This window comes from Heptranchias perlo, unplaced genomic scaffold (genome assembly GCF_035084215.1).
Source record: "Heptranchias perlo isolate sHepPer1 unplaced genomic scaffold, sHepPer1.hap1 HAP1_SCAFFOLD_47, whole genome shotgun sequence".
NCBI classification, from domain to species: Eukaryota; Metazoa; Chordata; class Chondrichthyes; order Hexanchiformes; family Hexanchidae; genus Heptranchias; species Heptranchias perlo.
Genome location: NW_027139484.1, coordinates 6,791,279 through 6,863,367, shown reverse-complemented (window position 1 = coordinate 6,863,367; position 72,089 = coordinate 6,791,279). Strand labels below are relative to the sequence as shown.

Sequence of the window (72,089 nt, the reverse complement as noted above, 5' to 3'; positions counted from 1 at the left end):
TGAATACATCAATAAACAACTGTACATTCATTCGCCAGTGTGTTTGTTATCATGACTATCTAAATAAACAGCGGTATATGCATTCCCCAGTGAATTGGTTTTCATGACAAACAAACGTAAATTCATTCCCCAGTGTATTAGTTATCATGTCCAATTTAACAAACAACTGTAGATTAATTCCCCAGTGTAATGGTTATCATGTCCAATTTAAAAATCAACAATAAATCCATTCTCCCGTGTATTGGTTATCATGACTATATTAACGATAAAACGTAAATTCATTCCCCAGCGTATTGGTTATCATGACTATATTAAAAAGCAACTGTAAATTCATTCCCCAGTGCATTGCTTATCATGACGACATGAACAAACAACAGTAAATTCTTTCCCCAGTGCAATGGTTATCACGTCCAATTGGACAATCAACTGTAAATTCATGCCCAGTGTATTAGTTATCACGACTATATTAATAAACAGCTGCAAATTATTTCCCCAGTGTATTGGTTATCAATACTATATCAACAAACAACTTTAAATTCATTCGCCAGTGTAATGGTTATCATGACTGCATTACCAAACCACTGTAAATGCATTCTCCACTGTATTGCTTATCATGGCTCTCTTAACAAACAACTGCAAATTCATTCCCCATTGTATTGCTTATCATGACTATATGAACAAACAACTGTAAATTCATTCCCCAGTGTGTTGGTTATCATGACTATATTAACAAAGAACTGTAAATTCATTCGCCAATGTATTGGTAATCATGTTCAATTTAACATTCAACTCTGAATTCATTCCCCAGTGTATTGATTCTCATGACTATATTAATAAACAACTGTAAATTCATTCCCCAGTGTTTTGGTTAGAATGTCCAATTTAACAATCAGCTGTAAATTCATTGCCCAGTTTATTAGTTATCATGTCCAATTTAACAAACTACAGTAAATTTATTCCGCAGTGCAATGGTTATCATGTCCAATTTAACAATCATCTGTAAATTCATTTTCCATGTATTAGATATCATGACTATATTAACAAATAGCTGTTATTTCATTCCCCAGTGTATTGGTTCTCAGGACTATATTAAAAAAACAACATTAAATTAATTCCCCAGTGTATTGGTTATGATGACTATTTTAAAAAAACTACATTAAATTCATCCCCCAGTACATTGGTTATCATGAAGTTATTAACAAACAACTGTAAATTCATTCCCCGGTGAACTGGTCATCATAACTACATTAACAAACAACTGTAAATTCATTCCCCAGTGTTTTAGTTATCATGACTATGTTAACAAACAACTTTAAACTAATTCCCCAGTGTATTGGTTATCATTGACTACGTTAACAAACATCCGTTATTTCATTCCCCAGTGTTTTAATTATCATGACTATCTTATCAATCAACTGAAAAATAATTGCCCAGTGTATTGGTTATCATGACTGCATTAACAAACAACTGTAAATTCATTCCCCAGTGTTTTAGTTTTCATGACTATATTAACAAACAACTGCAAATTCATTCCCCAGTGTATTGGTTATCATGTCCAATTTAACAAACAACATTAAATTCATTCACCCGTGTATTGGTTTTTATGACGATATTGTCAAAAAAATGTAAATTCATTCACCAGTGTGTTTGTTATCATGACGATATTAACAAACAACTGTAAATTCAGTCAACAGTGTGTTGGTTATCATGACTATATTAACAAACAACTGTAAATTCATTCCCCAGTGTATTCGTTATCATGACTACATTAACAAACAACTGAAAATTAATTCCCCAGTGTATTCGTTATCATGACTATACTAACAAATAACTGCAAATTCATTCCCCAGTGCATTGGTTATCATGACGATATCAACAAACAGCTGTAAATTCTTTCACCAGTGTTTTGGTTATCATGACGATATTAACAAATTGCTGTAAATTCTTTCCCGAGTGTATTAGTTATCATGTCCCATTTATCAATTAACTGTAAATTCATTCCCCAGTGTATTGGTTATCATCACTGTATTAACAAATAACTGTGAATTCTATTCCCAGTGTAATGGTTATCATGCTCAATTGAACAATCAACTGTAAATTCATTCACCCGTGTATTTGTTATCTTGAATATATTAACGGTCAGCTGGAAATTCATTCCCCCAGTGTATTGGTTAGCATGATCATATTGACAAAAAATGTAAATTCATTCACCAGTGTATTAATATGATAAATGTATTAACAAGCAACTTTAATTCATTCCCCAGTGTATTGGTTATCATGTCCAATTTAGAAAATCAATTATAAGTTGATTACCAGGGTTTTGGATTTCATGACGATATTGACAACTAAATGTAAATTAGTTCCACAGTGTTTTTGTTATGATGACTATATCAACAAACAACTGTAGGTTAATTCCCCAGTGTATTGGTTATCATGACTATATTAACAATCAAACGTGAATTAATTCCACAGTGTGTTAGTTATCATGTCCACTTTATCATTCAACTGTAAATTCATTCCACAGTGTATTGCTTATCATGACGACATTAAAACACAACTGTAAATTCATTCCCCAGTGTATTGGTTATCATGACTTTCTCCACACACAACTTGTGAATTCATCCCCCAGTGTATTGGTTATCATGACTATATTAACAAACAACTGTAAATTCATTCGCCCAGTGTATTAGTTACCATGACTATATTAACAAACAAATGTAAATTCATTCCCCAGTGTATTGGTTATCATGTCCAATTTAACAAACAACATTAAATTCATTCACCTGTGAATTGGTTTTTATGACGATATTGACAAAAAATTGTAAATTCATTCACCAGTGTGTTTGTTATCATGACTATTTCAACAGACAACTGTAAATTCATTCACCAGTGTATTAGTTATCATGACTATATTGACAAACAACTGTAAATTCAGTCAACAGTGTGATGGTTATCATGACTATATTAACAAACAACTGTAAATTCATTCCCCAGTGTATTCGTTATCAAGACTATATGACAAACAACTGAAAATTCATTCCCCGTTGTATTGGTTATAATGACTAGAATAACAATCAACTGTAAATTTATTCCCCAGTTGTTTTTATCATGACTATCTCAACAAACAACTGCTAATTCTTTCCCCAGTGCATTGGTTACCATGTGCAATTTAACAAAAAACTGGAAATTCATTCCCCAGTTTAATCGTTATCACGTCCAATTTAACAATCAACTGTTAATTCTTTCCCCAGTGTATTGGTTATCATCACTATATTAACAAATAACTGAATTATTTACCAAGAGTAATGGTTATCATGCTCAATTTAACAATCAACTGTAAATTGATTCTGCAGTGCATTGGTTATCATGACTATATTAACAATTAAGTGTAAATTAATTCCCCAGTGTATGAGTTATTATGTCCAATTTAACAAACAACTGTAAATTCATTCCCCAGTGTATTGCTTACATCACTTTCTTATCAAACAACTGTAAATTCTTTTCCCAGTGTATTGGCTATCATGGCGATATTAACAAACAACTGTAAATTCATTCCTGATTGTATTGGTTATGATGACCAGAATAACAACAACGGTAAATTCATTCCTCAGTGTATTGGTTATCATGTCAAATTTACCAAACAACTGCAAATTCATTCCACAGTGTATTGGATATCACGAATACTTGAGCAAACAACTGTAAATTCACTCCCCAGTGTATTGCTTATCATGATTATATTTACAAACAATTGTAAATTATTTCCCCAGTGCATTGGTTATCATGACTATGTTAACAAACAACAATAAATACATTCCTCAGCGTATTGGTTATCATTACTATATTAACAATCAACTGTAAATTCATTCCCAATGTATTGGTTATCATGACTGTGTTGACAATCAAATGTAAATTAATTCCCAATTGTATTAGTTATCATGACTATGTTGACAATCAACTCTAAATTCATTACCCAGTGTGTTCGCCATCATGTCCAATTTAACAAACAACAGAAAATTCTTTCCCCAGTACCCTGGTTATCTTGTGCAATTTAACAAACAACTGCAAATTCATTCCCCATTGTGTTGGTTATAATTACTACATTGACAAACAACTATAAATTAATTCCCCAGTGTGTTGGTTCTCGTGACTTTTTAAACAAACAACTGTAAATCCATTCCCCAGTGTATTGGTTATCATGACTACATTAAAACACAACTGAAAATTCATTCCTCAGTGTTTTGGTTATCATGATTACATTAATACACAACTTTAAATCCATTCCCCGGAGTATTGGTTATGACGAATATAATTACAAACAACTGTAAATTAATTCCCCATTGTATTAGTTATCATGACTATATTAGTAAACAACTGTACATTCTTTCCCCATTGTATTGGTTACCATGACTATATGAGCAAACAACTGTACATTCTTTCCCCAGTGTATTCGTTATCATGACTATAGCAACAAACAACTGTAAATTAATTGCCCAGTGTATTGGTTATCATTGCAATCTTAACAATCAACGGTAAGTTCATTCCCCAGTGTATTGGTTTTGATGACTGTATTAAAAAACAAATGTAAATTCATTCTCCAGTGTATTGTTTGCCATGACTGTGTTAAAAAATAATTGCAAATCCATTCCCCAGTGTATTGGTTATCATGACTTTATTAACAAACAACTGAAAATTCATTCCCCAGCATATTGGTTATCATTACTATATGAACAAACAACTGTGAATTCATTGCTCAGTGTTTTGGTTATCATGACTATATTGACAAACAGATGTAAATTCATTCCCCGGTGTTTTGGTTGAAATGTCCAATTTAACAATCAACTGTAATTCATTCCCAGTGTATTAGTTATCACGACTATAATAACAATCAACTGTAAATGCAATCCCCGGTGTATTGGTAATCATGACTATATTAACAAACAACTGTAAATTCATTCCCCAGTGTATTGCTTATGATGACTATATTAACAAAAAACTGTAAATTCATTCCCCAGTGTATTGCTTATGATGACTATATCAACAAACAACTTTAAATTCATTCCCCAGTGTAATGGTTACCATGCCCAATTTAAAAATCATCTGTAAATTCAATCCTCCGGTGTATTGGTTATCATGACGATATGAACAAACAACTGCAAATTTATTCCCCAGTGATTTGGTTATCATGAACATATTAACAATCAACTGTTAATTCATTCCTCAGTGTATTAGTTATAATGTCCAATTTAACAAACAAGTTTAAATTCATTCCCCAGTGTATTGCTTATCATGGCTACATTGGCAATCAACTGCAAATTCATTCACAAGTTTATTGGTTATCATGACTTTTTTTAACAAACAACTGTATATTCATTCCCCAGTGTATTGCTTACCATGACTATATTGACAATCAACTGTCAATTCATTCCCAAGTGTATTGGTTATAATGAATATGTTAACAAAGAACTGAAAATTCGTACCCCAATGTATTGCTTATCATGACTATAGTGACAATCAACTGAAAATTCATTCCCCAGTCTATTGGTTACAATGAATATGTTAACAAAGAACTGCAAATTCATTCCCCGGTATATTGGTTATCATGACTAAAATAAAACACAATTGTAAATCTATTCCCCAGTGTTTTGGTTATCATCACGACATTAATACACAACTGAAAATCCATTCCCCAGTGTATTGGCTATCATGACAATATTAACAACCAAATGTAAATTCATCCCCCAGTGTATTGGTTAGCATGACTATGTTAAAAAACGACTATAAATTCATTCCCCAGTGTATTGGTTACATCACTTTGTTAACAATCAACTGTAAATTCATTTCCCTGTGTATTTGCTATCATGACGATATGAACAAACAAATGTAAATTCACTCCTCAGTGTATTGGTCATCATGACTATATTAGCAAACTGTAAATTCATTCCCCAGTGTATTGGTCATTATGACTATATTCGCAAACAACTGTAAATTTATTCCCCAGTGTAGGTTATCACGACTATATTAACATACAACTGTAAATTCACTCCCCAGTGTTTTGGTTATCATGACTATCTCAACAAACAATTGTAAATTCTTTCCCCAGTGCATTGGTTATCATGAACATATAAACAAACAACCGTAAATTCATTCCCTATTTTCTTGGTGAACATGACTATGTTAACAATCAACTGTAAATACTTTCCCCAGTCCATTGGTTATCATGACATTTTCAACAAACTACTGTAAATTAATTCCCCAGTGTATTGGTTATCATGGCTATCTTAACAATCAACGGTCAATCCATTCCCCAGTGTATTGGTTATCATTATTATGTTAAAAAAACATTAAATTCGTTCCCCAGTGTATTGATTTTCATGTCCAATTTCACAAACAATTTTAAATTCATTCCCCGGTGTATTGGTTATCATGACTATATTAACAAACAACTGTAAATTCATTCCCCAATGTGTTGGCTATCATAAATACATTGACAAACAACTGTAAATTCATTCCCCAATGTGTTGGCTATCATAAATACATTGGCAAACAAATGTAAATTCATTACCCAGTGTATTAGTTGTCATGACGATATCAACAAACAACACCAAATTAATTCCCCAGTGTATTTGTTGTCATGTCCAATTTCGCAAACAATTGTTAATTCATTCCCCAGTGTATTGGTTATCATGAATATATCAACAAACAACTGGAAATTCATTCCCCATTGTATTGGTTATCATGACTATCTTAACAATAAACAATAAATACATTGCTCGGTGTATTGGTTATCATGGCTATATTAACAATCAACTGTAAATTCATTCTCCAGTGTATTAGTCCTCGTGACTTCAGCAACAAACAACTGTAGAATCATTTCCCAGTGTATTGGTTTTCATAAGTCTCTGAACAAACATCTGTAAATTCATTCCTCAATGTGTTAGATTTCATGTCTATTTCAACAATCAAAGTAAGTTCATTTCCAAATGTATTAGTTATCATGACTATATTAACAATCAACTGTAAATTCATTTCCATTGTATTTGTTGTCATGACTATAATAATAAACAACTGTAAATTCATTCCACAGTGTATGGGTTATCATGACTACATGGACAAACAACGATAATTCCATTTCCATTGTATTGGTTATCATGACTATATTAACAATCAACTGTAAATTCACTCCCCAGTGTATTGGTTATCATGTCCAATTTAACAAACAACTGTAAATCCATTCCCCAGTGTATTGGTTAGCATGACTATATTAACAAACCACTGTAAATTAATTCACCAGTGTATTAGTTATCATGACTATATTATCAAACAACTGTAAATTCATTCTCCAGAGTATTGATTATCATGAATACATCAGCAAACAACTGTGAATTCATTCCCTCTTTTGTGGTTATCATGACTATATTAACAAACAACTGTAAATTCATTCTCCAGAATATTTATTATCATGACTATATTAACAAGCAACTGTAAATTCATTGCCAAGTGTATTCGTTATGATGACTATATTAACGAACAACTGTAAATCATTCCCCATTTTATGGTTATCATGAATTTCTTAACAATCAATTGTAAATCCATTCCCCAGTGTATTGGTTATCATGAATGTTTTTTTAAAAACTGTAAATTCATTCTCCAGTGTATTGATGTTCATGACGATATGAACAAACAACTGTAAATTCATTTCCTATTGTATTGGTTATCATGCCTATATAAACAAACAACTGTAAATTCATTCTGCAGTTTATTAATGTCATTACTATATTAACAAACAATTGTAAATTCATTCCCGAGCGTTTTGGTTAACATGACAATATCAACAAACAACTGTAAATCCATTCACCAGTGTATTGGTTATCATGACTATATTGACAAACAACTATAAATTCATTCACCATTGTTTTAGTCATCATGACTTTTTTGAACAATCAACTGTAAAATCTTTGCCCAGTGTATTGGTTATTATGACTATGTCAACAAACAACTGTAAATTTATTCCCCACTGTATTGGTTGTCATGACAATATTAACAATCAACTGTCAATTCATTCACCAGTGTATTTTCTATCATGTCCAATTCAACAAACAACTGTAAATTCATTCCCCAGTGCATGGTTATTATGACTATATTATCAAATAACTGTAAATTCTTTCCTCAGTGTATGGTTATCATGACTATAATAACAAACAAATGTATATTCTTTCCCCAGTGGATTAGTTATCATGACTATATCATCAAACATCGGTAAATTCATTCCCCAGTGTATTCGTTATGATGACTATATTAACAAACAACTTTAAATTCATTCCCCATTGTATTAGTTATAATGACTATATTATCAAACAACGGTAAATTCATTCCCCAGTGTATTCGTTATCATGATTATCCGAACAATCAACTGTAAATCCATCCCCCAGTGTATTGGTTATCATGACTATATTTTCAAACAACTATAAATTCAATTCCCAGTGTTAGGTTATCATGACTATATGAACAAACAACTGTAAATTCATTCCTCATCTCATGGTTATCATGATTATCTTAACAATCAACTGTAAATCCATTCCCCAGTGTATTGGTTATCATGAATGTATTCAAAAAAACTGTAAATTCTTTGACAGTGTATTGATTGTCATGACTATATTAACAAACAACTGTAAATTAATTCCCCTGTAAATCGGTTATCATGAATACTTCAACAAACAACTGTAAATTCATTCTCCAGTGTATTGATATCATGACTATATTAACAAACAACTGTAAATTCATTCCCCAGTATATTAGTTATCATGACTATGTTAACAATCAACTGTAAATTCTTTGCCCAGTGTATTGGTTATCATGACTATATTAACAATGAACTGTAAATTTATTCACCAGTGTATTCGCTATCATGTCCAATTCAACAAACAGCTGTAAATTCTTTGACCAGTGTACTGGTAATCAAGACTATGTAATCAATCAAATGAAAATTCATTCCCTAGTGTATGGTTATCATGACTATATTATCAAACAACTGTAAATTCATTCCCCAGTGTATGGTTATCATGACTACATTAACAAATAACTGTAAATTCATTCCCCAGTGTATTCGTTATGATGACTATATTTTTTAAAAATTAAATTCTTTCCCCAGTCTATTGGTTTTTATGACCAATTTAACAAACAATTGTAAATTCATTCCCCAGTGTATTGCTTCTCATGACTATATTAACAAACACCTGTACATCCATTCCCCAGTGTATTGGCTGTCATGAATACATGAACAAACATGAACATTCATTCCCGAATGTATTTGTAATCATTAGTATATTAACAAACAACTGTTAATTCATTCCCCAGTGTATTGGTTATCATGACTGTATTGACTAATGACTGTAAATTCATTCCCCAGTGTATTGGTTATCATGAACATATAAACAAACAACTGTAAATTCATTCCCCAGTGAATTGGTTATCATGACTATTTTATCAATCAACTGTAAATTCATTCGTCTGTGTATTGGTTATCATGACTATGTTAATAATCAACTGTAAATTCATTCCCCAGTGTATTGGTTATCATGACTCTGTTAACAAACAACTGTAAATTCATTCCCCAGTGTATTGGTTTTCATGACTATATTAATAATCAACTGTAAATTCATTGCCCAGTGTCTTGATTATGATGTCCAATTCAACAAACAGCTGTAAATTCATTCCCAAGTGTATTAGTTATCATGACTATGTTAACAAACAACTGTTAATTCATTCCCCAGTGTATTGGTTGTCGTGAACATATTAACAAACAACTGTACATTCAGTCCCCAGTGCATTGGTTATCATGACTATATTAACAATCAACAGGAAATTCATTCCTCAGTGTATTGGTTACCATGACTATGTTAACAATCAACTCTGAGTTCCTTGCCCAGTGCTTTGGTTATCATGTCCAATTTAACAATGAATTGTAAATTCATTTCCAAGTGCATTAGTTATCATGACTTTATTAACAATAAACTTTTAATTCATTCCTTATTGTATTGGTTGTCATGATAATATTAACAATAAACTGTAAATTGATTCCCCAGTGTATTGGTTTTCATGACTATATTAACAAACAACTGAAAATTAATTGCCCAGTGTATTGGTTATGATGTCCAATTTAACAATCAAATGTAAATTCATTCCTCAGTCTTGCACTCGAATTTTTGGAGCAAAACCAGACGGAGACGGAATGCTGACAAAGTTAAAGTTTATTCGAAAACCTTGTGCACAAAGGGAGAGTGGCAATCTTCCTCAAACTCGCACCTAACTCTCCAAGGAACATCAGTACTGCAAGCATGTTTATACCTTCCAGAAGCGACACCCACCTGCTGTGAAAGGTGGAGGTACATGTTTACCTAACTATAGTGGGTTTCATTGGGTGGTGTAGTCTGCCACTCACTTCTCAGGGGCTTCCTTGTGTCGTCCCATGACATTAAACATCTCACATTCCTGAGGAGGACCCTTATCAGTAAACACTTAAGTCCCAGACATTGAGACTACACAGAGGGTCTTCACAAAGTCCTGATCAGCTCATCCCTTCCTCCCTTTTGTGCTGGGGTGTCCTTGGAGACATCCACCGCTCCTCCCTTAATCATCCGAAGTAAGCTGGTTAGGATAAACAATGTCAGCCTCGCCCTTGTTAAACATTCCTTAATGTGTTCTGGAGATAAGCGAGGGGGTGGCCATAAATCCAACAAACCTGCCTTTGTCAGCTTTTACAGTGTGGGTTACGAACTGCTATCATAATGGTCAAGTATCCCATCATGCTTTGCTGCTACCAAAATGCTGCATGTGCGATTTAACTACTTATATATGTGAGGGTAGGAGTGGCTAATCATTCTTTAATATATATATATATCAGGTTTGGTAAGGGGAGGCTGGAGGTTTTGGATTTCTGTTCACAAGCCTATTTTTCCAGTCCAACAGTCCCCGCTCCAACCCCGAAAAACACTTTTACAGTGGGTTTGGAAATAGGATTATTCAGGGAAAAGCAAGAACGCAAGTGACTGAGGTTTTGTATAATAATCAACCTAATTTACTCCCCCTCTCCCCTCCCCAGCCCACTGGCTATTCCAGGGGAATCCTCTATTGGTCACATGTGATCCGGTATGAATCCTCTCGAGGCGGCCGCCTGTCGATGCGCCGGGTATGCATCAAAAGAGGGTAATTAGTCATTTACATTAAAACCATTCCCGATTCAATCTCCTGCTGCCCTCGTCACCGACACACTTGATTTTTCCCACAAGCGGCTGAAATCGTCTGAAACACGGGTGGGGGAGGTGGCGCATGCGCCGACTGCTTTAACCACCTGTCCAGCAAGATGTTTTGCCTTCACCCGCTTACATTTCTTGTATGCCATACATAGCAGAATAAAGACCAGTATTAACTGCACCATGACCAAAACATGGGAAATTAGTCGGATCCATGGGTGAATCTGTACATTTAACCCCCAGTCCCATAAGTCATCCCAACACGTGGTCACCCTGATCGCGTCGATGTCTTTCCTCAACTCCTTGCTCCGCTGTTGCATGGTATAATACACCTGCTGGGAATGTTTAACCTTCTCTCGTAACTGTCTCAGGTGTTCGGGCAATGGAGGTATTGGATATCCAAACGTGTTGATGTAGTTCCATACGTCGTTCCTAATGTCTTCGGACACTTGAAGAAAGGTAGTGTTGTACTGGAGTATGTCCACCAGCTCCTCATGTCCAATTCGGACGGGAATTTCCAGGGGTGAAGCAAAACTCTGGACTGGGGCTGGCACACGTTAAGTAGGCACACTCGAACAAGCTTAAATGAGTCGTCACACAATATTTACCTTTTCCGGCGTAAGCCACTTGAGTGGGTTTTGTGGCGGCGTCCAGTGCCTCCATGGTGCAGTTAATTTCCAGGTCAGTGTTGTTAAATCCGCATTGGGCTTGTGGGCTTCGGCTGATCGTATGTGGACAGACTATGATGGCATGTCGAGAGACACATCCTTCCAATTTGGTACCTGCCAAATTTTCGTTTGTCATCACTGCATAAGGTAACACATTGTGGTGAGATACATGCATGCCATTTTTTATTACACCAATATTCTGCACCCGATACACCTCTCGCCCCCGAGTCTCCGGGGTCAGGACTGGGATGACCAGAACCAGACCCAGGAGCCCGCCCCCATCCGGATTGCACTCCACTTGGGTGGGGTATACCCTTATCATGGCCCGAAATTGACAGGTAGTCATATTGAGGCCAGTCAGAAGGCGTGTGGTTGTACCCTTTCCAACATGCCCGCGGACCAATGTCCCCTTCAACTGCTGGTTGGTGATCCACAAGGGTACCTCCCCACCCTATATCTGTTCTCGGTTCTCTCGAGTCTGCTCAACCATCCAGTAATCATAGGTGCTACAAGCATCGTTTGCCGCTGCCTGCTGTGAGGCGTTATATTATTCTTTAACTATTTTATTTATTGTCTGGGCGTGTGTTTCTAACACGGTAGCTATATCCTGGAGGTATATGGTTAAAATCTAATTTTCGCTGGACTCCGACACCCGTCGCTATTTTGTTGTCTGAGAATAGCTTTTAGTTGCGAGCTGAGGCTACGAATCTTCTGATCTACCGTGGCCAGATCGATAGTGTTAACAACTGACACGCCCGTATGAAAGATTGTGGCTGCGTCATTAAGCAAATCCCTCCTTTGTCGCCACACTCGCCTGCTCTTTTTGTTATATCCGCCACCACTGCGGACCGCACCTTGTCTCAGCACCTGTGTTATGAGGCGTTGATACATTTGTTGGGTCTGTACCGAACACCATACGGGTCGGGCGGCGTCAGTCAGGTTAAGGACTACTGAAACGAATTCATGTCGTATGTTGTCAAACAACACATTTTCAGCCAAAGTGAATACCAGCCCGCTGGCGGGCCCCTCTTCCATAGCCGGACAGATCAATGGATCGAATGCCTGGGTGACTGCAATTACTTGGGGCGGATCATGCCCCCAATAGCAGTGAACTATCGGTGGGGTAGGGCCGTCAATTGGCTCTCTCTTTCCGTATTGTAAACACTTAACCCTGCTGGGTGTACATGAGGGATGCCAAATCCCTTGGTTGTTCTGGCAGCACATGGCCTTCCGCTCCCCGGTATCGTAACTAACACATACCCCACCACCCCCCCAACCTGCCCCCCTCGGTTATCATCCAGATAGCACGTGTGTGTCCCAAGCTCGTCCCCGCACCATTCTTACTCCGAGTCAGTAGCTACCCGCCCATAAACCAGCAGTCCCAACAATCCTATCATCCCTGATACAGGCCAATTCATGGTGTCAAAGTCGCTAGTGCCCCGGGTTCAGGGACCAGTGCTGGGCCGTGGTAAGCGAAGAGGGGTCCGATAGACCTGGGAAAAGGGGAGGGAAACAGAGAGGAGGAGGAAAAGGAGGGAAAAGAAAGGAAATATTCCAGCCTGGGTAATCAATCGCACGGAGCGTTGGAGAGTCAATATATCCAGTACCGGTGACAGTACTGGGGTTGGCCTGTATACCTGTAAGGCAGAGAGAGAGAGATACATAACAACCGAGACAATTGACTCGATCTTCTGACCTTGGTCCTGAAACAAAAACAAGAGAGCTGATTCGCATTGTTCTTAATGATATATTACGCATCTGTTAACACCGCCACACTTCATGTTCCAATCCAGTCCGATCCGTTCACGCTGCAGCAATCAGCTTGAGGAGGGAGACGCTGACCTCTAGAGAGAGAGGTAGGGTACTGAACAAAGGGTTTCTTTTAAGAATTAGTGCAACTCCCTTCCCGGGTGCCATCACCGGCATGGTTTGGCTCCGGTGTCTCCATCTTACATCCAATTTCCCTTGCAAGCACACCGAGGTTCCCGGACTGAGAAGGACCTGGTACGGCCCATCCCATCGTGGCTCAAAATTACCTCGAACCGGTCGCTGAACCATCACTCATTGTCCCACACATGGGGGTGCTTTCCAAACCCCTTCCAATTTCTTAGCATCCTGTGCCTCCTGTAAATGCTGAACCCGGAAATGATTAACCTGGTTGGGCTCACTGTGCAGACGCTGGTATGTCAGCAGGGTGTTTTGGAACTGGGAAGTGTCCCCTGTGCCCTGTCGGGGTGCGTGTTGGGTTTTTTTTTTATTCGTTCACGGGATGTGGGCGTCGCTGGCGAGGCCAGCATTTATTGCCCATCCCTAATTGCCCTCGAGAAGGTGGTGGTGAGCCGCCTTCTTGAACCGCTGCAGTCCGTGTGGTGACGGTTCTCCCACAGCGCTGTTAGGAAGGGAGTTCCAGGATTTTGACCCAGTGACAATGAAGGAACGGCGATATATTTCCAAGTCGGGATGGTGTGTGACTTGGAGGGGAACGTGCAGGTGGTGTTGTTCCCATGCGCCTGCTGCTCTTGTCCTTCTAGGTGGTAGAGGTCGCGGGTTTGGGAGGTGCTGTCGAAGAAGCCTTGGCGAGTTGCTGCAGTGCATCCTGTGGATGGTGCACACTGCAGCCACAGTGCGCCGGTGAAGGGAGTGAATGTTTAGGGTGGTGGATGGGGTGCCAATCAAGCGGGCTGCTTTATCTTGGATGGTGTCGAGCTTCTTGAGTGTTGTTGGAGCTGCACTCTTCCAGGCAAGTGGAGAGTATTCCATCACACTCCTGAATTGTGCCTTGTTGATGGTGGAAAGGCTTTGGGGAGTCAGGAGGTGAGTCACTCGCCGCAGAATACCCAGCCTCTGACCTGCTCTCGTAGCCACAGTATTTATATGGCTGGTCCAGTTAAGTTTCTGGTCAATGGTGACCCCCAGGATGTTGATGGTGGGGGATTCGGCGATGGTAATGCCGTTGAATGTCAAGGGGAGATGGTTAGACTCTCTCTTGTTGGAGATGGTCGTTGCCTGGCACTTATCTGGCGCGAATGTTACTTGCCACTTATGAGCCCAAGTCTGGATGTTGTCCAGGTCTTGCTGCATGCGGGCTCGGACTGCTTCATTATTTGAGGGGTTGCGAATGGAACTGAACACAATGCAGTCATCAGCAAACATCCCCATTTCTGACCTTATGATGGAGGGAAGGTCATTGATGAAGCAGCTGAAGATGGTTAGGCCGAGGACACTGCCCTGAGGAACTCCTGCAGCAATGTCCTGGGGCTTAGATGATTGGCCTCCAACAACCACTACCATCTTTCTTTGTGCTAGGTATGACTCCAACCACTGGAGAGTTTTCCCCCTGATTCCCATTGACTTCAATTTTACTCGGGCTCCTTGGTGCCACACTCTGTCAAATGCTGCCTTGATGTCAAGGGCAGTCACTCTCACCTCACCTCTGGAATTCAGCTCTTTTGTCCATGTTTGGACCAAGGCTGTAATGAGGTCTGGCGCCGAGTGGTCCTGGCGGAACCCAAACTGAGCATCGGTGAGCAGGTTATTGGTGAGTAAGTGCCGCTTGATAGCACTGTCGACGACACCTTCCATCACCTTGCTGATGATTGAGAGTAGACTGATGGGGCGGTAATTGGCCGGATTGGATTTGTCCTGCTTTTTGTGGACAGGACATACCTGGGCAATTTTCCACATTGTCGGGTAGATGCCAGTGTTGTAGCTGTACTGGAACAGCTTGGCTAGATGCGCAGCTGGTTCTGGAGCACAAGTCTTCAGCACGACAGCTGGGATGTTGTCGGGGCCCATAGCCTTTGCTGTATCCAGTGCACTCAGCCGTATCTTGATATCACGTGGCGTGAATCGAATTGGCCGAAGACTGGCTTCCGTGATGGTGGAGATATCGGGGTAACCGTCTTGGGGTAACACCATGGCCCGTCCAGTCATTAGTTCGAATGGTGCAAAGCCGGTGCTTTTGGCTGGCGTGGCCCGTAATCCACAAAGAACAGCGGGGAGGACGGTGTGCCACCATTTACCGGTCTGCAGAATGGCTTTCGTGATGGTTCATTCGCTCTACCATTCCAGACGATTGAGGATGGTAGGGGATATGGAACCGCTGTGATAAGAACATAAGAAATAGGAGCAGAATGAGGCCAATCGGCCCCTCGAGCCTGCTCCGCCATTCAATAAGATCATGGCTGGCCTGATCCTAACCTCAAATCTAAATTCATGTCCAATTTCCTGCCCGCTCCCCGGAACCCCTAATTCCATTTACTGGTAGGAAACTGTCTATTTCTGTACGTGACCCCCAATTCCCGTTTGGAGAAAGGGCAAACATAAGCGCCCATACTGGAATCATCGAATCATAGAAGTTTACAACATGGAAACAGGCCCTTCGGCCCAACATGTCCATGTCGCCCAGTTTATATCACTAAGCTAGTCCCAATTACCTGCACTTGGCCCATATCCCTCCATACGCATCTTACCCATGTAACTGTCCAAATGCTTTTTAAAAGACAAAATTGTACCCGCCTCTACTACTGCCTCTGGCAGCTCGTTCCAGACACTCACCACCCTTTGAGTGAAAAAAATGCCCCTCTGGACCCGTTTGTATCTCTCCCCTCTCACCTTAAATCTATGCCCCCTCGTTATAGACTCCCCTACCTTTGGGAAAAGATTTTGACTATCTACCTTATCTATGCCCCTCATTATTTTATAGACTTCTATAAGATCACCACTAATCCTCCTACTCTCCAGGGAAAAATGTCTCAGTCTATCCAACCTCTCCCTATAAGTCAAACCATCAAGTCCCGGTAGCATCCCAGTAAATCTTTTCTGCACCCTTTCTAGTTTAATAATATCCTTTCTATAACAGGGTGACCAGAACTGTACACAGTATTCCAAGTGTGGCCTTACTAATGTCTTGTACAACTTCAACAAGACATCCCAACTCCTGTATTCAATGTTCTGACCAATGAAACCAAGCATGCTGAATGCCTTCTTCACCACCCTATCCACCTGTGACTCCACTTTCAAGGAGCTATGAACCTGTACTCCTAGATCTCTTTGTTCTGGAACTCTCCCCAACACCATACCATTAACGGAGTAGGTCCTGGCCCGATTCGATCTCCCAAAATGCATCACCTCACATTTATCTAAATTAAACTCCATCTGCCATTCATCGGCCCACTGGCCCAATTTATCAAGATCCCGTTGCAATACTAGATAACCTTCTTCACTGTCCACAATGCCACCAATCTTGGTGTCATCTGCAAACTTACTAACCATGCCTCCTAAATTCTCATCCAAATCATTAATATAAATAACAAATAACAGCGGACCCAGCATCGATCCTTGAGGCACACCGCTGGTCACAGGCCTCCAGTTTGAAACACAACCCTCTCCAACTGTCTTCTGTCGTCAAGCCAATATTGTATCCAATTGGCTACCTCACCTTTGATCCCGTGAGATTTAACCTGATGTAACAACCTACCATGCGGTACTTTGTCAAAGGCTTTGCTAAAGTCCATGTCGACCACGTCTACTGCACAGCCCTCATCTATCTTCGTGGATTTCCCTGGCCATGCTGGGCCACTACCAGGTGTCAGCTGTGAGGTAGTATAATTTGTACCCTCCCAGGTGTGCGGGTTCATGGTATGATTGTATCAGGGCTCGTCTAAGCGCTGCAGGGACCACATACCGGGTCTCATGAAGCCAAAATCCCTGGGTTTCTTGATGTGCTCACTCTGGTACCCAGAGGTGGATATTCTCGGGAGACTCAGAAAGGTACGCGGTTAGAAGGGACTACCTTGTTACCTCGCTAGCTTGGGAATCTTTTCCCTTGTGCTTCCCCTCTGCAGAATTAGGAGCCGTCACAGGAAGGGTGAAGACAGCCTGCTTAGCGGCCAATCCGCAGCCCGGTTCCCTCTGATTTCCGGGGTCTCCCCCGTCTGATGGGCGCGAACCTTAATGACAGCCCCCAAGGTGGGACCAACCGCTGCTCGAATAAGCTCGGCGATCGCAGGGGCGTGCTTAATTGTGTGGCCTAAGGTGGTCAAATAGCCTCGTCGCTGCCAGAGGCGCGAGTAATCATGGACGACAGAGTAAGCATACTGGCTGTCGGTGTATATGTTCGCCGTTGTCCCTTCCGCCAATTGGAGGGCTTTGGTGAGCGCGGTGATCTCTGCAAGTTGCCCCCCCACAGCCCCCCCACCCCGGTCCCAAGGTCCCTTGAACAAGGGTCTGTCCTGACGGACCTACCACTTGCCATCCGGTGACCCGTTGGCCCTCGTGGTAAAAGCTGGACCCGTCTACATCCATTTCTAAACAGGCCCCGACTGTGGGTTCCGTCAGGAGAGGTCCTTGACTCTCGCAGCGTGAAATAGTCGTACATTCATGAGGGGTCCCTTCATCAATCAGGAAAGGCGCCGGGTTCATTCGAGTGTCAGTTATCACCTCGACCCGGATACCCTGACCTAACAAACACGCCTCCCATTTCGCACGGCTCTGATTGGAAATTGGTTTTCGGCTGCCTGTGAGAAGTTTAACGAGGCTGTGCCGGGTGTGTAGGATAACTTTACCGGGATCTACGATGGGCTCTATTGCTTCTACAGCCCATGCCGCCCAGTCGCTGGCGGCTGGACATGGAGACTGTCCTGCCATGGAGGATGGTATTGTGCAGGATTAGTACCCCATCGACCGGATGCGAACGTCCCGAAATTGTCCCACCACCGCACTATACGCCCGATTGCCCACCCAAATCCACAAAAGGAAGGGTTTTGCAGGGTCCGGGAGACCCAGGGAAGGTGCATTAACCAAAGTGATTTTGACCATTTCAATGGCTTCGACTGCCTCAGGTGTCCAATCCAGTCTCGCCTCTCCCGGGGGCCCTCCCTTTAGGAGGTTGTTTAAGGGACTTGTCAATTCGGTGAAATCGGCTATGTACATGCGGCAGTAATTGAACAAACCCATTACACTCCGCAGGCCGGAGACGGTTGCCGGTCGTGGTATTTGTAAAAGTGCTTGGACCCTCTCGGGGGTTAACATTCTCCCTTCTGGTTAGATGATCTGACCCAGATAGATAAACCGTGGGAGCCCCACTTGGGCCTTAGTCGGATTCAGTTTAAAAGCTCCTACGATTAGCGTCTCCAAGGCACATGTTAGGGCGTCTAAATGATCTGAGGGTGAAGGGCTTCCGATGAGAATGTCGTCTGCATACTGGAGACCAGCGGAGGTTTGCATGCGGACATCCACCATTGCCGGTTGGAGAGCCTTTTCCAGACTCTCGTGAAAAATAATGGGGGAATTGTGGAATCCCTGGGGCAGCCGCGTCCAGGTATATTGAATGGACCGCACAGTGAAGGCAAAACGTTCCCGGGACCCAACGTCCAGAGGACAGGTCCAGAACCCGTTTTGGATGTCCAGTGCCGTAAATATGGACAGACCTGGGTGGAGGCCAGGGTTTGATAGCGGGGTTTGCTACGAGAGCATGGAGTTTGTCTGTGACTTTGTTCAGGGCCGTAGAGTCTATGATCAGCCTCGAGGACCCATCTGGCTTTTGCACAGGCCATCCGGGGAAGTTGGTCCGGGAACGGGTCTCAATCACTATCCCGGTTTCCAACAAATCTCCCGAAGGGGATACTGCCGGTGAGCCTCGTGGTAGGGTCCGTGGACCTGACAGGGTCCATCTGTGCCCGACCGCAATCTAGCTTGTGGGTGGCCCATGTGAGAGGGTGAACTGCGCAAACTTTCCCCCGGAGCCCGTCCTCCGCTCAAGCACGCTCAATCGATCGGAGGACCTGTACCCTACACTGTTGGGTAGAATCTGCTGAAAAGGGAAACCTCCCCCCTCCCGGCCCCCTTATTTGCATTGAATGGTCACTTAGAAGCAGGTTCGCCTCTATCTGGTGCAAGATGTCCATTCCCAGAATCAGACCCTCGTTATTGGGACCTACCCAGAGCGTGACCCACCAGGTTCATCCTCCGGGGGATAGCTGTATGGGAATTGTGATGCTCCGGTGAATGATTACGCTCTCCCCACTAACCCCGCTGATATGTATTTTTTTGTTTACGGTAGGAAAATCTGAGTCGGTTATCGACACCGAGGCTCCCGTGTCGAAAGAGCACAATACTTCGGGCCTCCTAACAGGACGTTTAGACACGGGCGGGTGGCCCCCGGTTATCCGACGGAGACCTTGATGAGGGGAAGATGGGTGGAGGAGAGTTCGCAGTCCCTCCAATTCACGGTCGGATAAACCCCCCTTTGGTGGTCTCTGCGACCCCTGATGGTCCCCCGGGGCCCCTGTCCTCCCTTGCCCCTCCTTTCTGTAACACATGGTTTGGCTATGCCCCGGGCGCCAACAATTGGTGCATGGTTTCCTTTTCACGGGGCAATCTCGATATAAATGGCCTGTTTCCTGGCAATTATAGCAGGCACGATCCTCTCGGGCTACTGCTACTGGTTCTCTTTTAATTTTTGGGCTAGTGTGGTGTGGGGTCCACGGCAGGACGGATGGGGTGTGGCCCTGGCGGTGAGTGTGGGTGTGTGTCAGATGGAACCCGAAAAGCCGACTCGTCCATTTCCGAAGCCCTGCCTCAGTGGCCTGTGGACTGGCCCCCATCCGAAGCGCTGTTTGGTATGGTTTATCCAGTCCCCGAATTAAGCTATCTATAAATGTTGCATCGTTGCGGTTAGCGGGGATGCCGTTGGTCTGTCCCCAATGTTCACACCATTCAATTACCCGGTCAATATACGCATTGGGGTCTTCCCCCGGGTTTTGTCGTAGGGCCGTGAGTCCTTTCCAGGTAGCAGTGCCGTTTCCCAATCCAGTTTGAACCCGGGTCCTTAGACCGTCAAATTGGGTGTTATACTCTACCATAGTGGCTGGGACCTGCAAACTCCAAGGGGGCAACGCCCCATAGACAGCGGAGGGGCACTTAACCTCAATGATATCTTTTATGTCCTGCATGGACAGATTGAAATGTCGCGCTGCGCTGCGTATCTTTGCCCAGACGTCAACATTGGGGTTATGTCGCTTCAAGTCGGGAATGAGAAGGATCACGCTGGATCTCTCCTGTGGTGTAAAAGGCTGAGATCTCCCCAGTGTCCCCCTGCCTCCCATTTCCCCATTTGCTGCCCCTCCGGCTGGGTTTACTCGGACAGGGGTCATGGATTTCGGCTCCCCATTTCCAGGTTGTACCGGTGTCGAAGGGCAGATACGGTTGTATTCGGGCAGGCACTCCGGCTGCGGCATTTTGTGCTGCTGAGCCTCCATTGCCTTAACAATTCCCCCCCCTCCAATCCTGTAAATCGTCTAACTCCTCCGTTGCTGGCGCTTCCAGATCCAAAAGACTGCTAACTCGAGATTTAGCCTCTTGTACAGGTCTCAAAAAGTCCTGCAGATGATACAGTCTCCCCCATTTGTCCACGATTAAAGGTCCTGTCTGACCTGCCCAACTAGCGAGCAGAACAGTACCATAATGAGCTTGTTTAGCAGCCTTTTGCCCCGCCCACCACTTAATTTGATCAACTACTGGACTCGTCTCCTTCCTTCCGTTCCTGATCATTTCACTTTGATATTTTAAAGTAGCCTCTTGGACTCGTTTTACAACAGCAACGCTGGTGGGCATAGGCGGGACGTCCGGAGGAAGGGGTTACCCCTCGTTACTCATGTCAATCATTATGTATATCCTTATGCTCTATCTTATACTTTAATTTATTTTACTCTAATCTTACACTTTAATCGGCACAAACGGATCACCTTATACTCTAATTTATACACACTCACTGGTCATGGGATCACAATCCTGTGATGGTTGTAGTTCCCGACGCCTACTTAATCCTGGCCGTCACGTGGGACTACGTCCTCTTAATTCAGGCTCAGGCTCGGTGTTTGAGATAAACCACCACCCTTGTCCATGTAGATCACCATGTGACTCTCAAAATCCAATCTTATACTGTATCGGAATAACAGCATAAACTTGTACTATAAGTAAACAAACACTTATATTCTATCTTATGTACCTACAGGTCTAGTCAATTCCGTCAATCCGTCGTCTCCGTGAGGAATTTTACTGCATGGATAATTTTAATACTGTGGCAAGTGCCATTGCCAATCCTGTCTCCAATGATGAGCCGAGCCCCTACCATAGGTACCGGCCTCACCCTCGAGGGCTTTATACAGGGGCACCCCCTGTCTCGAGCACAGGGCTAACCTGTCTCACGATACTACCACGTCCCCTCCAATACAGGATCCGTTAGCCGATCTGCAGCGCAGTATGCCACTTCTGACACCAACTGTTAGACTCGAATTTTTGGAGCAAAACCAGATGGAGACGGAACTGCTGACCAAGTTAAAGTTTATTCGAAAGCTTTGCACACAAAGGGAAAGTGGTAAGCTTCCTGAAGCTCGCACCAAACGCTCAAAGGAACATCAGCACTACAAGCATCTTTATACCTTCAATAAGCAACATCCTCCTGCTGTGAAAGGTGAGGGTACATGTTTACGTAACTACAGTGGGTTTCAAAGGGTGGTATCGCCTGCCACTCACTTGTCAGGGGCTACCTTGGGTCATCCCATAACATTATACATCTCACATTCCTGAGGAGGACCCTTATCAGTAATCACATAAGTCCCAGACATTGAGACTACACGGAGGGTCTTCCCAAACCCTTGATCCGTTAATCCCTCACTCCCTTTTGTGCTGGGGTGACCTTGGAGATCTGCACCGCTCCTCCCTTAATCATCCGAAGTAAGCTGGTTAGGATAAACAATGTCAGCCTCGCCCTTGTTAAACATTCCTTAATGTGTTCTGGAGATAAGCGAGGGGGTGGCCATAAATCCAACAAACCTGCCTTTGTCAGCTTTTACAGTGTGGGTTACGAACTGCTATCATAATGGTCGGGTATCCCATCACGATTTGCTGCTACCTAAATGCTGCGTGTGCGATTTAACTACTTATGTATTTGGGGAAAGGAGTGGCTAATCATTCTTTAATATATATATATATATATATATATATATATATATATAAATGGTTAGGTGAGGGGAGGCTGGAGGTTTTGGATTTCTGTTCACAAGCCTACTTTTCCAGTCCCAACAGTGGGTAGAGTCCATGATAGGGGAGACTGCACATGGAATGTGGGAGGAGGTTAATAGGTCGGTAGAGTCGATGATAGGGGAGAGTGTACATGGGTGGTGGGAGGAAATTAAATGGGTGAGTAGAGTCCCTGATAGAGTATTGCATAGAATGCACAGCACAGAAACAGGCCATTCGGCCCAACAGGTCAATGCCGGTGTTTAAGCTCCGCACAAGCCTCCTCCCGCCCTATTTCATCTAACCTTATCAGCATATTCTTCTATTTAATTCTCCCTCATGTGTTTATCTAAATTCCCATTAAATCCATCTATGCTATTCACCTCAACAACTCCTCATGAAAGCGAGTTGCACATTCTAACCACTCTCTGAGTAAAGCTCTCGTCTCCCTGCAAGTGGGAACATCTTTTCTAATTCCACCCTAATAAACGCTTTCCTAATCTTAAAAGCCTATATCAAGTCTTCACTCAGTCTTTTTTCTGGAAAAAAATGCTCTAGCTTGCTCAATCTTTCCTGACACTTATCACCTCTCAGTTGTGGCATCATCCTTGTCAATCTTTTTTGCAACTTGTCCAGTGCCTCTCTTTATTTTTGATAATATGCAGACCGGAACTGTAGAGTGCACATGGGCTGTGGGAGGAGATTAAATAGGTGGGTAGATTCCATGATAGGAGAGAGTGTCCATGGGCTGTGGGAGGAGATTAAATGGGTCGGTAGAGTCTATGATAGGGGAGAGTGTACATGAGGTGTGGGAGGAGATTAAATGGGTGGGGGAGAGTCTATGATAGGGGAGAGTGTACATGGGGTGTGGGAGGAGATTAAATGGGTGGGTAGAGTCTATGATAGGGGAGAGTGTACATGCGGTGTGGGAGGAGATGAAATGGGTGGGTAGAGTCTATGATAGGTTACAGTTTACATGGGGTGTGGGAGGAGATTAAATGGGTGGGTAGAGTCTATGATAGGGGAGAGTGTACATGGGGTGTGGGAGGAGATGAAATGGGTGGGTAGAGTCGATGATAGGGGAGAGTGTACATGCGGTGTGGGAGGAGATGAAATGGGTTGTTAAATCCATGAAGGCGGAGAGTGTTCATGGGCTGTGGGAGGAGATTAAATGGGTGGATAGAATTCATGATGGGGGAGAGTGTACATGGGCTGCGTGGGGAGATTAAAATGGGTGGGTAGAGCTCATGATAGGGGAGAGTGTTCATAGTCTTCCAGAAACCATTTGGCCGCAGAGAACTCCCCTGAGCTTCGTTCAATTCGATTTCATCCTGCAACCCACTCCCAGGTATCCGTTATGCTATTTATAACCCCCCACCCCCCACCCGCAAACAGCTCGATAAGATTCCAGCCTCTAACTCACTCCCGGGTATCCGTTATTCTATTTTTAACCCCGCCCCCCGAACACCTCGATTAGATTCCAGCCTGTAAATCTCCCGAGTATCCGTTATTCTATATATAAACCATCTGAACCCTTCGATTAGATTCCAGCCTGTAACTCACTCCTGGATACCTGCTCTTCCATATATAAACGACCCGAAGCCCTCGATTACATTCCAGTCTGGAACTCACTCCCTGGTTTCAGTTATTCTGTATTGAAACTTTCTGGGGCTCAGTTCCACACCGGGTGAGATCAGTTAACTGAGCAAAGAAAGTCTGTTGTCAGGAGCATCTTAAAGGAGGAAAGGGAGAGGTTGTATAGATTTAGAGATGGAATTCCAGAGCTTAGGGCAAAGACAACTGAAGGCACACTCGCCAAAGGTGCAGCAATCAAAACTAGGGATGTGCAAGAGACCAGAATTGGAGGAGCACAGGGATCTCGGAGGGTCGTTGGGCTGGAGAATGTGACAGAATTGGGGAGGGGGCGAGACCAGGAAGGGATTTGAACACGATGTGAGGTTTTGAAAATCGAGGCATTGCCGGAGCGGGAGCCAATGTAGTAACACACGAACAGAAACATACGGTTCACTGCCCGGCAGACAGGTGGAGAAGACATTGATGTCCGAGGGGGAACAGTCAGGGTCACAGCGACAGGCGAGTTCACAGACTCCCCCAGTCAGGTCACAGGTACAAATGGGAACTGCGGGAACAAGACACACACACAGAGATCTGACAACAGAGCACGGACGGTCTCAAAGACCACCTCCCTCCCTTGTCTGAATCCACGTTCGCCGTCATCTCCATCGCCCAAAATCAATCTGCAGACTTATCCTCCCACTGCTTCCAACGCACCGAATTCCAGCCTCCAGATACCCAGCGCAACTCACTTAATAAAAAGAAACAATTACGTTTTTTTTTTGTTGTACAATTTTCAATGGGGTGCAGGAATAGAGAGACTTTATGATGGCCGGGCGATGCTATGGCTGTTAAATAAGTACACGGGATCAGTGGCTTTATAAATAGAGGCTCAGAGTACAAAAGCAAGGAAGTTATGCTAAATCTTTATAAATCACTGGTTAAGCCCCAGCTGGAATAATTCTGTCCAATTCTGGGCACTGTACTTTGTGACGGATGTCAAGGCATTGGAGAGGGTGCAGAGCAGATTTACCAGAATGGTACCAGGGATGAGGGACGTCGGTTTGCGGAGAGACCGGAGAAGCTGGGGTTACTCCCAGGGTCCGTAATCAGAGGAAACAGATTTAAAATAATCGGCAAAAGAGCCAAGCGCGGAGGTGAGGAGACGAGGGTGGTGGAAGCAGATTCAATAATAACTTTCAAAAGGGAATTGGATCAATCCTTGCAGGGGGAAATTTGCGAGACTGTGGGGAAAGAGCAGTGGAGTTGGAATAATCTGCTCGCCCTTTCACAGAGCCGGCACAGGCGCGATGGGCTGAGTGGCCTCTTCCTGTGCTGTTTGATTTTCGGTCACTTTTGGGCTCCGACTCACTGCCCATTTGAGTGGGAGACGGCAGAGTGACCGCTCCATCCTCCCCTTCCCCCGAGCCCAGCTGTTAATTGTATCCATGTGATTTATATCAATTAGTGTTAATTGTATTCAGCTGGTGCTGATGAATTGGGGACTCTCTTGTATCAATAAAAATGACAGCTTATCCAGAGGGTGGATTGTGTTGGTTCTCTGTGAATAAAGACTTGGAGGCAACTGAAGACCAGGCTTTAGTATTCTATCCTTCAACACATGGATCTCCAGTTATAACACCAGCTGGACACCGGGCGCTGCGAGAGACAATATTCACAGGGCCCGCAGGAGGCCCCAAGTAACTCCACCCGTCTCCCCACATCTGCTCCGTAAGACCGTCCCCTTCCCCGACAGTCCTTCCCCCAGTTACCCTCCTCAGTCTCTCCCATTCCCATCTCCCTACCTCTCACCCTCAGAGCTTCACCATCCTGTCCCTCCCCGTCTCACCCAGAGATCCTCCCCACCCCTCAGTCCCTCCCTTTCCCATTTCTCCACCTCTTCCCACTCAGTCCCTCTCCATCACCCATCATTCCCTCTCCACTCTCCCCCATCAGTCCCTCCACCCATCTCCGCAATCAGTCCCTCCCCTCCCAGTTTCCCCACCGATCCCACATCAGCCCCTCCGTCCGTCTACCCCTCAATACCTCCATTCCCCGTCGCCCAACTCTCCGCCATCAAAAGCCCCCCTTCACTGTTAATGCCTTCTCCCATCTCCCCCTTTAATCCATACCCTTCCCATCTCCCCACCTCTCCGCCATCAGACCCTCCCCTTCCCCCAGCAGGCCGTTCTCCCGTCTCCCTTCTCTCGTTTCTGTCCCTCCCCTCCCCGTCTCCCCACTTCGCCACCCTTAGACCCTCCCTCCGTCAGTCCCTTCTCGAGTCTCCCCCTTCAGTCCCTCCCCTCCACGTCTCTCCACATCTCCGCCCTCAGACCATCTCACTCCCCCATCAGTCCCTTCTCCCGTGTCAACCATTAGTCCCTTCTCCCGTCTCCCCGCTCAGTCCCTCCCTCCGCATCTCCCAATCTCTCTGCACTCAGTCCCTCCCCATCCCCATCAGTCCCTTCTCCCCTCTCCCACTTCAGTCCCTCCCCTTCCTGTCTCCCTACCTCCCGCCATCAGGCCCTCCCCCTCTCCTTCATTCCTTCCCGCAGTTACACCACTCAGTGCTCCCATTCCCGTCTCGCCATCTCTCCCCCTCAAACCTTCACCCTCCCGTCCTTCCCCGTCTCCCACTTCAGTCACTTCCCTCCCCTTCTCCCAACGTCCCCTCCCTCAGACCCTCCCCAGCCCCCATCATTCCATTCTCCCGTCTCCCCAACTCTCCACCATCAGACCCTCCCCCTCCCGTTTCCTGCCTTGATGTTCCAAGTCGCGCTTTTTGCTGCTACATCGGCTGGAGATTGGGTCCCTCCGTCCCATGGGTCGCGGTCCCTCCGTCCCGGGGTCTCTGGCCCTCCGTTCCTGGGGTCTCGGTCCCCCCATCCCGGGGTCGTGGCCCCATTAACGCCGCTCGGGCATGGAATCGGATGAGCTTCAGCTCGGACCGCCCTCCGTGTGCGGGCCCTCCCTCTGTCGGTCTCGCCCCCGCCCGCCAAGCCCGGCCCGAGGCCGCCATCATCATCCTCCCGGCGCCGGCCTGTTGCTGTGGGAATGTGGCACAGGGACCGCGCGGCGCATGCGCGGCGTCCCTCGGGTGGGGGCGCTCGGGACGTTTCATGTCGCTTTCGCGTGTCACGTGATGGGAGGAGTCAGCCCAGGAGGAGGCGGGGGTCTGGGTTGGAGGTGAGAGCTGTCAATCAAAGGGCCTGGAGTCAGCATTCACAGCGCACAGGGTTTGGAGATTTTGTTTAAAATGCAAAATCTGCAAGAATGAATTAAAGACAAGAAATGTACAAAAAAGGGAAAAAACCGCAAATGCAATAATCTGCATTTAAAACAGAAATGTCCAAACTCACATAAATCTGTGACAGTCTTGAAATTGGGATCATTATTATTTATACATGTGCACAAACATTTATTGATTGGTGTACCTGGACATCCAAATACCTTTACTCCTCTGCAGTCACTAGTTTCTCACCATTAAGAAATTACTCCTATTTCTCACCTGATGCCTGCAATAAATGCTCTTTGTATAACTCCCCACATCTTTACTGTCCAGCTCTGTTTCCACTGTTCACTGTCCAATAATAACAGACACTGTGAGACTTTAACATTTTTTAGATTTCGAAATATACTTTATTTCAATAAATTAATGGACACACACAGTTCAATGTAAATATCACTTAACCAATTCAAAACAATACAATACAGATCGTGCACACTACGATTCCATTATTACAATTCAAAACAGGGTATATATCTTCCAATACATGCAGTTCAATGCAAAGTGAAATGGCCTTACACAGTAACCATTCCCCATAGACCCTTTGCATAGGTCGCACTTTGCTTCAGTGCGTCCCACAGCACGTACTCCTGGACCTTGAAGTGTACCAGTCCGCAACACTGAGTCATGGACAGATCCTTCAGATGGAAGACCAGCAGGTTTCGGGATGACCAAACGGCCCCCTTCACCGAGTTGATGGTCTTCCATCAGCAGTTGATATGTCTCAGTGTGTGTCCCGGGGAACAGTCCGTAGAGCACAGCGTAATGTGTTACTGAACTGTTGGGGGTGAACCCCTCTTCGACTCCATGGTATCGGGATTCTGTGGAGGGGGGTTATCACCTTTTACCCGAGTACACGGATCCATTCGACCGCATTCATGTCAATGTTTGGCAAACACTGTCCGATGTCTTTCACACACCTGTCGAACCTTGGGGTCAGAGACGGAGGGGGTAATTTCACCTTCACTGCTTGGTCGGTAAACTGATGGAGCAGAAATTAAAATCGGGCCATTTCTATAAGGGGCGGGTGATCCGCTCCACCAGTTCAGCCCCCAGCGATGGTGAAATTATCCCTCCACGTATTGTGAATACAGGCAATTTGAGACAATGGACCAGCTTGTGGACTTCGAAGATTGATACTAGGGCGGAGGTCAGGAAAGGTGTGGCCGATTTTAAGTATCTCCGCCTGGTGGAAATGGGGTGGGAGAGACTGGTAAATGGTGTCAGGTCACTTACCGCCCCTTTAACACTGGCGCTGCTGCCTCCACCATCGTGTGTAGGGTCCTGAGAAGAGCAGACGGAGCAACACCCACTTGTTTCCGGTCAGGCCACGTGTAATATGTAAATCAGAGTATTATGACGTACACGGGACACCATTAAATGTTGGTTACAAATGGGTGGAGGAGCCGCCCTGTCGATGGGCATTGAGTGGTCCAGAACACTGAGCCGTTTCTTAATAACTGATAATTTCTGGGGCAAAGAGGAGCAGGAGAGCTTTCCCTTGGCCTGCTGCGGTCGAGCGAAATCTCCCGACCCCTGATCGTCTCCGAAATGTATCAGGAGGTTTCCTTATAGACCTGTGTAACCAGGTCCAGCCTCATGTCCCATTAATCTCCCTGCAGTAAGTAAACATTGCTGCACAGCAGCTCAGAGAGCAAACGATCTCCAGAACTCCCCACTGGAGTTTGAAATTACATTAATATTTTACCAGTTAGGAACGGTCCGCGTGTTGGTCCATTAGTATTCTGTTCTGGTCAAAACAAAGGCCCCAATGAACAGGACTCTGTCTGACCCTGACAGCTCACCCTCAGTCCATCCCACCGGGCTGTGTGTGTGATGGGAAATAAACATCAACCGAAAAGGAGGATTTGATTGTTTTCATTTCAGGATCAAACATTTAATATTGAAATCATATTATTTCCAAACTAATAACAGCAAACCATTTCATGTTAGAATCACATCTTTTATCATTTCACAATATTGCATTTATCGGGTAAAATATAATTCCTGTCTGGGATTTCCAAATTTTATTAAAGCATTGGATTGATATCAGTTACTTTAGTGAACTCATTGATGTCAATGGATGGTAAAATCAGGCGCGGTGAATAACGGGCGCCCAATTTACTACCGCCCGACTTACGCCAGCGCCAAACTTGAAAATCTACTCTAGTTGACTCTTTATTTAATTTTGGATGAAAAGTCTTCAGATGTTTCTATGATTTGATTAATGTAACAATTAGATTGAGTGGGTATTTCACCCCGTTCTTCAGCTCCTCTCTGAATTTAGTCTGGGTCACAGCATAAATACACGTGTTTGTGCAGGAACTGAGAAGTTGAAGCATGAATCCGGCTGACTCAATGTCACTGGCAGGATAGTACTGGACATTTGTTGTCTGCAGAGAGATAACAAAGAAAACGAGTGTGCTCCATAACAATATAAAACTGCCTGATATACTGAAGAGTAAAATGATGGATTTCCTTCGGTTCTCCATCTCTGGATCCTTGTGATTCTCTCCATTGCTGCGGCCCCGGAGTCCCCTGCGGACTCTACTGGCCGCTAAAATGTGCCTGGCGGTGAGAACATTGAACAGCAAAATCAGAATGCATGGGAGACAAGGAGTTAACACAAGATAAAACAATTCAAACGCTGCCCACGCGGGCGAAGTGAAAAACATCGCTTTCAAGACACAACCCCGGGGTATATTGTCCATTTCATATTCCGGGTCAAGTACAAAGTACCAGGGAATGTTTAGTAAACAGCTCAGCGCACTCACCACCCCGATAACAGCAGCCGCAGTTTTCTCGGTGCAATATTTTGTTTTCAGCTTCTGACAACTAATGGCTGCAAATCGATCAAAGGTGAAAACCACTGTGAAACAGACAGAGGCCGTTGTAGCTGCTAATTTCAGGACGTCAATGAGACGGCACACGGGGGTGATGGTCAAGAATGAAACTGGGAAATAAATATCAACAATGCGCCACAACATGACATCAGTAATAACGACCAGGAGATCGGCCACTGCCATTCCCACCAGGTAGCGAGTGATACATTTGGAGAGACCGCACTTTCCTCGGGATAGGATCACAATCGCCACCAAGTTAACTGTAAGAGAGAGAAAAGGAGTCAGAGACATCAGACCTGGAGCGAAAGCAGCAGTTTGACAGAATCTCGGGTGAAATTTCAGCTTTATTGCTGCATCAAACGGTGGAAACTGATTCACGAATCTGGGCAGAGAAATGATTTTAAATACAATTATCAGTAATGAATTGGGAAATTGATATAAATAGTGAATAAAGTGAGCACCGGATCCACTGGAAGTGCCGAATGAGGGCGCAGTGTTGGTGGGGAAGGAGAAGGCGTTTTACGGACCAGTAATCCAACGGTTTAAATCCAGACTTAGGCTCCAGATGGACGAGAAAGTGGGCGAGAGCCGGAAAGATTAGGGGACAGGGGGAGGTGGAGCTGGTTTGTTGCTCTGGGTTAAGTGGGCCGACAGGGGCCCGCACAAAAAGGGAAAGATTGGGATCGGCGGCAGCGTGTTTGAAACTTCGGATCGGATTGGAAGAGGCAGCTGGAGGCCGAGACAGTGAGTGAGATTGGGAGGGAGACAAGAAAAATGACATGTAGGAGCTGGAGGAGAGTCAGGAGCAGATGGTTTGGGAAGTGTGTAACTGAAGCAACGAATGAGGAGACAGAGGATGCAATGCAGTGAGTGTAAATGCTGGGATTCACTGGGAGAGACGGCAGCAGATTGTCAGAGGAAGTCTAATCTATAGGTCCTAGCAACACAATGCAACTAATAAATTCAACTTTAATGTCTGTGGTTATTGATGTCACGGAACAAATCGTTGGTTCAATAAGTTTACTTTGCACATTCAATGAAAACTAAATCAAAATGCATGAATTGAATTTGCCTAATTCTTAATTGAATTAATCTGACACACAGCTTCTAGAATAGAGTATCCTAATAATTCAATGCGATCAAGAAATCACTGATTGTATTCTTCAAATACAGTTGAATTATTTTATGTATTCAATCAGTAAACAAGTAAAATGAACATTCACATAAACAGACCGAGGACCTGATAGCGATGAACACACTCGGCGAGGCTACAATAAAACTCTCACAAGCTGACAATATCCTAATAACACTCTCAAGTCAAATTTCCGCATCAGAATTGTACTGGAAGTTTCAGCAATTTATTTCGATGAATTATTCTCACCTCCACCGCTCTCTCTCTCTCTCCCCCTGCCTCTCTCTCTCTCTCTCTTCCTCTCATTACTTCTCCCCCTCCCTCGTTTCCCTTCTCAGTATCGTTCTATTTCGCTCCTCTCTATCTCTCTGCAATGTGTCTACTTTCTTTCTCAATGCCCCTTTTCCCATTGGAGTAAATACTAACATCCTGCGCCTGCTTTCTCTTTACCAGCCCCGTGTTCCAACGATTCTATTCTTAGTGTCAGTTTGTTGAATGGTGACGCCTCCATGAATGTTTCTACAGATCGTCTAAGTCTCCACCTGTTCACCTACACTCTTCACTTCATCCATAATGCATGGAATAAACAGAATCGAATGCCACTTCCAGAAACAACTCTCCGTGATTGAAATTCCTAAAAAGTACAGCGTTAGATGGCGACATTGTTCAATCAACAAAACACCAACATCACCGCTGCTACTTATAAACTACAGATAAATAGAAGGGCTCATGATTACAACAGATAAAGTGCAAACTGATTACAACATAACCTCAAAATATTGCATTTTACAGTGAATTCATCCACAGTTAATCAGAGAATGAGATGTGAAAGAATCAGCATCAAACTCAGTTCAATAACCAGACATCTGAAGCGGCGTCAGATACACACACAATGAAATAATCTTTCATAACAGTGATAACCAATAAATACATTGAAATCCCAGTTAAACTGAACCATGTTATCTGGGAGGGAGGACATTGAGCTGCCACCTTGTAACACCGAGACCGTGAGCTGTCTCATGACCAATCACTGAAAACACATTGATGAAAAAATATTCCAGGCGAGGTGAGTTCCACAACATGAAACGGTTAACAGCTCCCGGTGGTCTGATACCAGCTATTAGCCCAATTGGGTTCCAATACATTCAGTGCAGAGAATATTTCAGTAACAATGACAAGGTTAGATGTACAAGATCATACCGCATACAATGCAGCTGCTGCAAGACAAAAAGAGCAGACTGATAGAACGGAACAGTCCACTGCGTAATACATGATGGGCGAAAAATAGTGCCAAGTACAGCAGCGGAGTTAATATCGATTTACACCATGAACAGCTGAGATAATGGCTTACCTGGAACCCCAACGGCTGCAAGAATTGGATAATAAATACATTCTATCTGATACATTATTGAATATCCCATTTCTGTGAGAAGCAATGACTTCTGTTGTCCTGGAAACCGCAGCTCCGGCAGGCAGTCTGTGTGGATTCATTACAGCGATCCCTGATTTATACAGGGGGTAAATCTCCACTGACACGGTTATACCCCTGATCATTGCTATTAGTTACAGTCATCTGAACAAACACATTTCTTCAGCAGCTTTGACTCCGATGTAAATGATGACGTGGATATATCACAAACTTCTCAAAGTTCAGAACCTTGTCTTAATGAGACCTCTCTCAGGAATAAAGTAAAAATCTGTGCTCAGAAAGGACTGGTCCAACAATGAGCGGCTTCATTTACAGTTTTCATCTAATTGTATTGACCATGTTCACTCCTGCTGATTCATTTATACATTTTACACATTTCTCCATATTATACATTGAATCCCGGGACAAAAACAGACCCGTTTCACTCTGTTCCTGCAGTTTCCCAGTTATGATATGAATTTGGAGTCTCTGACACGAAGGCAGCCTCTAAAAGGGACCCCATCCTTTCAGGCAATGCTTAACAACACTGTGTGTGAAAACTATTCTCCTCACATCCCCGTCTTTATTTTATTTTAAACCTATGACTTCTGGTTTTCAATCCAGTTGCCAGAGTAAACAATTTCCCATATTTTCTCTATAAAAACACATCATTATTGTGAACACCTCTCCTTAACCTTCTCTGATCTAAGGCGAACAATCCCAGCTTCTCCAATCCCTCCACATAACTGAAGTCCCTCATCGCTGGTTTCACCCTGGTAAGTCTGCACTGAACCCTCTCCAAGGCCTTGACATCCTTCTGAAAGTGTGATACCCAGTGTTGTACACAATAGTCCAGCTGAGGCCTAACCAGTCTTTTGTAAAGGTTTAACATGACTTCCCTATTTGTGCATTCAATGCCCCTATTTACAAACCCCTGTATCCCATCCGCTTGCTTAACCGCCTTATCAACTTGCCCTGCCACCTTCAAAGTTTTGTGAATATGCGCCCCCATGTCCCTCTGCTCATCCACCACCCTCAAAATAGTACATTGACTTACATCGAAACTCCAGCACTGAAACAGGCAATTCGGCCCAACTGGTTTATGCCAGTTATGTTGCTGCACACGAGCCCCCTCCCTCTCACTTCATCTAACCCTATCAGGATACCCTATTCCTTTCTCCATCTTGTGCTTATCGAGCTTCCCCTTAAATGCCTCTGTGTTATTTGCCGCAACTACTCCTTATGGCAGCGTATTCCACATTCTTACCACTCTTTGGTAAAGATCTTTCTCCTGAATTCCCTATTGGATTTATTAGTGACTATCTTATATTTATGACCTCTAATCTTGGACTCTCGCAAGTGGAAACATTTTCTCTACGTCTACCCTATCAAACCCCATCATTGTCTTAAAGGCCTCCATCAGGTCACCCCTCACCTTTCTCTTTTCTACAGAAAAGAGATCCAGCCTGTTCACCCTTTCCTGATAAGAATACCCTCTCAGTTCTGGAATCAACATTGCGAATCCTTTTTGCACTCTCTCCAATGCCTTTATATATGTTTTTAATATGGAGACCTGAACTGTGCGCAATACCACAAGTGTGGCCTAACCTAGGCTCCACACAAGTTTTACATAACTTCATTAGTTGTAAATTCTATCCCTCTAGATTTGAAGCCCAGTGCGTGATTTGCCTTTTTTAACCTGTGTCGCTACTTTTCGTGATTTGCGTATTTGTGCCCCAAGATTTTATTCTTCTAGTACATTCTGTGCAAAACAATGTGAAATGACCTGACACGGCAGCCTTTCCCCATAGACCCTTTGCATAGGCCGCACCTCGCTTCATTACATCCCTCAGCACGTACTCCTTGATCTTGGAGTATGTCAGTTGGCAACACTCGATCATGGACAGCTCCATCTGCTGGAAGACCATAAGGTTTCGGGCGGACCAAAGGGCCTCCTTCACCGAGTTGATGGTCTTCCAGCAGCAGTTGATATATCTGTCTTGGTGTGGGTCCTGGGGAACTGCCGGTAGAGCACAGCATCCTGTGTTACTGAGGCGTTGGGGATGAACCGGGACAGATACAAATGCATCTGTTTCCACACCTTCTGCACCAAAGAGCAGCCCACCAGGAGATGGACGACGATCTCCTGCCCGCCGCAGCCTCGAGGGAAGCTCACGGTGGTGCTGAGGACAGTGAACTTACTGCTGATCGGAGCAAACGTCGGTGACGTCGTCCATTTATTGGGAGGCCTTAACCTGAGAGCATCCGCTGCCTAGGGTAGTGACCCCCTGATGTCTGCATCCTACCTGATCAACGCAGCAAACTGCTCGATGCAACATACGATCAAGGCCGCGGAGAGAGGACAGACCTGCCTGACTCCATATCTGATGGAGGGCTCTCCGACACTTACGCGTTGGTTCGGACTGTGCTCTGGATGTCTGCGTAGTGCAGCCAGATCCAATCGCGGATTCCATCCCCAAAACACATTTTGGAGAGCACGCCCACGTGTGGGATATACTGTCAAATGCCTTCTCCTGGTCCAGGGTGATCCCTGAGCAGCACGAGGCTATCAGAGATCTTCCAGCCGGGTACAGTACAAGTCTGATCCGGGCCAGTTATCGTGGTGCATATAGGTACCAACGATATAGGTAAAAAACGGGATGAGGTCCTACAAGCTGAATTTACCGAGTTAGGAGTTAAACTAAAAAGTAGGACCTCAAAGGTAGTAATCTCAGGATTGCTACCAGTGCCACGGGCTAGTCAGAGTAGGAATGACAGGATAGATAGGATGAATACGTGGCTTGAGAGATGGTGCAAGATGGAGGGATTCAAATTCCTGGGACATTGGAACCGGTTGTGGGGGAGGTGGGACCAGTACAAATTGGACGGTCTGCATCTGGGCAGGACTGGAACCAATGTCCTAGTGGGAGTGTTTGCTAGTGCTGTTAGGGAGGGTTTAATCTAAAGTGGCAGGGGGATGGGAATCGATGCAGGAAGTCAGTGGGAAGTAAAGTGGTGACAGAAACAAAAGGCAGTAAGGGAGAGTGTACAAAACATGACCGGACAAATGGTCTGAGAAAGCACGGCAAAGACCAAGGGAAGTCCAGACTAAACTGCATTTATTTAAATGCAAGAAGTCTGATGGGCAAGGGAGATGAACTCAGGGCATGGATGGGTACATGGGACTGGGATGTTATAGCTATTACTGACACATGGCTAAGGGAGGGGCAGGACTGGCAGCTAAATATTCCAGGGTACAGATGCTGTAGGAAAGATAGAGCAGGAGGTAAGAGAGGAGGGGGAGTTGCGTTCTTGATTAGGGAGAACATCACGGCAGTAGTGAGAGAGGATATATCCGAGGGTTCGCCCACGGAGTCGAAATGGGTAGAACTGAAAAATAAGAAGGGAGAGATCACTTTGATAGGATTGTACTACAGACCCCCAAATAGTCAACGGGAAATTGAGGAGCAAATATGTAAGGAGATTACAGACAGCTGCAAGAAAAATAGGGTGGTAATAGTAGGGGACTTTAACTTTCCCAACATTGACTGGGACAGCCATAGCATTAGGGTTTTGGATGGAGACAAATTTGTTGAGTGTATTCAGGAGGAATTTCTCATTCAGTATGTGGATGGCCCGACTAGAGAGGGGGCAAAACTTGACCTCCTCTTGGGAAATAAGGAAGGGCAGGTGACAGAAGTGTTAGTGAGGGATCACGTTGGGACCAGTGATCATAATTCCATTAGTTTTAAGATAGCTATGGAGAACATAAGAACACAAGAAATTGGAGCAGGAGTAGGCCAATCGGCCCCTCGAGCCTGCTCCGCCATTCAATAAGATCATGGCTGATCTGATCCCAACCACAAATCTAAAGAACACAAGAAGTCGGAGCAGGACCCGGCCACACAGCCCCTGGGCCCTCTCCGCCACCCACAGGGCATTGACCGATCCGAACTCAGCTTCATGTCCAATTTCCTGCCCGCTCCCCATAACCCCTAATTCCCTTTACTTCTAGGAAACTGTCTATTTCTGTTTTAAATTTATCTAATGATGTAGCTTCCACAGCTTCCTGGGGCAGCAAATTCCACAGACCTACCACCCTCTGAGTGAAGAAGTTTCTCCTCATCTCAGTTTTGAAAGAGCAGCCCCTTATTCTAAGATTATGCCCCCTAGTTCTAGTTTCACCCATCTTTGGGAACATCCTTACTGCATCCACCCGATCAAGACCCTTCACAATCTTATATGTTTCAATAAGATCGCCTCTCATTCTTCTGAACTCCAATGAGTAGAGTCCCAATCTACTCAACCTCTCCTCATATGTCCGCCCCCTCATCCCCGGGATTAACCGAGTGAACCTTCTTTGTACTGCCTCGAGAGCAAGTATGTCTTTTCTTAAGTATGGAGACCAAAACTGTATGCAGTATTCCAGGTGCGGTCTCACCAATACCTTATATAACTGCAGCAATACCTCCTTGTTTTTATATTCTATCCCCCGAGCAATAAAAGCCAACATTCCGTTGGCTTTCTTGATCACCTGCTGCACCTGCATACCAACTTTTTGATTTTCTTGCACGAGGACCCCCAGATCCCTTTGTACTGCAATACTTTCCAGTCTCTCGCCATTAATAAAATAACTTGCTCTCTGATTTTTCCTGCCAAAGTGCATAACCTCACATTTTCCAATATTATATTGCATCTGCCAAATCTCCGCCCACTCACCCAGCCTGTCTATATCCCCTTGCAGGTTTTTTATGTCTTCCTCACTCTCTACTTTCCCTCCCATCTTTGTATCATCTGCAAATTTTGATATGTTGCACTCGGTCCCCTCCTCCAAATCGTTAATATAGATTGTAAAGAGTTGGGGACCCAGCACCGACCCCTGCGGAACACCACTGGTTACTGGTTGCCAGTCCGAAAATGAACCATTTATCCCAACTCTCTGCTTCCTGTTCAATAACCAATCCTCCACCCATGCCAGAATATTACCCCCAATCCCGTGATTTTTTATCTTGAGTAATAATCTTTTATGTGGCACCTTGTCGAATGCCTTCTGGAAGTCTAAATACACTATGTCCATTGGTTCCCCTTTATCCACCCTATACGTTATATCCTCGAAGAACTCAAGCAAATTTTTCAGACATGACTTCCACTTCATAAAGCCATGCTGACTTTGTCCTATTAAATTATGCTTATCTAAATGTTCCGTTACTGTCTCCTTAATAATAGACTCCAAAATTTTACCCACCACAGATGTTAAGCTAACTGGCCTATAATTTCCAGCCTTCTGCCTACTACCCTTTTTAAATAACGGTGTTACATTAGCAGTTTTCCAATCTGCCGGGACCTCTCCTGAGTCCAGGGAATTTTGGAAAACTATCACCAAAGCATCCACAATCCCTACTGCCACTTCCCTCAAGACCCTAGGATGGAAGCCATCAGGTCCAGGGGATTTATCCGCCTTGAGTCCCATTATTTTACTGAGTACCATCTCCTGAGTGATTTTAATCGTATTTAGCTCCTCCCCCCCGAGAGTCCCCTGTTTGTCCAGTGTTGGGATATTCTTAGTGTCCTCTACTGTAAAGACTGAAACAAAATATTTGTTCAGCATTTTTGCCATCTCCATGTTTCCCACCATTAATTTCCCGGTCTCATCCTCTAAGGGACCTATGTTTGCCTTAGCCACCCTTTTTCTTTTTATATAACTATAGAAACTCTTTCTATCTGTTTTTATATTTTTTGCTAATTTCTTTTCATAATCTAACTTCCCTTTCTTAATCAATCCTTTAGTTACTTTTTGCTGTCTTTTGAAGAATTCCCAATCTTCTATCCTCCCACTAAGTTTGGCTACCTTATATGTCCTTGTTTTTAGTCGGATACTATCCTTGATTTCTTTACTTAGCCACGGATGGCTGTCATTTCTTTTACACCCTTTTTTCCTCAGTGGAATATATTTATTTTGAAAGTTGTAAAATAACTCCCTAAATGAACACCACTGCTCATGTACCGTCTTACCCTTTAATCTATTTTCCCAGTCCACTTTAATCAATTCCGCTCTCATACCATCATAGTCTCCTTTATTCAAGCTCAGTACGCTTGTTTGAGAATCAACCTTCTCACCCTCTAATTGGATATGGAATTCAACCATGTTGTGGTCGCTCGTTCCAAGGGGATCCTTAACTAGGACATTATTAATTAATCCTGACTCATTACACAGGACCAGGTCCAAGGTTGCCTGCCCCCTTGTAGGATCAGTTACATACTGCTCAAGAAATCCATCCCTGATGCATTCAATGAACTCGTCCTCAAGGCTGCTCTGCCCAATTTGATTTGTCCAGTTAATATGATAATTAAAATCCCCCATAATTATGGCTGTTCCCTTATTACATGCCCCGACTATCTCCTGATTAATACTTCTTCCAGCAGAGTTGCAACTATTAGGAGGCCTATATACTACGCCCACTAATGTTTTTTTTCCCTTATTATTCCTTATCTCCACCCAAACTGTTTCATTATCTTGATGCTTTGTCCCAATATCATTTCTCTGTGTTACAGTGATTCCTTCCTTTATTAACATAGCCACCCCACCTCCCCTTCCTTCCTGCCTGTCCTTCCTGATTGTTAAATACCCTGGCATATTTAATTCCCAGTCGTTGTCACCCTGCAGCCATGTTTCTGTAATGGCCACAAGATCATACCCATGATTCTGTAATAAATGACAATGTACTCTTACCCCTTCTGCTGTGTTACTAAACTGGACAGTGTCCCGCAGCACTCTCCTGTTCTGTTACTCTTACAAGTACTGTTTTTGTTTCAGATTAAAGAAAAATATGAATAACAGAGAAATGAACCAAATGCTCGATCAGACCTGCATTCAGATTGAGTCCAATTTTACTCTGATTTATTGATAGAAGCTAGAATTACAAACTCTACACAAAACGGCTCATTTGACTTTTCCTCCGAATGTCTGGTCTTTCCTTCTCCACAAGCATTACGCCCAAATAATCAAATGTTAATCCAATTTTTTGCAGAAGTTCACATTTTGGTCCTTGATTTCCTCACTGCTCCGCTGTCTTTGTGTTAAACACCAGCTAGTGCCAGTCTCACTCCATTTGTATCTTTAACTATAGTTCAACAGTGATTTAGCAGTAACAGCAAATGAACTCTCTCCATATCTCACACCACAGAGAGCTTCATCTTGCCCCTCAGTAAGATGGATGCCTTATTGGTGGCCATCAGGTTTCAGGATCAAGGCGCCCAATTTGTTTAAGCTTCATGGCGGCCAATTTGTTGAATATGATCATCTTGTCCCCCAGTAATTTGGCCAACTTGCCCCTCAGTTAAATGGCCGACTTGCCCCTCAGTATGATGTCCAGCTTGCCCCTCAGTAAGATGACTGCCTTACTGGTGTCCATTTTGTTTCAGGTTCATGACATTGAAGTTGTTGTTCATAGATTTAAGGTTTCATGGTAAATATGGCACAAGAGGAGGCCTTTCGCCCCACTGTGCCTGTGCCAGCTCTTTGAAAGGGCTGTCAAATTAGTCCCATTTCCCCCTTTGCTCTTTCCCCACATCCTTTATGGAGGCTTTGTAATAGTAGTTGTATCATGCAAATACATATATATGTAATAATGCAAATTGATGCTGTCGTATTTGCTGTAAGATATAAATACAAGTTGTTGTCGATAAAGATTGTCTCTCAATATTTTACTACTTAGATTCTTCTCCTTTATAAACTGGGCTTTGTTTCTGTGTAAATGAATGTTGCTGAGAGATTGTCCCTGTAACGGATGAGGGATCTTGCCGTCCGTTCGGTTTTTTAAAAAGCTTTTTGCTTTGACTCTTTTGAATGTCATGAATTTGTTTGAACTCTTTGGCTGATTGGAAAAAGCCACAAACTGTAAGTTGACCACAAACTGCAGGCTTTCTCTCCACAGGGTACTGACCGAGGCCTTTAACACAGGCTGCACCCAATGGGACTCACGTGAGTTTTGTCTGGGTCACTGTGGGGTCACAGGTTGCTGTGGGATAACTGGGACACTGCAGGTCCACTGGGGTATTTTGGGATCACTGGGACACTGTGGGATCAGTGGGATCACTTTGAGAGAACTGGGGCACATTGGGATCAAGGAGACACTTTGGATCACTGCGGCAATATCACTGGGTGCACTGTAGGGTCACTGGGTCACGCTGCGATCACTGTAGGATCACTGGGACACTGTGGATCAATGGGGCACTATCACTGGGTGCACTGTGGGATCACTTGGTCACTGTGCGAACACTGTGGGATATTTAATTATCCAGATGGGCCGAATGGCCTGTTTCGGTGACGTGCGGAATTCTATGCAATATTTATATAAAGATATATTGTGTTGTATTTTATGTTAAAAAAGTAGCTGTTGTAAAGCAGAAATAGTAGTCGGGCCGAATGGACACTGTACTGTGCTGTACTTTACATTCGATGTTAAATATATATACGTAGAATATTACATTATGTATTGTATTATATTTTCTACTCCAGAAGTTGTTGTCAAATTAAAAAATCAGAGGAACTTCTTTATCCAGATGGGCTGAATGGCCTGTTTCTGTGTCGTGCTGTATTAGAACATAAGAACATAAGAAATTGGAGCAGGAGTAGGCCAATCGACCCTCGAGCCTGCTCCGCCATTCAATAAGATCATGGCTGATCTGATCCCAACCACAAATCTAAAGAACACAAGAAGTCGGAGCAGGACCCGGCCACATAGCCCCTGGGCCCTCTCCGCCACCCACAGGGCATTGACCGATCCGAACTCAGCTTCATGTCCAATTTCCTGCCCGCTCCCCATAACCTCTAATTCCCTTTACTTCTAGGAAACTGTCTATTTCTGTTTTAAATTTATCTAATGATGTAGCTTCCACAGCTTCCTGGGGCAGCAAATTCCACAGACCTACCACCCTCTGAGTGAAGAAGTTTCTCCTCATCTCAGTTTTGAAAGAGCAGCCCCTTATTCTAAGATTATGCCCCCTAGTTCTAGTTTCACCCATCTTTGGGAACATCCTTACTGCATCCACCCGATCAAGACCCTTCACAATCTTATATGTTTCAATAAGATCGCCTCTCATTCTTCTGAACTCCAATGAGTAGAGTCCCAATCTACTCAACCTCTCCTCATATGTCCGCCCCCTCATCCCCGGGATTAACCGAGTGAACCTTCTTTGTACTGCCTCGAGAGCAAGTATGTCTTTTCTTAAGTATGGAGACCAAAACTGTATGCAGTATTCCAGGTGCGGTCTCACCAATACCTTATATAACTGCAGCAATACCTCCTTGTTTTTATATTCTATCCCCCTAGCAATAAAAGCCAACATTCCGTTGGCTTTCTTGATCACCTGCTGCACCTGCACACCAACTTTTTGATTTTCTTGCACTAGGACCCCCAGATCCCTTTGTACTGCAGTACTTTCCAGTCTCTCGCCATTAAGAAAATAACTTGCTCTCTGATTTTTCCTGCCAAAGTGCATAACCTCACATTTTCCAATATTATATTGCATCTGCCAAATCTCCGCCCACTCACCCAGCCTGTCTATATCCCCTTGCAGGTTTTTTATGTCCTCCTCACTCTCTACTTTCCCTCCCATCTTTGTATCATCTGCAAATTTTGATATGTTGCACTCGGTCCCCTCCTCCAAATCGTTAATATAGATTGTAAAGAGTTGGGGACCCAGCACCGACCCCTGTGGAACACCACTGGTTACTGGTTGCCAGTCCGAAAATGAACCATTTATCCCAACTCTCTGCTTCCTGTTCGATAACCAATCCTCCACCCATGCCAGAATATTACCCCCAATCCCGTGATTTTTTATCTTAAGTAATAATCTTTTATGTGGCACCTTGTCGAATGCCTTCTGGAAGTCTCAATACACTACGTCCACTGGTTCCCCTTTATCCACCCTATACGTTATATCCTCGAAGAACTCAAGCAAATTTGTCAGACATGACTTCCCCTTCATAAAGCCATGCTGACTTTGTCCTATTAAATTATGCTTATCTAAATGTTCCGTTACTGTCTCCTTAATAATAGACTCCAAAATTTTACCCACCACAGATGTTAACCTAACTGGCCTATAATTTCCAGCCTTCTGCCTACTACCCTTTTTAAATAACGGTGTTACATTAGCAGTTTTCCAATCTGCCGGGACCTCTCCTGAGTCCAGGGAATTTTGGAAAACTATCACCAAAGCATCCACAATCCCTACTGCCACTTCCCTCAAGACCCTAGGATGGAAGCCATCAGGTCCAGGGGATTTATCCGCCTTGAGTCCCATTATTTTACTGAGTACCATCTCTTGAGTGATTTTAATCGTATTTAGCACCTCCCCCCCCCCAGATTCTATGCAATATATATATATATGTATATATAACGATATGTACGGGGTTAAATTCGATAACCTCCGAATCCGGGCGCGGGGGGCGATTAACCCCCACGTGATTAACCTGCACCCGGTCGTTGAGATGCAGACAGTCCGTGAGATTGGTGCTGCCTGGTGATTTACCTGATTCCTGCGAGCAGTCAGGCCTGGCTGAGCTGTTGAGCAGATTCTCACCAGCAAGGGGGGCCCCGATATTGCGTGAGTGGTTCGCACCTCTTAAAGGCAACCTGACCTCACAAAGTCAAACATTCGATTCAGATACAAACCTCCGGGGTCACAGTTTTGATTGGCAGCTGCGTTTGAATTAAACAGAACATTGCTTAAAATGACTGGCTCCCAGTCACTGTTTTGAAGGCATTTATCAGCCTGTCTTTTTCAAACTTGTAAATCTGTTTGGAATCTCTGAGAATATTAAGCAAGTCGACAGCTTCCATAGTTTGTGAGAAAAAGACAACAAAGAACCAGGATGTTCAAAAGTTCGGTCACAGTTTCGTATAGTATTTGTGAATTATTTATTATTTTCTTTTCCAATAACGATCTGGTTGAGCTTCACAGTAAAACTGTTGTCTTATTGCTACTATTTGTTTGTTCTCTTACTGTTTCATCAATTTGTTTGGCAGTTAAAGTCTAAAACAAGGCCTCGTGTAGTGTGAATCTGTCACTCTCTGAAGAGCAGGCACTATTAGGCACTGGATAGAACGAGTGGGCTGAGATAATCTGAAGGGGTTTCACTGTTCATTACCTGGAGCCCTTCAAATGTTACATTGATATCAGGACAAGTGGAAACACTGAGACATTGGGAGTGAAGCCTCACCAAACAGAGGAGCTGCTTTTTCAAACTTAGAAATACAGCTGATTTTAAATCAGCAAAATTTCACTCCATTAAAGTAGGCACAAAGGCAACTATCTCTGAACTGTCGCCACTATCTGAAAAACACGGACATTTTACTGATCGGCGAATAATGATCTTGTTCAAAAAATACAAAATAAAAATCAATTCTAATCTTTTTACAATAACGATCTGATATGAAGCATTCTCCAACCAAACAAAAGCACCAAGCATTCCGAGGACTTTGAGAGATTATGTGAGTGGGCAAAACTGTGGCAAATGGAGATTAATGTGGGGAAATGTGAGGTCATCCAATTCGGATCTAAGAAAGATAGATCAGAGAATGTTTTATATGGTGAGGAGCTCGGAACTGTGGAGGAGCAGAGAGATTTAGGGGTCCAAGTACAGAAATCATTAAAAGCTGGTGGACAGTTACAAAAATAATTTAAAAGGCTAATAGAATGTCAGCCTTTATTTCAAGAGGGCTGGAATATAAAGGGGTGGAAGTTATGTTCCAACTGTACAGAGCTCTGGTTAGAGCCCATCTGGAGGACTACATTCAGTTCTGGGCACTGCACCTTAGGAAAGATATATTGGCCTTGGAAGGGCTGCAGCGCAGATTCCCCGGAATGATATCGGGTCTAAAAGGGTTAAATTATGAGGACAGGTTGCATCGACTCGGCTTGTATTCCTCTGAATATAGAAGAATAAGGGGGTGATCTAATTGAGGTGCTTAAGATGATTAAATGATTTGATAGGGTAGATGGAGAGAAACTAATTCTCCTGGTGGGGTAGTCCAGAACAAGGGAGCATAACCTTAAAATTAGTGCTGGGCCGTTCAGGGGTGATGTCAGGAAGGACTTCTTCACACAAAGGGTAGTGGAAATCTGGAACTCTCTCCCACAAATTTGAGGTAGAGATCAATACGAAATTTCAAAACGGAGATTGATAAATTTTTGTTCGCCAAGGGAATTATGGATTAAGGAACCAAGGCGGCAGATGGAGTTAAGATAAAGATCAGTCATGATCGAACTGAATGTCGGAACAGGCTCAAGGAGCTGAATTCTCCAGTCCTGTTCCTATGTAACAGCCTTGAGGGGCTGAATGGCCTCCTCCAGTTTCTAACTAATAGGCTCGAGCGGCTGAATGGCCTCGTCATTTTCCAGTGTAACAGGCTCGAGTGGCTGCATGGCCTTCAGTTCCTGCATCAAGGGCTAATTGGGCTGATTAGCCTCCTCTTCCTGAGTAACAGGCTCGAGGGTTTGAACGGCCTCCTCTTGTTGCTGTCTGACAGGCTTGAGTGATCGATTGGCCTGCTGTTCGTGTGTAACAGGCTTGAGGGGCTAAATGACATCGTCCTGTTCCAGTGTCATCGGCTTGAGGGTTTGAATGACCTCCAGTTCCTGTATAACAGGCTCCAAGGGCTGAAAAGCCTCATCCTGTTCCGACCTAACAGGCTTGAGGGGCTGATTGGCATCCTATTACTGTGTAACAGGCTCAAAGTGCTGAATGGCCTCCTGCTGTTCCTGTCCAACAGCCTTGAGGTGCTTGCAGCCATTTCATCCAAGGTGGCTGCCGTAATCGCCGTAATTTTGTCCAAGATGGCCGTCATACCTGTGGCCATTATGCCCAAGATGGCCACGGTGCTTGCCGCCATTTTGTCCAAGATACTTACCGTACTTGCCGTCATGCGGTCCGTGTGTAAATACACACACATGCATATATATATATATATATGCTATAAATGCAGGTTTTTGTTTTATAGTACTAGTTGTTGTGGTGGTGGTCTAAACATAAAGACTGCTACTCTGGGATCATTCCGAGGTGACTGGGTGCATTCTGTTATCCCTGGGTGCACTCTGGGATCACTCTGGTGTGAATCGTTGCACTCTGGGATCAATGGGTGTTCTCTGGATTCACTGTGGGATCACTGGGGACGCTCTGAGCGGTACTGGCCGCCATTTTGTCCAAGACGCTCGCATTACATGCCGCCATTTTGTCCAAGATGGTCAACGTATTTGCCGCCTGCTGGCCGTGTGTAAATACACATATATATGTCAAATATATATATATGATACATACCTTATAAATACAACTTGTGTAGTTGTGGTCGTGGTCTAAATATATAGACTGGCACGCTGGGATCACTCTGAGGTGACTGAGTGCGCTCTGGGATCCCGAGGCGCACTCTGCGATCAATCTCGGGTGACTGGGTGAATTCCAGAAACACTCTGATGTGACTGGATTCACTCTGGGATACTGCGAGCACTCTGGGGTCAGGTCTGGGTGAGTGGATGCACTCTGGGATCACTCTGATGTGACTGGACTCACTCTGGGATACTGCGAGCACTCTGGGGTCAGGTCTGGGTGAGTGGGTGCACTCTGGGATCACTCTGATGTGACTGGATTCACTCTGGGATACTGCGAGCACTCTGGGATCAGGTCTGGGTGAGTGGATGCACTCTGGGATCACTCTGTGGTGACGAGTTGCACTCTGGAGTCACTGTGTGTTCACTCGGACATTCTGGGGTCACTGTCATATCACTGTCAACAATCTGCGTGGTAATCTCCGCCATTTCGTCCAAGATGGCCACCGTACTTGCTGCCATTTTGTCCAAAATGCCACCCTGCTGGCCGTGTGTAAATAAATTTATACACAGTATATATATGTTATATATTATAAATACAAGTTGTTGTTATTGTAGTAGTTGTTGTGGTGGTGGTCTAAATATAAAGCCTGCCACTCTGGGATCACTCTGGGGTGACTCGGTGCACTCTGGGGTTCTATTGCACTCCGGGATCACTCTGGGGTGACTGGGTGCACTCTGGGGTTCTAAGTGCACTCCGGGATCACTCTGGGGTGACTGGGTGCACTCTGGGGTCCCTAGTGCACTCCGGGATCACTCTGGGGTGACTGGGTGCACTCTGGGGTTCTATTGCACTCCGGGATCACTCTGGGGTGACTGGGTGCACTCTGGGGTTCTAAGTGCACTCCGGGATCACTCTGGGGTGACTGGGTGCACTCTGGGGTTCTAAGTGCACTCCGGGATCACTCTGGGGTGACTGGGTGCACTCTGGGGTCCCTAGTGCACTCCGGGATCACTCTGGGGTGACTGGGTGCACTCTGGGATCCCTGGGTGCAGTCTGGGATCACACTGGGGTGATTGAGTGCACTCTGGGGTCACTGGAACATTGTATGATCACTGTGGTATCACTGGGGACATTCTGCGCGGTATTTTCCACCATTTTGCCCTAGAAGGCCGCCTGATTGCCGCCATTTTGTGCAGGATGGCCGCCGTATTTTCCGTTGTTTTGTCCAAGCTGCCACCGTGCTGGTCGTGTGTAAATACACATAAATAATATATATTATGCATATAAGTATTTGTTGTTGCACTAGTAGTTGTTGTGGTGGCGGTCTAAATATAAAGACTGCAACTCTGGTATCCCTCTGGGGTGCCTATTGCCTCCCCTGCAGGGGCAGACAGAATCCTCTCCCCGAGGGGACCGACCGGGGCCTCCCCCCGAGGGGACCGACCGGGGCCTCCCCCGAGGGGACCGACCATTGTTTCCCCCATAGAAGACCGTATGACGCCTCCCCCAGTGGGGACCGACCGGGGCCTCCTCAACAGGCTGCACCCAAACAGGGCCCACCTGAGTTCGGTCTGTTTATTGCCCTGGGGTTTAATTTCCTCTCTGGGCCCTGGTTTTGGGGATTGGGTTTAACATGTTCCTGTTCGATTGTAGCCTATGTCTAGAAGTGAATGATGCCTAATATTGCTCGCTGAACTGTCTGACATCTCCCAGTTCAGATTGAATGAGTTCACCTCAGCGACCATTAATTAGGATCCCCACAAGCGACTGAGTGAATGGATTAACACTTTCTGACCAAATCTTCAAAGGAGAAGTCAGAGGGCAAATCATGCACAACAGTGATTTATTAACTTGGAATTCATAATTATCATTATTTAACCATTGAGTATAACAATAATAATTACATATAAACAGAGCCACCGAACAATGTTAATAATAAATAATTAATAGGCAGATAATTAACACAATGAATAACCGATTATAAAAGCAGCTGAGAGTATCACCGTAATTCAGCATTAGCTGGATCACTGATTATCACATTATAATTCAGATCAGTGTCTGACACGACTGCAGATTGGTGAGATTAATTTCGGATTCACCATTAAGATATCTGACAATTTAACCCCATTCGATCGCCAGCTTGGGCAATAGATCAGAGAATAAATTCACCTCGGGCATTGGAGCAAAACGGGCGATAGCGAATTGGCAGCTCTTTTTCCAGTCTGACTGATTTTATTTTCCATTGATTGTTGCTTTCACCGATGAGATGCGAAACCAGAGCTCACTCTGTCTGTTTCAGTGGACGGAACAGATCCAGGAACAATAACTGAAGAAGAGATGGGGAGTCCCTGGTGCTCCGATAAACATTGAACCAATGTTGACCCGGTGTCCCACGGCAGCCCAGTCTGAGCCCCAACCTGGGCCCTTCCTATCTGTGCACTGACCCAGTGCCCCACAGCAGCCCAGACTGAGACACATCCTGGGCCCTTCCTGTCTCCGCATTGACCCAGTGCCCCACTGCAGCCCAGACTGAGCCTCACCCTGGGCCCTTCCTGTCTGTACATTGAACCAGTGTCCCACTGCAGCCCAGGCTGAGCCACACCCTGGGCGCTTCCTGTCTGTACATTGACCCAGTTTCCCACTGCAGCCCAGACTGAGCCCCACCCTGGCCCATCCTGTCTGTACATTGACCCAGTGTCCCACTGCAGCCCAGACTGAGCCCCACCCTGAGCCCTTCCTGTCTGGACATTGACGCAGTGTCCCACTGCAGCCCAGACTGAGCCCCACCCTGGGCCCTTCCTGTCTGTACATTGACCCAGTGTCCCACTGCAGCCCAGACTGTGCCCCACCCTGGGCCCTTCCTGTCTGTACATTGACCCAGTGTCCCACTGCAGCCCAGACTGAGCCCCACCCTGAGCCCTTCCTGTCTGTACATTGACCCAGTGTCCCACTGCAGCCCAGACTGAGCCCCACCCTGGGCCCTTCCTGTCTGTACATTGACCCAGTGTCCCACTGCAGCCCAGACTGAGCCCCACCCTGGGCCCTTCCTGTCTGTACATTGACCCAGTGTCCCACTGCAGCCCAGACTGAGCCCCACCCTGGGCCCTTCCTGTCTGTACATTGACCCAGTGTCCCACTGCAGCCCAGACTGAGCCCCACCCTGGGCCCTTCCTGTCTGTACATTGACCCAGTGTCCCACTGCAGCCCAGACTGAGCCCCACCCTGGGCCCTTCCTGTCTGTACATTGACCCAGTGTCCCACTGCAGCCCAGACTGAGCCCCACCCTGGGCCCTTCCTGTCTGTACATTGACCCAGTGTCCCACTGCAGCACAGACTGAGCCCCACCCTGGGCCCTTCCTCTCTGTACATTGACCCAGTGACCCACTGCAGCCCAGACTGAGCCCCACCCTGGGCCCTTCCTGTCTGTACATTGACCCAGTGTCCCACTGCAGCCCAGACTGAGCCCCACCCTGGGCCCTTCCTGTCTGTACATTGACCCAGTGTCCCACTGCAGCCCAGACTGAGCCCCACCCTGGGCCCTTCCTGTCTGTACATTGACCCAGTGTCCCACTGCAGCCCAGACTGAGCCCCACCCTGGGCCCTTCCTGTCTGTACATTGACCCAGTGTCCCACTGCAGCCCAGACTGAGCCCCACCCTGGACCCTTCCTGTCTGTACATTGACCCAGTGTCCCACTGCAGCCCAGACTGAGCCCCACCCTGGGCCCTTCCTGTCTGTACATTGACCCAGTGCCCCATTGGGGACCATCCAGCCCCGGATATCCGGCAGAATCAGCGCTGGGGGACCGGGTGACTGAGTCTCGTGACCCTGTCGCTGGGCCTCTGACGTCACAATGGGAGATGACGCTCGCTCAGCTCGAGCTGGAAACCGTTAAAGGGCCGTTCGGATTGAAACCTGGAGCGCGGCCGGTTAAAGGGGAGGGACAGAGAATCGGCCAAAAATGTTCATATAATGAGACCAGGAATGGTTATCAATTGAAATGTTCATATAATGAGACCGGGAATGGTTATAAATTGAAATGTTCATATAATGAGACCAGGAATGGTTATAAATTGAAATGTTCATATAATGAGACCAGCAATGGTTATAAATTGAAATGTTCATATAATGAGACCAGCAATGGTTATAAATTGAAATGTTCATATAATGAGACCAGGAATGGTTATAAATTGAAATGTTCATATAATGAGACCAGGAATGGTTATAAATTGAAATGTTCATAGAATAAGACCAGAAATGTTTATAAATTGAAATGTTCATAGAATAAGACCAGAAATGGTTATAAATTGAAATGTTCATATTATGAGACCAGGAATGGTTATAAATTGAAATGTTCATATAATGAGACCAGGAATGGTTATAAATTGAAATGTTCATATGATGAGACCAGGAATGGTTATAAATTGAAATGTTCATATAATGAGACCAGGAATGGTTATAAATTGAAATGTTCATAGAATAAGACCAGAAATGGTTATAAATTGAAATGTTCATATAATGAGACCAGGAATGGTTATAAATTGAAATGTTCATATAATGAGACCAGGAATGGTTATAAATTGAAATGTTCATATAATGAGACCAGGAATGGTTATAAATTGAAATGTTCATAGAATAAGACCAGAAATGGTTATAAATTGAAATGTTCATATAATGAGACCAGGAATGGTTATAAATTGAAATGTTCATATAATGAGACCAGAAATGGTTATAAATTGAAATGTTCATATAATGAGACCAGGAATGGTTATAAATTGAAATGTTCATATAATGAGACCAGGAATGGTTATAAATTGAAATGTTCACACTACCACACTCAGTCTGTGTCTGGATTCCCGCAGTGACTCCAGGTGTCTCTTTCCGTTTGGACTGAACTGATTCTCCACCAGCCTGAAACAGATTAAAGATTAAACAGAAAATAAACAGATTGAACAACAGTGTAAATAACAGGGAAACTGCGGTTGATATTTCAATAATAATTACAGACAAATATTACCCATAAAAGGGACTGAATGACATTGATATTTTATATATTACTTTAAACTCACTGGATCCACTCCAGACTCCTGCAGGTCAGTATGAGGGAGCGGAGAGCGGGGACAGATTGGTCTGTGAAGGAGTTTGTTCTCAGGTTCAGCCATGTCAGTGACCGATTTGTTCTGAGAGCGGAGTAGAGATCCTCGGCGCAAGAATCTGTGAGACGGTTATCACTTATACTGTGGATCAGAGAGAGAGAAATAACAGGAATCAGGTTGAATCCCCAGTGTTAATTAATAACACAATTACTGATACTAATAATGTACAGTATTTATTTGTATTATTATTACTTATACTGACATTAATGTACCGTGTCAGACTTCCAGTTATTATGAACACCATCTCACACAGTCTGATACTTACTCCAGTTCCTGTATTTTACAGTCCGGGTTCCTCAGAGCCGCAGACAATAGTTTCACTCCTGAATCTCCCAGGTTATTGCAACCCACGTTCAGTGCCGTCAGTGACCGGTTTGTACTGAGAGCGGAGGAGAGATCCTCGGTACAAGAAGCTGTGAGACCGTTATCCCATAACCTGGAGATCAGAGAGAGAGAGAGAGACGATCAGAGATAACAGGAATCAGAGTAAATTCCCAAAGTTTATTTGTATTATTATTACTGATACTGAGATTAATGTACAGTGTTCGACTTCCAGTTATTATAAACACAATCTCACACAGTCTGGTACTTACCACAGTCTCAGTATTTTACAGTCTGGGTTCCTCAGAGCCGCAGACAATAGTTTCACTCCTGAATCTCGCAGTTTATTGGCCCCCAGTCTAAATACAAACAGACAGAAAGTGAGAAACAAACTGAATCCAATCCCTGACCTGACACAATTTATCTCTGATATTGCAGGAAACAATTGAAAAATCTTCTGGAAATTAATAACCAGATTTCCCTGTCACTGACAATGAATCTCACTCTGCCCAGCTCCCCATATATTCAGGGACTGTCAGTAAATGTATTTATTAAATAAAGTGTTGTCTGTGTGAAGCCTATAAATGTCCCTCAGTCCGGTCTCATTTCCTGATGATCAGAATTACCCTCCTGGAGATCAGTGGCCGATCCCGTCAAGTTTGGCGAAATTGTCTCATTTCTGCTGCTTCTCAAATCCCAGATTTTATGGGAATCCATCGATTTTCCCTGAATTAAATGATAAAGCGGTGATTCCCTGTACTTTATGCAGTATTATATTAATCTGTGTAATATCTCGGGGTGAGTTATATTGTGAAACGGCTGTAAAATCCGTCCCACAGGATTTCATGTAACAAGGAGAGTTTATTCCGTCCTGTTACAAGTTTTAAATGTCCCTTTACTCCTAGTTTATAGGGGAGGGGAGTCTCTCACTTTATTCCCATTCAACTGGCTCTACATTTATTTCAGGTGAAACGGGCCCGACAATTTGTGGGGAATTTTCTGAAGTTCCGTCCCCGAGCGGGGCCTCACAAACAGGGGGCAGATTATGGGAAATTCCCGGGTTCACTGCCTCTCGTTAACCCAGGAACCTCCCGCTGTGTGTGGGGCCACACCGCTGGCCGGTATGTGTCTGCACTCCTGGGCTAATCCCTCACAACCCATTAGATTTGAACATTTTTACCGGCAGATTTCAGCTCCTAAATCCCACTGAAGTGTCGGCCTGGATTAATGAGCGAGGGGCCTGAATCCACGACCTTCTGACTCAGAGGCACGAGTGCTGCCAGCTGGATGAAGAGATGGTGGATGTATTGGAGAGTGTGAAGGGCTGTGTCATTGATGAGTTAAGATAATGGACCGACGTCCTGCGGGGAAAGCTCAGCTCGCCCACTGGCGGTTGACTGCCCGAAAGCTGTGTTTTGCTCTTTGTTACTGAATTTTTGGTGTTTCTGCTTCCCTCTCCTACACACGTTGACAGTCCGGTGACGGTCACTTGCCCCCACACCTCGGTAAGAGGGTGGGATGCTCCGACACACGGACTGCTGCAGTTAGTGTCGGTCTCAGTGTAAGTAACAGTGAGAAGGAGCCTCTTCAATGGGCGTAACTCAGGCAGTGAGAAAAACAGCAACAAATATCATTTATTGCAATTAAATTATCAGACTCTTTCAGTGACCTGTATTTACTGATCCGATAAAGACTGTAAAATCCCCACTTGTTCACAAGGATCCATTTTAGATTCTCCAGTCCTCAGGGAATTACTAACCGATCATCTTATCATTTGTCATATTTGTGTTGAATCTGCTTCTCTCTGGTTTAACTGAACTGTTTGTTTCCCTTCATTACGGAGCAACAATACAATCCGTGACTGTTCTACGATTAGCCAAACAGTTAGAGACAAATAAACAGTTACCTCAACACCTGGCATTTGTGCAGTCCGGGTCCCAGCCGCTGGAATCCTTCACACTGAATGGAGCAGTACTCTAGATCGAGGTATTTTATTGTATCACAGAGTCCAATGACATGAGAGAGCACCGCACAGTCAATCGGGGTCAGTTGCAATGTGCACTCTGCTTCCCTGTCTCCAAATGTAAGTGTTTCCACAGATCCCACTGTGGCCCGAGCCAGTGCTGTATTCTGAGACTCAAACAGGTAGTGGAGTGTGTTCAGGAGGTTCCTTTTACCAGTTTTACTACCGCTCTTTCTAATCTGTCCTTCAATCATCTCCTTCACCCAGTCAATCACTCTGCAGATTGTTTGATGAAGAAATGGACCCAGAAACTCCTCCAGGGGCCGAGCTGACTGTGAGGAGGAGAGCCCAGCAACAAAACGGAGAAATATCTCAAATCGCCCATCATCCTTGTTGTGGGCTTCACTGAGGAGTTTCCGGATGTCCCCTGGATCTGGAGTCAGGAATTGTGCGAGTGCGGCTACAAACTCTTGGATGGTGAGGTGCGGGAATGTGTGAACCACACTCTGGGCAGAATCATCTCTCCCCAAAAGTTCCATCATGAACCCAGACAGGAACTGGGAAGGTTGCAGATTGTACTTGATCAAATCTCCACCTCTAAACACAATCTTCTTCTCGGAGACTCCTGTGTAGGCCATCTCACCGATCTTCAGTAACACATCACGGGGGGATTCAATCTCTCGGCCATGGTTTTTCAGAATGTTATAAATATAGTAGGAATATAGTTGGGTGATGGTCTTGGGAACTTTCTGCTGTTTCCTGTCTCTTTGTGTGAAGAAGGGACCCAGTGACAGACCGAGGATCCAGCAGTAGGAAGGGTTGTAACACATGGTGTACAGGATCTCGTTCTCCTCCACATGTTTGAAAACAGCTGCTGCCACCGACTGATCTTCAAAAAACTTGTTGAAATATTCCTTCCGTTCCTCACCAACAAATCCCAGGATTTCAGCCCAAACACTGATCTCAGCCTTTTCCAATACATGTAATTCAGTGGGGCGGCTGGTCACGAGCACTGAACATCCTGGGAGCAGCTTGTGATGTATTAAACTGTACACAATGTCAGACACTTCACACTGGTCTTCAGGATCTGTGCAGATGTAATCAGCCTCTGTATTTCTCCGATTGTCAGCAAAATCGATACTGTCCTTGAATTCATCTAAACCATCGAATATAAAGAGTAATCCCTCTGGGTTCTTCCAGAGCTCTCCCAGAATATTCCCAAAGTAAGGATACAAATCCAGTATCAGATTCCTCAGGTTTATTCTACAGTTAATAGCGTTCAAATCCCGGAATTTAAAACTGAAAACAAATTGAAGGTGTGGGTATATTTTCCCAGTGGCCCAGTCATAAACAATCTTTTGTACCATTGTTGTTTTTCCAATCCCCGCGACTCCGCTCACTGCTGCTGTACTCCCAGATTTGGATTTTCTCTGGGAAAAACTGCTCTGGAACAATTGATCAGTTCGGATTTTTTCCAGTTCTCTCCGGAGATGTTTCTCTCTCCACTCTTCATGGTCTCGGCCTCTTGCCAGTAGTTCATGTTCGACAAGTGTCCGATCTCGAACAGTAGAAATAACCGTTAGCTCAGTGTATAGAGTGACCAGCTGGAAAATCTTAACCTTTTCCTTTATTAGGATCGTGTTCACTTTCAGTGTTTCAGTTTGGACCCGGAGTGTTTCCTTGTGTTTCTGTTGAACATCTTCAATTAGAACAGACAGAAAGTGATTCTTAATGTTAGTTGTATTGGCATAAAACCAAATTCTCAATATCACTTTACTATTCAGTAAAATGTTCCGAGATTGAATTTGCAGCTTCAATAGAGGTGCGAGCAGGAAATTAAACTCAGTTACTGAAAACCTCGCTTGAAAGTGAATAACGGCTGAGAGAAGTTTCAAGTCCTCACGATTCAAATATTGACTGCACATGGAGATTTCTGTGAAAGTGATATTTTCCCTCTGATGATTAATACTATCAGACCTGGCCTGAACCATGGACATCTCATTACAAATCTAAATGTGATTCTGGTTCTACGAAACTGGAGGTGCTAGTGGATTATCCTATGAAACCGTCAGAGGTGCTAACCTTTTGCGGAAATGGGAAATATGTTATTGTGTGCATTGGGAGAGGGATAGACTGTGAATGGACAGAAGTTCCACTGTTATTGTATCAGAGCTTGGGCAGGTTTTCTGTGATATTGTGGGCACTGGGAGAGGGACAGGCGAAGAATGGACAGAAGTTCCACTGTTATTGTATCAGACCTCGGGCAGGTTTTCTGTGATATTGTGGGCACTGGGAGAGGGACAGACTGTGAATGGACAGAAGTTCCACTGTTATTGTATCAGACCTCGGGCAGGTTATCTGGGATATTGTGGGCACTGGGAGACGGACAGACTGTGAATGGACAGAAGTTCCACTGTTATTGTATCAGACCTCGGGCAGGTTATCTGAGATATTGTGAGCACTGGGAGAGGGATAGACTGTGAATGGACAGAAGTTCCACTGTTATTGTATCAGACCTCGGGCAGGTTATCTGGGATATTGTGTGCACTGGGAGAGTGAAAGATTGAATAGACAGGAGTTAAGTTGCTGTTGTTTTCGGACTCGGTGGGGTTATCTGGGATATTACATGCATTTCTATCGTCACCTGATCACAGGTAAAGATTACTGCCATTCTGAAGGTACAGAGGCGAATCAGAAAGATGAATTAAGGTATTTGGACTTTAGGTTGAAGGAATGGTGAGAGTGTTTGATGTATTTTGTTTGGGCAAGAAACTTCGGAATTGAAATGTTTTAATGGAATTCCCAACATTAGTTAGGACAAAAGAACATAAGAAATAGGAGGAGTGGGCCATAAGCCTGCTCCAGCAGTCAATCAGATCATGTCTGATCTACCTGAAATCCACTTTCCCGCCCAATTCCCTTATCCACTGATTCCCTTCGTGTCCAAACATCTATCGATCTCAGTCTTGAATATACTGAATGGAAACCGGAAACAGGCTCACAAACAACACAATAATTAATATCGGAAAAGGGAAGTCAGGGTAATTTTCTCACACAAAGGGCCAGATAAACATGGGAAGGACACTAAAAGGGCAGTGTAAGTGGGGTAAAGGGATAATTGAATGTGTTACGGATACACTGAGAGGAGGGGGAGTTGGTGTCATCTCTCTTAGGGACAGGCTTATATGGGCCAAATGGCCTTTTCCTGTCTCTACTCATTCTCCTCTTATATTGTGTTTCAGAAATTGTGAACAATTTTGCAGCAGTTTTTCACGTACATTCATTAAATGTGTTTTTATAACAGTCCTGTCATATCATCGATTAGAATTAGAATTACTGCCCACATCATTCAGTGTGCTGGTGGAGCAGAAAACATTCACAGTTCATTTCAATTGTTCACCCAATAATTACACTCCATTGTTCCATTTTGGTCTGAATTTCCTATAATGAAGGTTTGGGAAATTACAAATCTCTTTCCATTAGTCATTACATTGGGTCTAAAAAGACCCCTGAGTTAAAGGACTATTCTTTGAGCAGAATAAGGTTCTCACTTTCTCTGCCATTCGGAAGTTAACCCATAACTTCTGAATTACCCTGAATATTGTCTTTCCCTCCACGGATTAAAGATCTATTGTGTTAACATCTGCACATCTTCTGAGATCAGATCGAACACTTTAACGTCTCATTCTGTGCTGTGAAATGATAACATTTTAATATTTCGCATTTCTCCACCTCTTTCCCTCTAGCTGATGGTGGGAAGATTTCTGGGAGGGGGGTGCCAGGTAACCCATAACATCTGGCTCAAGGCACTGCTCATTAAATTTGAGCCTAGAGCATCTGTGCAGTGCACACCTGGCAGGATCCCGATACATTGTGAATCCTCATACACACCCGGCAAGAACCTTTTGCACTGTGGGATTCACAGTGCAAAAGGTTCTTGCCGGGTGTGTATGAGGATTCACAATGTATCGGGATCCTGCCAGGTGTGTATGAGGATTCACAGTGTATCAGGTTCCTGCGAGGTGTGTAAGGGGATTCACAGTGTATCAGAATCCTGCGAGGTGTGTAAGGGGATTCACAGTGTATCAGGATCCTGCCAGGTGTGTATGGGGATTCACAGTGTATCAGGATCCTGCCAGGTGTGTATGGGGATTGACAGTATATCAGGATCCTGCTAGGTGTGTAAGGGGATTGACAGTATATCAGGATCCTGCCAGGTGTGTATGGGGATTGACAGTGTATCAGGATCCTGCCAGGTGTGTATGGGGATTGACAGTATATCAGGATCCTGCTAGGTGTGTAAGGGGATTGACAGTATATCATGATCCTGCCAGGTGTGTATGGGGTTTCACAGTATATCAGGATCCTGCCAGGTGTGCAAGGAGATTCACAGTGTACCAGGATCCTGCCAGGTGTGTAAGGGGTTTCACAGTATATCAGGATCCTGCCAGGTGTGTAAGGAGATTCACAGTGTATCAGGATCCTGCCAGGTGTGTAAGGGGATTCACAGTGTATCAGGATCCTGCCAGGTGTGCATGGGGATTCACAGTGTATCAGGATCCTGCCAGGTGTGTATGAGAATTCACAGTGTAACAGGATCCTGCCAGGTGTGTATGGGGATTCACAGTGTATCAGGATCCTGCCAGGTGTGTAAGGGGATTCACAGTGTATCAGGATCCTGCCAGGTGTGCATGGGGATTCACAGTGTATCAGGATCCTGCCAGGTGTGTATGAGAATTCACAGTGTATCTGGATCCTGTCAGGTGTGTATGGGGATTCACAGTGTATCAGGATCCTGCCAGGTGTGTGTGGGGATTGACAGTGTATCAGGATCCTGCCAGGTGTGTCTGGGGATTCACAGTATATCAGGATCCTGCCAGGTGTGTATGAGAATTCACAGTGTATCGGGATCCTGCAAGGTGTGTATGAGAATTCACAGTGTATCGGGATTCTGCCAGGTGTGTATGGGAATTGACACTGTATCAGGATCCTGCCAGGTGTGTATGAGAATTCACAGTGTAACAGGATCATACCAGGTGTGTATGGGGATTCACAGTGTATCAGGATCCTGCCAGGTGTGTCAGGGGATTCATAGCGTTTCAGGATCCTGCCAGGAATGTATGCAGTTGGATTAATTGGAGTAATACAAACTTACCAATAATTCAAAACAAGTAGTGACTTTTATCTTCAAGCTGCGCAAAGCATTTTTTTCCTGCTATACCAGGGCATCTCACAGACGAATATAAAGCGCTGCAGTGTATTAGGATCCTGCCAGATGCAAGTGGTTTCACGGGATTAACGACAAATCGAAATGAACTTTTATTCTCTTTCCTCCACCCTTTGAATTTCTGATTCCCAGATTCTGACAATCTCTAAACAAAAAACTACAGTCAAACATTCTGATTCTCAGGAGTGAAATAAACGGTTTGAAATCCCCATTTCATCACTTACCTTTCAGGTGACTGGGTATTTCAGATAAACCTCGTCCGATGTCCATATAATCAAATGGATCAGGACCTGTATAAATCAATGAGCTTTCATGAAATCAGATCTGTGTAATATTATAGTAAATTCTGCAATGTTTCAATCTGAAATTGAATTCAGTGTGTGATTTTACCGTACCAAGTTTCTGCATCTCTTTCAGTATTTTGACCAACTTTGGTAACCTGTGCATTTTCAGAAAGGATTCCCACATCACCCTTCGGGCCTGAGAGCCTTTCTCCATCACCAGATTTAGGAGAAGTTTGGAACTGTCCGCCCTGTTTCCCTTCACCGCGAGCTCAGTGACTTTCTGTAAAGAATAATAATGAAAATATTGAGGAGTGGAGTGAAAGACAAAGATTGAGAATGAAGGAAAGGAGCTGCTCTCTGATGGGATCTCCCAGTTTATATTGAGGAGTGGAGTGAAAGACAAAAACTGAGAATAAGAAATAGGAGCAGCAGTAGGCCAATCGGCCCCTCGAGCCTGCTCCACCATTCAATAAGATCATGGCTGATCTGATCCTAAACTCAAATCTAAATTCATGTCCAATTTCCTGCCCGATCTCCATAACCCCTAATTCCCTTTACTTTTAGGAAACTGTCTATTTCTGTTTTAAATTTATTTAATGATGTAGCTTCCACAGCTTCCTGGGGCAGCAAATTCCACAGACCTACTACCCTCTGAGTGAACAAGTTTCTCCTCATCTCAGTTTTGAAAGAGCAGCCCCTTATTCTAAGATTATGCCCCCTAGTTCTAGTTTCACCCAACCTTGGGAACATCCTTACTGCATCAACCCGATCAAGCCCCTTCACAATCTTACATGTTTCAATAAGATCGCCTCTCATTTTTCGGAACTCCAATGAGTAGAGTCCCAATCTACTCAACCTCTCCTCATACGTCCGCCCCCTCATCCCTGGGATTAACCGAGTGAAACTTCTTTGTACTGCCTCAAGAGCAAGTATGTATTTTCTTAAGTATGGAGACTAAAGCTGTATGCAGTATTCCAGGTGCGGTCTCACCAATACCTTATATAACTGCAGCAATACCTCCCTGTTTTTAGATTCTATCCCCAAAGAGAAAGGAGCTGCTCCGTGGTGGGATCTCCCAGTTTATATTGAGTGGAGTGAAAGACAAAGACTGAGAATGAGAAGGAAAGGAGCTGCTCCGTGATGGGATCTCCCAGTTTATATTGAGCACTGAAAGTAATCACTGGGCCGGGTACTGATCCATTCTGAACATGGGCAAAATATTCTGTAAACATCTTGATTCATCAACAAAAACATAGCACCTTTAATGTAGAAAAATGTCCCACAGCGATTCACAGGAGTGGAATCATACAATGGGCCCGAGACAAAGGAAGGCATATTATTCGGGGTAACCAAAAGCTGGATAAAGAATCAAATTTTCAGCAGAAGAGGGAGGTAGAGAGGTGGAGGGGTTTAGGGAGTGAATTCCAGAGCCTGGGTCCAAAAACTACAGAATGCTAGGCCACCGCTGGTCGGGCGATGGGGAGAGGCATAAGATGCCAGAGTCAGAGCAAGAGAGAATTCTAGTGAGGGGCGGCACCATGAAGTGATTTAAACAGGAGGATGGGAATTGAAAATTGAAGTTATTCGAGAACTGCGATAGGTGAACGAGCACAGGAGTGAGGGGTGAGCGGGATGGGCGAGGGACAGGTTACAGGCAGCAGCGTTTTGGATGTGTTGAAGTTTAAAGAAGGCGGAGAATGGGAAGCCGGCCAGGAGAGCATCGGAATAGTTGCGTCCGGAGGAAATTTCCTCCAATTAAATATTGGGAAGACCGAAACCATCCCTTTGTCACTTCCACACTCCACCATTCCAATGGTCTCCTGGCCGGCCTCTCACCTTCCAGCCTCCGTAAACTTGAGCTCATCCAAAACTCTGCTTCCCGTAGCCTAACTCACACCAAGTCCCGTTCACCCAACACCCCTGTGCTCGCCGACCTACATTGGCTCTCGATCCTGAAACTGATCGATTTTAAAATTCTCATCGCTGTGCACAAATCCTACCATGACGTTGCCTCTCCCTATCTCTGTAACCTCCTCCAGCCCTACAAACCCCTCAGATCTCTGCCATCCTCCAATTCTGGCCTCTTGTGCATCCCCGATTGTCGTTGCTCCATCATTGGTGGTTTTGCCTTCAACTGCCGAGTCCATAAGCTGTGAAAATTCTCTCCCTAAACATCTCCGCCTCTCTACCTCTCTCTCCTTTCCTTTAAGACCTGCCTCTTTGACCAAGCTTTTGATCACCTCTCCGAATATCTCTTCATGTGGTTTGGTGTCAAATTTTGTTTGATAATCGCTTCTGTGAAAAGGCGCTGTATAAATGCATGTTGCTGTTGTCGTTACCCTGTCCTTTCTCTGTGCAGATATTGACTGATCCATTTGGGTATTATCATCTCTTCCTATCATTGGTTCAGATTCAAATATATTCAGTTTTATGCACTTCTTCCCTATTTGGCCTGTTTCTGTCCTGTAACATTCTATGATTCTAAGATGTGATATTCTGTCACTTCTGTTACTTTTAAATAATCCAAACTCATTCTGTGTCCCTCCCACTTACCCGATGTTCCTGTCCACTGAAATGCCTCTCGTACGTTAACAACGAGCTGACTCCGTCCACCCCTTCTTCAATCGCCTGTTCTAGTCTGTCCCGGTAGAATTTCGTCAACTGGAACAGCAGGTAATCGTCGCACTTTGTCAGGAACTCAGTGATTGCAGGGTTCGGATCTGTGAACAGAAATGGAGAAAACTAAACACATTATCGACTTTCTATCCGGGCGGCTACATTTCCTCTTATACCAAACGGCTGAAGCCTCCTGTGAGTCACATTATCAAACACCTTCTGAAAACCGATAAACACCGCATGTGCTGCCTTCCATCGTTCCGTACAGTCAATTCTTAAAAACCGGTGTTTAAATATGTGAAACACGGCTTGTCTACAGCGAATCAGTTCCAGCCTCCCCTGATCATCCCGTGTCTCTAAATGTTCATTAATTCGACCTGGAATGACAGATTTGAGGAGTTTGCCCACTGCTGACGTACACTAATTGATCTCCAGTTACCGGGTTTACCTTCTCTCCCTCTTGAACAGATACATTTCTTTGTCTCTTTCTAATCCGTTTTTATTTCCAAAGTCTCCTCCCTGACTTCATTTAACCGCATTGGTTGTAGGTCCAGCCGCTTCTCTACTTTTCTCAGATCCAAATACTTCTCCAGTTATCTCTGACATCCTCCTCCAGTACACCGACATTCCCACTAACACCATCAGTGTTAGAATCTTCATTAATCTCCCCGCAAAATGTTATAACCAGGAAGATTTCGCTGAATCCGTGTAAACCTAAACCATGTGGTCTGATAGCTCCTGGACCATATCTCTTATGATTCTGACTTTCCAAATGTGTTTGGAATGATTTGTACATTCATAGACACATAACTTAATCCAAACTCCGATTTTGGGGGTAATTTACCTATAATTCGTTTTTCTTTCCCCCCTCGACATCCATAACTTTATCTCGCAATACTTAAAAACCTCCTACCCTTTTTCCTGCCAATATCATTTCATTACTTCATAAATCATCTGTTCCTGCCCCAACAGTTTTATTAATTCCACGCTTAAGTCTCAGATCCAGATAGTTCCCCCTCTCCGGTCATATCAACTGAAACCTTCCCGCTGCTCCATTCACCCAGTCTGTAAAACCATTGTTGGTCGGTTCAGACCGTGACCGTCCCTTCCCTTCTCCCTGAACTCACTCTAGTCCCCAAGACCGTGAACCCTTCCCTCCTACTCCATTCACCCAGTCTGTAAAATCATTGTTGCTCGGTTCAGACCGTGACCGTCCCTTCCCTTCTCCCTGAACTCACTCTATCCCCAAGACCGTGAACCCTTCCCTCCTGCTCCAGCCCTGCAGCCACACATTGACCTGCCGCATATTTCCCTCTTTAAGTGGCCCACCGTAAAACAATCCAGAGATCAACACCTGAAGGCCTTGTTTAATGTGTCGAGCCTCAGTCTCAATATTCCCTGTATAATCGTATTTCTATCCATGTTATTGGGTCCGACCATGACTATTCTCTGCTCCCCTTTCCTTTCCAGAGATCGTCCCACCTGTTCCTGGAAATTTTTCCCTCTGACACCAGGGAGGCAACTTACCATTTGGAACCTGCTCAGGGCTGCAGAAGAGTCTGTATATTCCCCAGACTATAGAATCTCCCACCACTATCCCTTTCCTATTGCTGTGCCCCACCTGCCTCTCACCCCTGCCCCACTCGGGGTGTCCACCTGCTCCCCGGTCTCACACTGTTAATCCTCTGAGACGCTGTCTCTATCCACCTTACAGTACCCAACACCAGTTATCTATTGGACAGTTCCAGTACTCAGGAGATCCCTCCACCTGTGACTGCACTGTCCCTCTAGATGGTCACTCACTTCCCTCTATCTGCACAGTATCTGTGCTGTTCCCTCTTCCTGTGGTGAGCTGCAGGTTACTGCTCGTGATTTGGACCCTTTGTGAGGTCAGAAATTATATTTTGATGAATTTTCTGAACCTACCTGTGTCCATTCTCATTCTTGTTGAAGATGTTGGATCTCCTCCCCTGTTTGAACCTTCAGCCATGGTGGTAACAGATTCCCAGATTCTGATGCTCTGTAATAAATATATTAATATGAAGTTAGACAGAAATATTAAAATGAGGAGAGCGTTGCCTTGTTAAACATGATACCAAGTCCCTCCTCCCCCATCAGTACAACATTTGTTAGCTCTGGGATCGAGCATTTCACGAGTGTTATGATCAACGTTCCACATCAGGTGTGAAACAGACAGCTGCCCAGTGAAACCCACTGAGTCCTTGTTCTCCACCATAAATTCTCCCGCTTCTGACCGTGATGGACTCACATTTGTCTTCACTAATCTTTTTCTTTTTAAATACTTGTAGAAGATTTTACAGTCCACTTTTATGTTCCTTCCACGTTTACTCTCATACTCTGTTTTTCCTCTTAATCATCTTGGTCCTTTTTCGCTGAATTCTAAACTGCTCCCAATCCTCAGGTTTGCTGCTTTTTCTGGTAACTTTATATGACTCTTCTTTGAATCTATCCTTAATCTCTTTTGTTAGCCTCGGCGGAGCCACGTTTCCTTTTGTGTTTTTGCACCAGAAAGGAATGAATGACCAGAAATACGGCCCACTCTTCGTCTTAGGATAAACCCAATCACTGAAACTATCGATAGTTGGTGGGGAATTGAGGGGAAACATCTCTCGGGGCCTCTCCAGACACAAAGGGGAATGTGTCTTTTTCTGATCCAAAGTGGATGACCTCACACTTGCCCACATAAAACACCATCTCCCACAGTTTTCCTCACTCACTGAGTCTGTCTGTGTCCCTGGTTTCCAGTTCCCCAATAGGGTCAGATTCTGTTTTCAGCACAAAGTAACAGGTAATGAAATCTACCCTTTTATTAGGTATATTAAGGTGACATGCAGCTAAGGCGGGAAATGGAGTTGAGGTACAGATCGGTTACGATCTAATAGAGTGACGGGACAGGTTCGAGGGGCTGAACGGCGTCCTCCTGTTCCTGTATAATGTCATTGGGTGGAGTGTGAAACAAACGAGTAATGATACACAGTGTCATACACTTTGGGGAAGGCATTGTGTCACCACACGATGGCAGTGTACCATGTGAGAGAGACAGTGAGAGAGGATGTGTGTGTCTATCAGTGAATGACTGAGTGAGTGTGGGTGAGAGAGGATGCCTCTGAATATCAATGAGTGTGAGAGAGAGAAGATGCCTCTGAACATCAATGAGTGTGAGAGAGAGAGAGGATGCCTCTGAACATCAGTGAGTGACTGAATGTTTTGTGTGGGGAGAAGTGCCAGGATGATGAAACCCGACCTTTAACCATCAACAATTTGTAAAATCCGAAACAGACAGGGATCGAACCAGTTAAATTGCCAGAAGACACGTGTCCATATCACAGGTTGGATCAGACACAGCAAGTGGCGTCTCGGGGCAAAAGATCAGAAACCTCTTCCTCATATCGATCTAAAGTTGGAGGAAGTGAGGTTCCCACAAACGGAAAACTTTCGCTTCTGTCTCTGCGAGTTTCAGCATTTTGCTTTTACTTTGTGTCACTCGGGCATAAATGTTGAGACCCACTCAGTTCCCCCTTCAGTGTGATTTTTTTACCAGAAGGCTTCTTCAATCCCAGTGCTTTTTGATTAAAGTAGATCTGGGTTTCAATTCGTCCCTAACATCCACCTGAGAATAATGGGGTCACCCGCATTTGGTGTTGATTGATTCTCTGCATTAGGTTTTATCTTTAATTCTGATCACCATCTGGTTTCCACCCAGAACCGTGTGTGTGACGAGAGAAAGAGGGGAGATTGACTTTACCCTCCAGTCTTCAGGTTACAAACCTCAGTCAGCAGAGGGGGGCGATGCAACAGATCTACTTTATCCCCCAGTCTCCAGGTTACAAACCTCAGTCAGCAGAGGGGGGAGATGCAACAGATCTACTTTATCCCCCAGTCTCCAGGTTACAAACCACAGTCAGCAGAGGGGGGCGATGCAACAGATCTACTTTATCCCCCAGTCTCCAGGTTACAAACTGCTGTCAGCAGAGGCGGCCGATGCAACAGATCTACTTTACTCCCCAGTCTCCAGGAAACAAACCGCTGTCAGCAGAGGGGGGCGATGCAACAGATCTCGTTTCCGTTCCTTGAGCTCGCTGACAACTTACAGCCGCCAAATGGAAAGAAATGTTTTGAACTTTGTGTCGCTGCAATTATATTTGCTTTTCGTAGAACACATATTATAACCCCACCATTTCTTAACAATGGTATTACTGAAAATGATCTCTTTATAATATGAAAGTAACTTTACACGCCAGACTTGTACTTTAATCTAAAGGACCTGTCTCAGTGATGTTTTAAAATCACATATTAAAACACGGTCCTCTATTTATACCTGTTAAGTTAGATTAAAGATATTTATTAATCGATAAACGGATGGTTAGAAAAAGGCTTTTAAGATTAATATGTGTCGATAACCAGGGGACACAGATTTAAGATAATTGACAAAAGAACCAGGGCGGGGGGGTGGGGGAAATGAAGAGATTTTCATTTTGATGTGGCCAGATATTATGATCTGGAATGCACTACTTGAACGGGTGTTGGAAGCAGATTCAATAGTAACTTTCAAAATGGAATTCGATAGAATAACGGAATGATTACAGCATCGAAGGAGGCCATTCAGGCCATCGATCCTGTGCCGGCTCTTTTTAAGAGCATTCCAGTTGGTCCCATTCCCCCGCTCTTTCCATGTAGACCTGCAAATATTTTCCCTTACACAATTTATCCAATTCGCTTTTGAAATTTACTATTGAATCTGCTTCCACCACCCTGTCAGGCAGCGCATTCCAGATCATTAAACTCACTGAATGTGGTTCTTTCTCCAATCACCCTAAATGTGTGTCATCTGGTTCTTGACCCTTCCGCCAATGGGAACCGTTTCCCTTTATTTACTTTATCTAAATCGCCATTATTTTGAACACTTCTATCAAATCAAATAGCACGGACATGAATCTGGATTGTATCGGGACAAACATCGCTCTCAGTTTATTAAAAAGAACCCTCGGCCGAGGCCGGGAGCTGGAACAGGTGATCACCCAGAACATTATTCTGACAACACACAAAATAATCAATAGGAAGAATTTTTACAATCCATTCAATAATATTTACGTATTATTTTATCACCAGTTTATATTTAAATGATAATCATTTAATTCAACTACAATTGTGAAATCCAGAAATCGATTTACTGATGGGAAATAACATTATGTGAAACCCAGTATCCAGTTCAGAATTGTAAGATGATTTATTTTGATTGTTGGTTATGAAATATATTTCAATCCGGTAACACTGTCTGGCACTACCTTAACTCAAAGTGTAATATCGATATTATGGGGGCTATAAAGGTGGGTTATTTCCGAGTTGGTGCTGGGGGCGGGGAGACACTGTATATCTGCTGGGCTCTGCCTCAGACTGGAGTCACCTCTCAGATCAAACCCCTTCACTCTAAAACACACACAAGATTAATTTGTAACTGTGTGTTTTGAGACAGAAACTGATCTCACTTCACGTTTCATTGCACGGCCTCATGCTGGATAATTGTACTCGGTGATCAGACTCTCACAGCCTCATTCTCACCATTTCCACCCTTACCTTGTAACCTTTGTGTACTGTCTACAGGACCAGTGTTTATCTAAGTAAATGGAACTTTCTCTTACCTTTCTCCCCAGTCGATCTATGGAAGCTCTTTGAATCGGAAGGGTTCTCTCTGGTTGCTGCTCTCACAATGATGTGCTGATTCACCTGCTGTTGTTCCTCAGTCTACAATCCCTGTTTACTTCCAGCTGTGGACTTTTCTCAATCACTCCTTCATTCACCGGGAGATCTAATTATGGCAGTGCAGAAAATGAGACCAATACTGACGGTGTGAAGGAGAATCTAATCAGCACTTTCCCTCTAATGTATTATTAAAATAAAAGTAATTGAAACTTAAACAATTGAATATCAAATATTTGATTGAATAAACACACTGTTTGAGGAACTCTGTTCTCACATTCCATGTCTCTTTACCACCCCGACCACAATATGTGATCGTTTCATACTCCAACCCCAGTTCGAGGCAATTCCTTCTCAATGTCCCGTCATTGTTTTTAGGATCGCATTTGCTATTTGTGAATCAGTGGCCATTCCTTTATATTTTCCGCCTGAACTCCATCGAGGGGCGAGACTCCAAGTTTCCAAGTGTATTTTACTGGCATCATCGACAACAGGGAGAGTTGATGGGACAATATCCACAGCGACATGGTTCTACCCACAGAAGGCAGCTGTACTGCCCCAACACCGTGACTGGGAAGTGTGACTATTGCAGTGAGTTCACTTCACTGAATATTTACATAACATAACATAACATGGGACTGATTTCTCACAGAAAGAAGAGATTTCGCTTGCTGTGAGTGTTACTCTTTAGTGTGGACACTCCGATGAGTAAATCTCCTGTTTACAGCTGTGGAGTGGGTTTCTAACCGTCTTGAATTGACAGTTCCTGACTCAGAGACTGGATGTGTCTCCAGTTAGCTGCAAATTCCAAAGTGCTGGCATGTGGGGTGGGGAAGGAACGTTTGTAACCACAAGTGAGACATTTTAATAAGAATACATTACCGTCAAATAGGTATTAACTGTAATAACAACATCTCTGTGTGGGAATATGGAGGGAACGTTGACCATATTTAAGAGAACAAGAGAAAATAGAAGCTCTCAGCAATTAACTTGTTTCTATTTTGCTCTAAATGGTCATTGATGTGCACAACTTGACTAGAGGTTACAACTCATTCTCATGGCTTTAATAAAATATCTCTGATTAGAGAGAATCAGGATCAGTAACTGAATGATTTGAAGTAGAATGTGTGAACAAATATGGCCTACTCTTAGTTTTAGGATAAATCAAATCACTATCTCCAAAAATATCATGATGTGGAGATGCCGGTGATGGACTGGGGTTGACAATTGTAAACAATTTTACAACACCAAGTTATAGTCCAGCAATTTTATTTTAAATTCACAAGCTTTCGGAGATTTTCTCCTTCCTCAGGCAAATGTTTCAAGATCTCCTTGAAGCCAAGGCAACGGGCAGTTGCAGGGGCAGTCTGTAAACACCATGTATTATTGTTCAATATGTATAAATGCGTAGGCTTCAAGGAGATCTTGAAACATTTGCCTGAGGAAGGAGAAAATCTCCGAAAGCTTGTGAATTTAAAATAAAATTGCTGGACTATAACTTGGTGTTGTAAAATTGTTTACAATTCCAAAAATATCAGTAGTTGATGGGGAATTAGAGTTGAAAATTTATCGGTGCCACTCTCCAAACACAATGGATATGATTAAAGGACACACACTTTGGGGAGGGCACGGTGTCACCAAAGGATGGCAATGCACCGTGTATGGTACAAGTGGGCGGGGAGCGCACTGTGTCACCACAGGACGGCTGTGTACCGTTTATGGCACAAGGGGGCGGGAGTGCGCTGTGTCACCACACGATGTCTGTGCACCGTGTCTGACACAAAGGAGCGGGGAGGGCACTATGTCACCACAGAATGGCAGTTTACTATTCCTTACAAAAGGGGCGGGGCAGGCACTCTTGGGCACCGACCCCAAACGATGGCAGTGTACCATATGAGATAGAGAGCAGACGTGTGTATATCAGTCAGTGACTCTTTGTGTGTTTGATGGAGAGAGATAGGGGAAGTGAATGCCTGTCGATATCAGTGAGTGCATCTGAATGTGTGTGTATATGAGAGTGAAACAGATTTTATCAGTGGGCAACTGAGGATTGTATGAATGTGAGAGAGAGACAATGGATGCCTCTGTATAACTCTGTGAGACTCTGAATGTATGTTTATCTGAGAGAGCCAGATACATAGTATATCTGTGAACAACTAATTGAGTGTGTCAGTATGAGAGAGACACATACAGAGAGAGAGACAAAGGGTGCGTCTGTATATCTGAGTGACTCTGAGCAGGTGTGTGTATATGTGATGGAGGGAGACACTCAGTGTATCAGTGAGGGACTGACTGAGTGCGTGTGTATGTGAGACGCAGAGAGAGAGACAATGGCTCTGGATATCTGAGTGAGTGTGTGTGTGAGAGAAAGAGACAGAGGATGCCTTGTGTATCAGTGAGTGACTGAGTATCTGTGTGTATTTTCAGTTGGGGAGAAGCGGCAGGATGATGAAAACTAACCTTTAACCATCAAACACTTCTAAAATCCTACACAGACCGGGATTTAACAAGTTAAATTGCCAGAAGACACGTGTCCATATCAAATGTTCAATCAGACACAGCAAGTGCAGATTACATGCAAAGTGCAAAAGCCTCTTACTCTTATCGATAAACAGTTTGAGGAAGTGAGTTCCCCCAAACGGAAACCGTTCGCTTCTGTCTCTGCAAGTTTCAGCATTTTACTGTTACTTTGTGTCGCTCAGGGGCAGACATTTTGAGACCCACTCAGTTCCCCGTTCAGTTTAATTTTTTACCAGAAGGTTTATTCAATCCCATTGTGTTCTGATTAAAGTAGCTCTGGGTTTCAATTCGACCCCAACATCCACCTGAGAATAATGGGGTCACCCGCATTTGGTGTTGATTAATTCTCTACATTAGGTTTTATCTTTAATTCTGATCACCATCTGGTTGCCACCCAGATCCGTATGTGTGACGAGAGAAAGACGAGAGATCTGCACTTCATGTATTCATGTTTTTCCTTCTATATAATAGTAGACTCCGAGTCCAAATAACTAAGGTGCCCCTTTCATTTCCCCATCTTTTTCTCCAATCCATCACTTTCACTCTCTCCTTTCCCTTTATAATCCTCCACTCTGAAACATTCTCAGTCACTCACCCAATTCATCCATTGAAAAGACTGAAGCGACATGTGATCTGGTCCGCACGGCTCCTGTCCCCAGTCAGGACTCTGATACTCGGGGATTCGGCTGATCCCCCCTCCTTGCTCTTCCTGTCCCTCGTCAGGACTCTGGTAGTCGGGGATTTGGCTGATCTCTCCGCCTTGTTCTCCCTGTCCCCAGTCCGGACTCTGATACTCCGGGATTCGGCTGATCTCCCCGCCTTGCTCTCCCTGTCCCCAGTCCGGACTCTGATACTCCGGGATTCGGTTGATCTCCCCGCCTTGCTCTCCCTGTCCCCAGTCAGGACTCTGATACTCCGGGATTCGGCTGATCTCCCCGCCTTGCTCTTCCTGTCCCCAGTCAGGACTCTGATACTCGGGGATTCGGCTGATCTCCCCGCCTTGCTCTCCCTGTCCCCAGTCAGGACTCTGATACTCCGGGATTCGGCTGATCTCCCCGCCTTGCTCTTCCTGTCCCCAGTCAGGACTCTGATACTATGGGGATTCGGCTGATCTCCCCGCCTTGCTCTCCGCTCGACACAATCTGAATGGAGCCTCCAGGAAGTATCAGCGCACATCAACCTCGCTGTCACCTCTTCCGCTAAATGTTATTGAAATATAAAGATCGTGTGGGGCATAACCCGAAACCTCGCGTTGCCTTTACTCTTCCGACCAGCTGATTCACGTGGGTTTGATGCGAGTTAACTTTCCTATTAAGTGCTCAAATGATATGAATGCTTCGATTTACAATCACCCCATTGATTTAAATCAAACAACACAGAAGGAGGCCTTTCGGCCCCTGGTGTCTGTGCTGGCTCTTTGAAAGAGTTATCCATTTTTTTCAGATTCATCTGCACTTTCCCCATGGCCCTGCAAACTTTCTCCTTTTCAAATATTTATCCAATTCCATTACTAAACTGCGTCATTTCACCGCGAGCGACTGGACAGACAGAGCAACAGTTATACGTTGAGTCATTGGCGGGATTTAAAAAACGAATCTGCTTCTGCCGCCCTATTATTGAAGTCAATGGAAGTAGATCAGGGATGAGGGAAATCTGAACAGTCAGAATTTTACATCAAAACACGTAAACCAATAGTACAGTTTTAAGTAAGGGTTTCTATGTCATTCTATCTCTGCCCCCTCCCATCGCCAATCACTGATTAAAGTAAGGGG

At 44.4% G+C, this 72,089-nt stretch overlaps 1 protein-coding gene across 2 annotated transcripts; it reads right to left on the bottom strand.

Moving 5' to 3' along the window:
* Positions 1 to 51,070: 51,070 nt before the first annotated feature.
* Positions 51,071 to 71,509, bottom strand: LOC137313359 (NACHT, LRR and PYD domains-containing protein 3-like). 2 transcript variants are annotated; one of them, XM_067979483.1, is made up of 11 exons: positions 70,913 to 71,509; positions 67,740 to 67,906; positions 64,006 to 64,099; positions 62,017 to 62,183; positions 59,575 to 59,743; positions 59,404 to 59,469; positions 53,896 to 55,651; positions 52,262 to 52,348; positions 51,934 to 52,104; positions 51,582 to 51,749; positions 51,071 to 51,423 (listed from the first exon to the last, which is right to left on the bottom strand). In XM_067979483.1, exons 3-11 carry the CDS (start codon positions 64,067 to 64,069, stop codon positions 51,336 to 51,338), a joined length of 2,736 nt encoding a protein of 911 aa, XP_067835584.1. In that variant the 5' UTR covers positions 64,070 to 64,099; positions 67,740 to 67,906; positions 70,913 to 71,509; the 3' UTR covers positions 51,071 to 51,335. The 2 variants fall into 2 exon arrangements, with proteins under 2 accessions (XP_067835584.1, XP_067835585.1); XM_067979484.1 differs by having other exon boundaries at positions 51,335 to 51,423; positions 51,571 to 51,749.
* Positions 71,510 to 72,089: the final 580 nt, after the last annotated feature.

Bases quoted from the DNA above. Each gene is read 5' to 3' on its own strand.
- LOC137313359 (XM_067979483.1), bottom strand. From the start codon at position 64,069: ATGGCTGAAGGTTCAAACAGGGGAGGAGATCCAACATCTTCAACAAGA. The intron at 62,184-64,005 runs GTAGGTTCAGAA...TTCTGTTCACAG, and splicing joins AAGAATGAGAATGGACACAG to ATCCGAACCCTGCAATCACT. The intron at 52,349-53,895 runs GTAACTGTTTAT...GTTTGTATTTAG, and splicing joins CACAAATGCCAGGTGTTGAG to ACTGGGGGCCAATAAACTGC.